The sequence below is a fragment of the Phaseolus vulgaris genome, chromosome 3 (assembly GCF_051622355.1).
Source record: "Phaseolus vulgaris cultivar YP4 chromosome 3, ASM5162235v1, whole genome shotgun sequence".
Taxonomy (NCBI): domain Eukaryota; kingdom Viridiplantae; phylum Streptophyta; class Magnoliopsida; order Fabales; family Fabaceae; genus Phaseolus; species Phaseolus vulgaris.
Genome location: NC_143500.1, coordinates 39,866,287 through 39,938,375, shown reverse-complemented (window position 1 = coordinate 39,938,375; position 72,089 = coordinate 39,866,287). Strand labels below are relative to the sequence as shown.

General features: G+C 28.5%; 6 protein-coding genes across 9 annotated transcripts; 2 read left to right on the top strand and 4 right to left on the bottom strand.

Moving 5' to 3' along the window:
• Nucleotides 1–9,308: 9,308 nt before the first annotated feature.
• LOC137807536 (uncharacterized) lies at nt 9,309–12,906 on the bottom strand. 2 transcript variants are annotated; one of them, XM_068608222.2, is made up of 5 exons: nt 12,334–12,906; nt 10,641–10,894; nt 10,119–10,209; nt 9,689–9,755; nt 9,309–9,603 (listed from the first exon to the last, which is right to left on the bottom strand). In XM_068608222.2, the coding sequence occupies exons 1-5, from the start codon at nt 12,378–12,380 to the stop codon at nt 9,550–9,552; spliced, it is 513 nt and encodes a 170-aa protein (XP_068464323.1). In that variant the 5' UTR covers nt 12,381–12,906; the 3' UTR covers nt 9,309–9,549. The 2 variants fall into 2 exon arrangements, with proteins under 2 accessions (XP_068464323.1, XP_068464324.1); XM_068608223.2 differs by having other exon boundaries at nt 10,641–10,899; nt 12,334–12,758.
• Nucleotides 12,907–17,615: 4,709 nt separating this feature from the next.
• LOC137807535 (Ribosomal protein L36) lies at nt 17,616–19,418 on the bottom strand. The gene is made up of 3 exons (XM_068608220.1): nt 19,275–19,418; nt 18,676–18,832; nt 17,616–17,953 (listed from the first exon to the last, which is right to left on the bottom strand). Exons 2-3 carry the CDS (start codon nt 18,825–18,827, stop codon nt 17,806–17,808), a joined length of 300 nt encoding a protein of 99 aa, XP_068464321.1. The 5' UTR covers nt 18,828–18,832; nt 19,275–19,418; the 3' UTR covers nt 17,616–17,805.
• A 7,260-nt stretch (nt 19,419–26,678) lies between these two features.
• On the bottom strand, nt 26,679–27,775 carry LOC137807534 (uncharacterized). Its single transcript, XM_068608219.2, has 2 exons — nt 27,460–27,775; nt 26,679–27,328 (listed from the first exon to the last, which is right to left on the bottom strand). Exons 1-2 carry the CDS (start codon nt 27,629–27,631, stop codon nt 27,099–27,101), a joined length of 402 nt encoding a protein of 133 aa, XP_068464320.1. The 5' UTR covers nt 27,632–27,775; the 3' UTR covers nt 26,679–27,098.
• A 13,464-nt stretch (nt 27,776–41,239) lies between these two features.
• Nucleotides 41,240–45,089, bottom strand: LOC137807533 (uncharacterized). 3 transcript variants are annotated; one of them, XM_068608217.2, is made up of 9 exons: nt 44,623–45,089; nt 44,443–44,535; nt 43,397–43,501; nt 43,110–43,259; nt 42,887–43,018; nt 42,618–42,746; nt 41,944–42,123; nt 41,736–41,852; nt 41,240–41,604 (listed from the first exon to the last, which is right to left on the bottom strand). In XM_068608217.2, the coding sequence occupies exons 1-9, from the start codon at nt 44,932–44,934 to the stop codon at nt 41,422–41,424; spliced, it is 1,401 nt and encodes a 466-aa protein (XP_068464318.2). In that variant the 5' UTR covers nt 44,935–45,089; the 3' UTR covers nt 41,240–41,421. The 3 variants fall into 3 exon arrangements, with proteins under 3 accessions (XP_068464318.2, XP_068464319.2, XP_090157005.1); XM_068608218.2 differs by having other exon boundaries at nt 42,920–43,018; nt 44,623–45,058; XM_090300879.1 differs by lacking the exon at nt 41,240–41,604 and having other exon boundaries at nt 41,944–42,113.
• Nucleotides 45,090–52,602: 7,513 nt separating this feature from the next.
• Nucleotides 52,603–53,899, top strand: LOC137807532 (ethylene-responsive transcription factor WIN1). Its single transcript, XM_068608216.2, has 2 exons — nt 52,603–52,828; nt 52,943–53,899. The coding sequence occupies exons 1-2, from the start codon at nt 52,749–52,751 to the stop codon at nt 53,553–53,555; spliced, it is 693 nt and encodes a 230-aa protein (XP_068464317.1). The 5' UTR covers nt 52,603–52,748; the 3' UTR covers nt 53,556–53,899.
• A 10,820-nt stretch (nt 53,900–64,719) lies between these two features.
• LOC137807531 (SPX domain-containing protein 1) lies at nt 64,720–67,654 on the top strand. The gene is made up of 3 exons (XM_068608215.2): nt 64,720–65,346; nt 65,927–66,053; nt 66,923–67,654. The coding sequence occupies exons 1-3, from the start codon at nt 65,062–65,064 to the stop codon at nt 67,405–67,407; spliced, it is 897 nt and encodes a 298-aa protein (XP_068464316.2). The 5' UTR covers nt 64,720–65,061; the 3' UTR covers nt 67,408–67,654.
• The last annotated feature ends 4,435 nt before the right edge of the window (nt 67,655–72,089 follow it).

Genomic DNA, 72,089 nt, shown 5'->3' with positions numbered 1-72,089 from the left:
ATAAATAAATCTTAAGAAAAAATGATTTTTAGAGCAAAAATTAACTTAATTTATTTGAAAATTTGATCAAATATAAATGTTCCTTAACTCATCAACTATAACGTGATCCGATCAGATTCTAAAATAGATGAAAGTTGGAAGAAAAAAATTAAGAAAGAAAGGAAGTTGGGAGAGATGGAGAGAGAAAGAAAAGATAATCGTGTGTGGGGGCGATGTCTTTGGATTTTCTTTTTTACGTTCTTACATTTTGTACTTAATATATATATATATATATATATATTATTAAGCTATGTTAATAAATATTTTATTTTGTGAAATATATCTTAGATATATTATATTATGAAATGTTACACTTTACACGTTCATAATATCCACTAATAAGATGATAAAAATAAATTTGATGTTATATTTATAATCACTACATTACTAATATAGTTAATGATTGTCCTCCATCTCTACTTTTTTTAGTTGTGCGTTTTTATAATAAATTTATGGTTTATTACTAATGTTTTCAATTATAATTATAAATACTAGCGGGAACACAGGTACTGACGTGCCTGTGTATCCGCATTTTTTATTTCTGTTTCTTTAGTATTTTTTTTTTCAAAAACAATTTCTCTTAATAACATTAAAATGAGAAGTTAAAGAGTATATAGTTAAAAGAGTAGTGTATATCTGCATATTTTATTTCTCTTTCTTTAGTATTTTTTTATTCTTCAAAAACAATTTCTCTTAATAACATTAAAATGAGAAGTTAAAGAGTATACAGTTAAAGAGTAGGTTAATAAATATTTTATTAATTATGGGTAAAAATATATGTATTTGGTAATAGTTAAAATTTATTTAAAACTACAAACTCAACCGAAAAAATAATTAAATAGAATTTGAGTTTCATATTTTTCTAATAATTTTTAATATTTTATCAATTATAGGAATTAAACCAATATTTTTCATTAGGTCTATAAACAACCAATAATATATGACAATCATTACAATACATATGACACCATTAAACAATAAACCAAAAATTCATCCTTGTTTGAAAAATATTATATACAAAAGAAGAAAATGCAATGAAATATGTTTATCTTTTCTTCACCTTGGACCCTTGGACCTGTATAGAGACTCGTTTAAATTGTTCTCATCTTTTGCACCCAAATCTAATGTTCCTTTCGTGTTAGAACCTTACGATTGGGGGAGTGAGCGCGACAACGAAACTCTCCTTCTCTGATTCCTCTATTTTGCTATGAATATTAACTCTCTACAATTAACAAATAAAAAACAAACAAAATATTAGTATAACATGTAAAACATAGATTTAAGAACACGATGACATAATGCTCTTTGGTGAGAGAACATATTTTGAAGGTGGTCTCTAAAATCATAACTTTATGAAAAGTTAAGATGATTTCAAAAATCAAAACCTAAAAGAAAAAAATATAGAGGAAGAGCAAAGATAAAGAAATGGTGATTACAAAAAACTTAAAAATCAAATTGGAAGTAACTTTTCCGTAAAATATGAGGAAATGAGAATATAGTTTAGTTAATGCTCGGTATGATTTCATTTAAATCCATAAAATTGTTACCAAAAAGGGTCTTATGATGACTTTCATCACGTACCTCTGTCTCCTCTTGTTGAGTCTTTCTTATTCTTCTAGTCACATGTTTCAATCACAATTTCAGAAGACAAATTAGTGTTTTACAAATTGAAATGCATATAAAGAGAATTACCTATTGTTGTGATGAAGCGCGCAACTTTTTTGAGTCTTTTTGTTCCCTCTAGTCACAAACTTCAATTACAATTTCATGAAACAAATGTCAAATTAGGGTTTCAGAAAGATTAATCAAAAAAATGAAAGTATGATTTTACATGAAAGTGAAAAGGAAAGAGAAAAGAAAGTGAGAAGTATGGTAAAAAATAGAACGTGTTATGTGTAGTGGAGAGAAAAAGTGGGGAGTAGGTACCTATACAGGAGAGAGAAAGTGGGAAGTAGGCAGGATACGTCAGTTATGTGTAGTGGAGAATTATAAAATCTGTTTCTTAAATCAATTTTAAAATTCTACAATTTTAATAAAAAAAATATCAGTTTAAATCAGAAAAGTAATGTACCAAATCTCCACTCTCCTGTTAAAGTGGTCCACACAATATTACAAATATCTTTAATTTTTTATTTATTAGAGAAGAAGATCTTTAAATAATAACAAATAAAATAAATTTTAAAATTAAAAAATTATTTTATTAATTTCTGAAATTATAAAATGTCCAAATAACCAAAATAAATTATTAAGTAAAGATAAAATGAAAAAAAAATTAAGAGCAGTTAAGAGAAGAATAAGAAATGACACAATGACCATAATACAATAATAAAATTAAATATTAATATAAGGATAAAATAGGAAAAAAAATTAAGAGAAGTTAAGAGGGGAATCCCTTTATACATAGGTATAGATTTATATAAAAAAATATAATATATATATATATATATATATATATATATATATATATATATATTTGTGAAATCTACTTGTTTTAATCAACAACAACTTCTTTTAGGAGTGGAAACATAAAAGAGTGAATATAAGAATGATGACTTAAATTTATATATATATATATATATAATTAAATTTAAAATTTACATAACTTATATTTTAATTAATATTAATTATTTAGAATAAAATTAAATAACTATTTTTTCTCACACAATCTTGGAAAAAAAATCAAACATAAAAGGTGAGATGAAGAAAAGAGTGATTCGGAAAAGAAATTGATAAAGTTAAAAAAATGACGAGAAGACAAGTCCAGTGAGAAGCGTGAAAAGACCGGATACATTGTAATTCATTGTATTGTATTATGTTATGAATTTTCTGTCAAAGCCATACCTTTCAAACCAAAATGTTTTGTATGAATTTTTGTAATATTTTCTGACATGAATACTTGCGTGAACCGAAACATTTCTAAATCTCTGCATTGGTTAATTCTGGAAGCAACCAAATAATTAACCCGTGTTCGATAAAAATAACATGCATGCATTAACTACAGAGAGTTTTGTACCCGAGGTGTATATTATTGACTAAATTTGCATACCTAAAATCCAAACACAAAATCATTCTATTACATTTACATTCATTAACAACTTACGAGTCAAATAACTTGGCTAGCTACGAATTTGATAAAAAAAAATGTGATTAATTGAGGGAAATTTATTCCAAATGATAAATAAAACTAGTGACATTATGCGATATGTATGGACCAATTATGCTCACAATAATTATAAAATAATAGCATTTACCATGCAACAAACTCAGGGAGAAATTTTCAATTGATAGGAAAGTTTTTCAAATGATATGTGCTCATAATTTTCAAATGTTTGTAGATTTCTGCATCCATATCCAGTACCATCGTATCAAGTAAGAACAGTTTATATTTTAAGAATTTTTTTTGATCGGCTTTACGGTGTTATATCTTCTATCACTGTTCTTCTTGAAGAGGATTAGCTTTTACGCAAGATTCATCGCACTTAGTGACCTATTGTTGCGAATTATTACTTATACGAGTGTTCCAAATTGAATCAAAGCCCAGTTGCGTGATCATGGACATGATTATTTTGGTTTTTGCAAAGATAAGATTATATATATTAGTTGATATTTCATTTTCAGACACCTTTTTATTACACAAGATCATAAGCTTTTATGCGAGATTCATCGTACCTATTGACCAATTTATGAACCGATAGGTACAATGTTAAGAGAATAATATGCAACATTATTATTTGTACAGTATGATGAGGAGTATCTCAAAATACATCAAAACTTGAATTGTGCAACCGTTGAAAAAAATGATTTTGGGTTCTGTGAAGATTCATTGGGTGAGGTTGATTTCTTGAATTGCGTTCAAATCTTCGTCTCTTGGAGGCTCACGCATAAGCGAGAGAATGGTAGAGACACACAAGGGAATCTGGAGTTAGAAAAGTGCGGGAATTGAATTGAATATTCAACAAAAAATAAGCCAAATCTTACACTGTCCCCTTGTTTTGATGCAATCAGAGGAGGTTGTGATTTTTTTCAGATTCTTCTCTGTGCGCCCAAGAATGAAGGGTCTTGCTTCACCCACAAATCTTGTTCTTAATGGACACGCAAGCAATCTGATTTGTTCTCTACAAAAATCTAAATTCTTCCTTATCCTCAATGATACACCTGTTCAATCAAAATATAACTTTTGAAGGTCGAAATAAGAGAGTGAAACGCATTAATTTTATTCCATCACAGGATGAGGAGTCACTACACTACATTGTTTAGGGAAGGTTATCACAATTACAATGTAACATTTGAACAGTGTTTATCTATTGATCACTTGAGGGGTGGAAAAAGGTATCGACAATAACATGAGAAAATATAAATATTTCTTGCGGCTCCACACCAAACAATAGATTTCCCACCGTGAAACTCTTTAAATTTTTAAGACAACGAGGTGTGACATTTCATCAAACATTTATGGGTCCTCCACCACCAACCGTCCACATTTTTAAGAACTTAAGCATCATTTTGTATCTAAGCAAATCAATTCATTTGTATCCATGTATTATATGACGGACGATAGATACCAAATAAATTAATGTAAAATTTACTACAATTTTTTTAATATTAATTATCTTGATGTATTAGCAAATTATGTGTGTGTGTGTGTGTGAGTGTTTTCTTTAATAAATGCAAAAGTTGCGTTATCTTAATTAATGCCAAGTTATTACAGGAGAGAGTGGGAGAGAAAAAGGTGGAGAGAGAAGAGAAACAAAAATAGATATTAAATGTGAAATCAAAATAAGTGCTTTTTGAATGCTTTTGTGTATCTAAAGCTGGAATGTACATGTTTTGTTGGAATGGTGAAGAGCTTGAAGAATTCAACCTTAATACGAAGATTTGCCACGATGATCTTGTTTCTTATTATTTATTTGTCTTATGCACTAAATGTATTTTTCATCTTAGAAGCCCATTGATTGTGAAGAGATTGATCTATCTCACTAGGCTTTTGCATATGAATTGGGTTGGGTGAAAACGTGAATCCAAAGAAGATTAATATAACGTTTTCATGCAATGCTCTTTTGGTTTTCAAAAGGACCCAGGATTTAGGCAAGTACTTGGGGTGCCTAATCTCCTCAAAGGGTGTTTATTCTGCACCCCTAATTTTTTCAAAATATCCAAATTACATTTTACAGTTTTGTGTTATTTTGAAATAGGTGTTCTGTAAACAAAATGTGTTTTCAGAATAAAAAATTTGGAAGACAAAAAAGTCATTCAAATTTTTTTTTCCATAACACATTTTTTTTTACTTCCAAAATGATAAATCTGGAATGAAGGGACAAAATGATAAAATGTATTTTGGAAAATAGGTTCCGTAGACAACTCAAAAAAAATAATTCAGAAGTCATTTTTAAAAAGGTAACACAATTTTTTCCAAAATATGGGATGAAGGGAGAAATTTGTTGGGTTGGAGGAAGAAACACTCCCCCTCAAAAGATAATCCATGCATGACCATAAATACACACTTTGATTGGGTAAATCATCGTCTAAACTTATGTAAAGCAAATTACCCTATTGCCAAGTTTTGGTTACAATGGATTTGAGAATTCAAAAAATATTTTCCAAACTCTACAATTCAAATTATAAATTATACTTTTTCATAAAAAGTATGCACAAAGAATGCATGGAGGTACAGAAAGAAAACTTCTCAGAAACACCTTCCCTTTCTTGGTTGGAGTTCTATTTGTGGTCCAAACTCTTAGTGGGCTTGGACTTAGATCAACACATCCAGGGCTGCTTCTTCCTGCACCTTCATACCTTCTTGTGCCACCCCCATAAATTTTTCTTATTCCAAAAATACTTTTTTCAATATTCTGGATTACATAATTCGGAAGTCTTTTTTTAGATTCAAAATTAGCTTCTGGATTATGTAATCCGAAAGTCTTTTGTGATTAGCTTCCGGATTACATAATCTGGAAGTCTTTTCTATACATAAGATTAGCTTCCGGATTATGTAATCTGGAAGTCTTTTTTTCAGATGTGTTATTAGCTTCCGGATTACATAATCTGGAAGTCTTTTTTTAGATTCAAAATTAGCTTCCGGATTATGTAATCCGGAAGTCTTTTGTGATTAGCTTCCGGATTACATAATCTGGAAGTCTTTTCTATACATAAGATTAGCTTTCGGATTATGTAATCTGGAAGTCTTTTTTTCAGATGTGTTATTAGCTTCCGGATTACATAATCCGAAAGTCTTTTCTAAATATGAAATTGACTTCTGAATTATGTAATCCAGAATTTATCCGGATTACATAATCCATAGGCTAATTATTTCGAATCCAAGGGATGAAAAAAAAGGATAAAATGGTATTTTCATATTTAGTATGGAGGTGGCACAAGAAGGTATGGAGGTGTAGGAAGAAAGAGTCCACATCCAGTTAACCAAATAAAAATTCTTTTGGTGTGCTTGGACTTACATCAATACATCTAGCTAACCAAACATCTCTTAAAGGTGGGGTTGCATGTGTTTAATTGAAGGGAGGATCTTTGGTTCATGTCCTAAGATCAAAATATTAATGTGAAATAAATTTAATTTCGAAAATCCAAGTAGGTAGACCATGATCTAATCTTTAGAGAGCATTTGCGGTAAACTCACTTAACCAAAACTTGATATGAAGGATTAATCTCATAATTTTTTGGATAATTAACCTTTTATATCTTTCTAAATCAAGTAGAGTTACCCATCAGAGATTTTATATCATCTCCAATCCAAAATCTTACAAATGATAAGTTTTGGATTTTTTAAGTTTTGGATCTTTTCTCTTATATATTTATATATTGTTCATCTCGCTCCTCTCCAATCAATGTGAAAAAGTGAGATTCTAACAATTCAAATTCTTTAGATATAGTATTTATCCTTTCCTTCATAATCATGTTATTGGTTACTTGTCCTCTCTTTAAAATTTGTAGCAATCATAGTACTGTTTGGTATAGTTTTTAGATGGCACGTTTACCATGTCTCGATCCTATACGAGATTACAAATAACTTTAAATTAATTTATAGATCCTTTACCAAAAAAATCTTATTTCTTATAGAAGGTTTTTCTTGGGCTCTCATTATTAGTGTCAAAAACATACTAAAAGTATTTTTAACCATGATATTTAATTTGTGTTAGCCAACGTTAAACCGTCAAATAGTCAATGAAAGAGATGATAGTATAATTATGATAAAATTAATCCAAATCATTTCTCAACGAATCAATTTAAGACCGTATACAAAATTTATTTGTAATTAAAATTGTTAAAAATAACAATAAAGTAAAATGTGGGTTGAGTTTATTTAGCAGAAAATAAAATAAAGTAGATAATAAGATTTGTTTAACAGTAAAAGAAAATAGGTTGACTCTCAAGCTTTTTCAACAATGAAATTTTCATCAATTGATAAATATATCATTCATTCAATCATTTAAACAAAATTTAATTGACCAAATATGCGTCAACCAAAAACAATCAAATCTAATTAATGAAACATGTATCCACTAATTTATTCAGCACCTTACTTGTCTTCTTGCGTGTACTCATAAGATTTTTAATCTTTTACCTCTTGATCATGCACTCGAGAGACTATTCATAAAACTAAACAAGACTTTAATTAAATAGAGTTGAATTATCAGCATGCACACGTTAAAAAATAATTCCTAAAACAACAATTAAACTTAGAAAAAGACCACACGTTTAACACAAATATTAAAGAATAAAACTTTAATTACACATAACTGAATTCATTGTGAAATTACCAGATAATTATTCCAAAGAAGTTTAACCTTCTATGTGAAGGTAAATGAAAGAATTATAACGAAACATCTAAGAAAACTCTAATGTTATATTTTTCAAACGTCGATATAAAATTCTGAAGCTTGATAATTTGTCCTTGAAATTCGATAATTTATTCTTGAAACTTGTATATTTTTATAGGTTTTCCCTATATAAGAATCTCAGAATAATATTTTGCTTAATATATTGTTCATAGTTTCTCAATTTTCAACTTTTTAGAATTCTCAAATTTTTATTATAAACTCTATTTCTTCGTATTTTTACGAAGGATTTGTTTTCAATTTTGTGTGTGAGATAATGTAGATTTTATTTTCTAATTTTTTAACTCAAATTGTATTTTTTATTTTGATTAAAAAAACAACTGACTCTCGCGTATTTCAACCCAGACCGTTTATTTTGTATAACCACTAGACCGTCTACTCTGATTAAGAATACAATATTAACACAAATAACAGTTAATATCAACTTTAAATAAAGATTTATACATTATTTTAGTCCAAAAATGATTAAAGCTGTTAAATTCTATATTCATCCGTCATACTCTAAAACTTCGATAAATTTGTTTAGAGATTGTTCTTTTGCTTCAAATATAAGCGATCGGGTTTAACAATATGCTCCCAAAGCTCTATTTTTCATGAGAATTTGAAAAGTGGATGTTTCATAATATAGACGAATCTTGTAGTTAAGCTGGGAGTGATTGGACTTTTACTTACACCTGGGGTTGGCCTACAGTGGACTGGCCCAACTTACTTTAATAAAGAATTATCAAATAATTTATGCGAATTGCTTTTCCTTCTACTCTTGTGAATTATTACTTTTTTTTTTCAGACTGAATTATTACTAACACATGAAACGAAACTAGATCAATCCAATTTGTTAATATAATATACTAACTTTAATATTGTGCATAGCTAAATTGTATAATTCAGAAAATATAACTCAATTTAAGACATTTTATTGGATAAATTTCAAAATAGAAAATATCAATGTACAGAAATAATATCATTTTATACTACATTAAGTCGAGAAATCTTATCTTATCACTACTAGTACAATATTGTTAAAAACACAATATACATTTTCAAGCTGGGTTGGTGGACTGAAACGAGTAATGAACAGCCATAAACTCAAACAAGTGACACCATCATCTCTTTATACCAAAAGTCCAAAAAAAAGGACCAGCCCCTCCATTTCCCTTAGACAAACCAATTCTATATATAGAACATTTGCCCAAAACAGTTATGTATAAACATACTAAATTTCTTAGTAGTACTAGTAAAGAATTATGCATGGGCATGATATGGTATAAAGCCACTTTCCCAATAAGGAGTAAATAGGAAATGAATCAATAACGTGCAACTCTTAATGTTAAAACTGATAACATATTAAATAGGAAAAACAGATGTCTTTTTACCCCAAGCCATACCATGGAAGGTGTAAGAGGAGAAGGACATGACTCCTGTAATAACTTCTGCATTCAGCAATTCAGATTCGAGTTTGAAAATGGTATAGAGTCATTTACATGAGGGCAAAAACAAAAGGATTGCCTTTAGTGTTTTAAATTACAAAGGAAGAACAAACTTGTGTTTGATCTTTTAATATTCTCTGCACAACTATACATGAAAGCCTTTCACGAGTCAAATACATCATTGAAATATAAACAAACTTAAAAGGCACTCAGTAGTTTCACCTCTCAAAGTTTCAACCATACATCCCTTCACGTTCCCAAACATCCACCAGGAATTCGACCATTTCCTATTTATTGAAAATCAAATTATCAATTTGTAATTTTGCAATCTCACATAAAAAATCCCAGCAAAAATATACACAGGACACTTACAGATAAAGGTATGGACTTGGGGAAAGGTTGTCTAGTCCCAAGCAAACTTTCATAAGTTGCATTCCAACTACACAACAAACACAATGACTAATAAGACATCTACATGGAAGAATCTATGACAAAGGGAAAACAAATATGATGGAGACTTTAGCTTTGTATAAGGCCATATAAACAGAAAATATATCAGCGAAATACAAGCAAAAGGTAAAATTTACAATTTGGCAGTGAATAAGGATGTATTTCGAATTATTGTCCATTGAGGTTAATAAAGAACCGGAAAATAAAAACTTCCGACAGTTATTAAATTACGTGTTCCACCTGCCCCAAAAAAATATAAGGAGAGTAAGCTAAGATCATGGCCCCATGTGTATTTAGAGTGGCTTAAAGAATATTCAGTTAATGGGGCCAAATGTAAATGCAGTTGACATACTTCAGTCTGGGTACTCGTTTTTGTTGGCTAGGCTTGCTAGATTTTTCACTTCCAACCCACTGAAGCCTACTTTCATTCCAGAGAAGAAGACCTGAAATAAGTCACAGCATGTATGTATGATGAAAATGAAACATAATCTTTATTTTCCTCTTAAACAAGGAAATCAGGAAAGTAAATCTTGCAAACAATATACAACGGTATACAGTAAAACCTGATATTACAATAATATATCTATCCAAATTCAAATAATGACCAACAAAGACTAACCAAGTGAAAAATATCATGTCATTTCCAACATTTTTGTCAAGCAAACCTTGGTTACATGATTGGATCATACGGGAAGGGGTGTGATCCCCTACTTGTCAACCTTCCCCTTCCCTATGTAGCTCCCTTAGGGGGAACTGTGATACTACCCAAAAAAGAAAAAAAATGAACAAACAAATTTGTGCTGTGCTAAAAATATAGATGAATATTTTAATATTAATTCGTACGGAAAATAGCAAAATCTAATATAGAACTTGCCTGGGTTTACAAATTCAGAATTGGTGCCTGTAGAAGTTCCACCACTATGATAGAGAATTTGATTTAACGTACTGACAGACGAGATACTTCTCTGAGATTGAATGTTGCCATTATCCAGATCACAAGTGCTTGAACTCCAGAAACCATCTGATATATGTGGTTTTCTCACTGTCTGCCCCTGAATTCTTAGTCCCTTTGCCGGCTCATCCACAGCAATAATTGGTGTGGGTTTCATACAACATCCAAAGCAACCACTGTTCTGTATAAATCAAGTTAAATAACAGAAAAAACAAAGGCCAATGTAAAGATAACAAGTGCATGTTGTCTTTATGTGATTTCTTTCTTTTAACCCAGATTTGTTTCCTTAGAAATTACAACTATCAAAATGTTGGGAGTTCCACATTGAGCAGGATAAACTACTTGATGTGGAACTTAAATCTTGACTCTCCCACCTAGCAATCGGAGCTTTAATTGAGAATTAGAAAGGGTTACTAATAGGTTGAAATAAGGCGCAAACTGAATACTGATGTGAGTGAAGCTTTCTCAAGGAGAAAAGAGCTACCACCGAGTCAGGTCATTGAGTGTTTATAGAATAAAGCTTCCATGGATGTTGACCCTTAATGGGAGTGACAATGTTAGGAGTCCAACATTCAGCATTATCAGAAAGAAATAACATTCTCTTAAAAGATATTGCATTGCTTCTCCTAAACCAAAGGAATGTTTTATACTATTGTGTTTCATCCTCATCATGTTAGCAGTATATTAAGGTTGACCCTTTGATATGCTTTTAAACACAACTAGTGATTAATGGATGATGTAGAATACAGAAACAAGCTCCTTTTAAGAAAAATCAATCCGATTTTTTTATGAATACTGTATTGAAGGCATTATCTTTTAAAATATTCTGACCACTTAGAGTTACTCCATTTAAATGTTTAAAAAAGAAAGAAAGAAGCAAACATGGTAGATAAGATTTCTTCTTTCAGCTCTCTAGCAGACTCTAATAACCAATACTGCAAGGCTAGAAGAATTAAATACATAACTAAGGAGTGCTATAGGTAGAAATCCACTCTTCTATGTTCGGTTCAATCAGTAATTACATATCCACTAATCAATGAAGCTTCAAAAACTAAAATTGGAGTCAAATGCTGCTGAGCCTGCCAATAAAGAAATATTTTTTCTCTTCTTCCATTCATCAATTAATCAGTCATTGGGAAGCAAAATAACATTAAAACGCTAATGAATCTTGGTCGATTTTAATTGGCAAAGCACATCATTAAACAACAACAACCGAACGAACGGCTTAAGCAACAGACACCAACAAGGATGAAACAACCAACGCCAGCTTCAAAATACTACACAAACTGCATTGCTTTGAGTAGTGAACACCAAAACCTAACTCAGCTTCTCAAGATGACAACTTTAATCCAAAAATCCCAAACCTCCAAGCCCTTTCAGCGACCAATCGAAAGGTGAAGGCAAATCCACCCCTAATTGATACAAACCAGAATTTATCTAAGGTTTCGACAACACTCGACAGACCATATACCCAAAAGGCCAAACGGAAATCCATTCATTGAATTGAATCAAACCAAGCAAATTGATTCGAAATACTTACGTGGGCACATATCTATCTGTGTATACAGTATCTAAGAATGTAAAAAAAAGCAATATTGGGAATGGAGGGGCTCACCCCATACAAGCGAAGAGGTCAGTGATCCAAGCAGTTATCATCACCATCTCCACCACCGCATAGAATTTTGAGAGGTGCGAAGTGCGAGAGCAAGGAGAAATGAGGAAGAAGAGGAAGGGAAGTTTCGCAGTGGAAACTGATAAACGAATGGGTTTGTTACCTTTTATTTTATCGTGTCTGCTGCACTACTGTCACTGTCTGTCGTTTAACGGACGCTTGACATAACACACCACTTGCCTTGCTTCTTTTTTTTCTTTTTTATTCATTGATCCAATATTACCATCATCACAACACACCGTAGTTTGTAACAATACGCGAGTAAGGCTTTGATTTTGGGGTACTGAATCAAGTGAACATAAACCAATTATTACTCTCTCCTTTATTGCCTCTTCCTCTGACCAATAATACCTAAGACCAAGACCATCCTATCGCCACCTCCCACCTCCATTTAATAAATAATCTTCACAATTTATCTCATTCAACGCAGCAACATTTTTGATAGAGACGTCCAACCATCTCTTCAAACTTCATTTCACAATACAACAATTACATTTTTTTCCTAACCAAATATCAAATTTATTAACACACCAACTTCAACATGTTTAACACTTATAATACTTAGAAAACCTGTTTCGGTACATATATCTAGAGATAAAGACATAAATAAATAATTTGTTTTTTTCCATATCTAAATTAGACGAAGATATAAAGTTGAATTAAATTCTTAATATGTTTTTAACAAGAATTGGTTAGACGTCACTCATTATTTAATTATCCATAAATATACAAAAATATTTCGACGCAAACTTTATCTTTATAAGTCTATTTACTTATATGTTTTTTTCAGAAAAAACACAAATAGCAATTGGATGATTGGAAAATTTGAAAGGCAAAATTGGAGCATATCTAAAATGAAGAGGTTAAAAACTTGTTTATGAAAGAGAGATAAATTAGAGAAGTCAACTCATGTGTTTGATTTCTGAAACCCCTTCAGCATTGGTGATGAAGTGGTGGTTGTGGGACTATAAAGAGTAGTGAGAAATAGAAAAGAAGGGTAGGGCTATAAAGTATTATAGGAATGTGTTGGTGGAGATAGGGAGACAGCTCATTTTGTGCCTAAGTTTCTTTGCTTCTTCAGAACAATATTTTCTTTTTGGTATTCACCATAATTATTTTTCAGCAATAAAACTATCACTTCACACATCTCACCCCCAACACTTTATTTCTTTTGGACTAATCAATTTATTTCTTTATTCTCAGAAATTTTTCATCAACCCAACACTTTTTTTAATCTACTTTTACTGCTCTATGTTTCTTTGTGTTTTCATACCTTTGTTTTTTTTACCAAACACTTTGATTTCCCTTTTAAGGGTTGTCCTTCTGTACTACAGATTTCTATTGAATAGTTCTCAACCAAAAATAATAATATTACAAAAATATAAATTCATTCAATATTGATATAATTAAATATGACAATGGATTAACATGAACACTCTTATTATTTGTCAGGTCTAAACTTATTTATTTTGTCATAAATACTCGTAAATACTTCTACTTTTTTTTATATTTATGTCAATTTTAAATAATATTATTCAAAATAATTTATTTTATATAAGTTTAAATAAAAATTTCTCTTTAAAGTTTAATCTAAATAAAAATATATAATAAAATATCAATACAAATAAAATTAATCTTTTAAAAAATCAAATAAGTTGAACAACAAAGTAAAAGTTTAAATAAAATCAATCTCTTTAAAAAAAACAATTTTAATTCCATAAGTATAAATAAAAAATATAAATTTATAAAATCAAATTCTATATAACTTTTTAATAGTTAATGTGTCTTTTCCCATAACTTTATTTTACATCTTGATTCTTAAAAAAAATATCCAAAAAAGAACAGTAACAATGTGTAGTGGGTGGTATATGGAGTCTAAATACTATAATATTCATACTAGTCTTTTTAATAAACTCTTAGTTAAAATAGATATAGTTATTGTCTATGGTCCATGGCATCTACTAAATGCACTCGGTGGATTTTATTTTGAATATCTACAAACATGATTTTTTTTACCATTCTAACTATAATTTTTTGTAGTGATTTCTGACAACAATAATACATGATACTTTAATTCTAATTTATCCATAAAAAGTTTTACCTTATTTTTCTCAATTTGATGTGCTAAATAAATATTAACTAAATTACTAATTTTATTATGATTTAGTTTTATGAGTACTTTATAACATCATTGTGTTAAGGATAATATTTAATAATTTTAACATAAAAATATAATTAATTTCTCCCTTTTTCTTTTTTCTTATCACAATATTATCGATAAGGTGAAGTTTGAGATCTTAATGGAAATCATTTTGAAGCTGTGGGTAAGAAAAAATTCAGAATGTACATTCGTTCTCTGTTGCTTAAATGAGAATGGTAAAAACAATCTTGATGTGGTGTCTAACCTATTAGGGTTTTCATTATCAACTAATGAGTTTGTGTTTATGAAATCCATCTCAATTTTTGTTATTGAGAGTTTATGATCACATACATTTAATTAATGTAAAGGTAAATAACTAATATACATATTAATTTTAATAACTTTTGTAACCATTTCTTGCTTATGATTCTTAGACATGTAAAACGTAAGATTCTTTAGGAGCACAATAATATGTTACATGTTTTTAAACTTGACTTAAACAATAGTTCATCTCATAACAATAAGGAATAGTTGCAGTTTCCATTAAAACTTAACGTGATTAAGTCATATCTATTAAATTTTCCAACTGAGTAGTTTTAACCATTTTCACTCTAAACAACTTCAAATGAAAACCAATAATAAAATCAATCCATGTTCAAGTAGTTGTCCCGATGGGTCGATTATAGTGTTTTTTCATACTGGTTTTAATTTAATTATTGATATAATTTATGTAAATTGTTCTGAAAATATAGATCAATGATAAAGCTCTCATTGATTAATTAATACTATGAGTTACAACTGATAAAGTAGAACTAATGGTTACTTTTTTGTAACAATTGATTCAGCAAGTTCTAACATTTTTGTCTTTATTACGGATTAAATAAGATTGTTAATTATTTATTGTGCTTACAGTATTTAAACTGATTTAATTTTTGCTTGTTTTCATGTAGAAATATTATTGTGAATTGTGGTTATTAGAATTTTAGAGTTTGAAATTTATCAAGATATATGCTTATATCTAAAATCAAGTTAGAAATGTAATAACAATGTTAACGTTAGATATATCTACAAAAATACGTTTGGATAGAAATTGTATTAAATATTCGCTCACAGTGGTGGTGTTACACTCATATAGATGTAGAATGTATGCGGTAAAAAAATTGTATTAAAGGTTTGTTTTGGGGAACATATTTCATTTTTACAGGTTACAACTATATTTATAAATGATTTTATACTGAAATAAGAAAAAATTATCATCATAAAAGTTGTAAGTAGTAGAGGTAGATGTTATCTATCTAATAATGTTGATTTAAGTGAAAAATAATGGTAAAACCCAAGTTTGTGATGACTAGGTTAAAAGTTTATGTTCTTCCTTATTTTATCCATGATCATTGAGCTAGATGTTGAAGTCAACATAAGTCATAGACAAAAAAATTAGTTTCAAACAACACAATAACAAATTTTATAAGATGAATATAACTTTAGAGATTGTATTACATTTTATAAAAGATGTAGAAACAAATAGGAAATAAACAAGATAACATCTAAAACTTAAGAGATGTAGTGATACTTTTCATTGTATAAATCTTGTGTGATGGAAAAGTATATAGTGAGATGTGTGAGTGTAAATGACATGCTATTTTATGATAATATATGCTTTGAATTATTTGCGTTGATGAGTTTACATGTATTGTTGTGAGTGATAAAATTGTGTTTTATACAAGTTTTTGTGTTTTGTTTGTTGAGAGAAGTATAAGAAGTGACCAAATAATGCGAAAATCCAAATTATTATTGGTTCTAATAAATGACCAAAATGAATGCACGCAAAATAATTTTTATTTTCTTCTACCTTAATTTTAATAATTTCTTTATAAGGTGAGATTTCTTATTCACGATTGTAATGAAGAACAATCAAGTCCAATTATACTATTTACTTTATTTCTTTTAGATTTTATTTTATTTTATACGTACACGCGATATATCTACATTATTTACCTTTTATTTTCAAAATGTATTATTTATTAAATAGAAACATTTTAGAGGCAAAATAGTGTCACAATTATTAGTTCAATAATTTCTTTTTTCTTTGATCTCAAAATTAGAATAGTATTAAGAATCGCCTCCAAAATAAAATTAATCATAATTATAAGGTACATTTAATTAAATTAAATTGATTCTATTTCTCAATTAGTTTTTCATTAGAGATTCTCATTGTGAATTTTGTTTAAGAAGAGGACGAGGGAGAGAGAAGAAGAAAAGGAAGAAAAAAAAGAAGAAAATTCAAGAAAATAAGACATTATAAAATAGCAAAAAATTAAAGACGTTGAACAAGATAATCACATAATTAGCAATGTTCAAGATAATCACATAATTAGCAATGTTCAAGATAATCACATAATTAGCAATGTTTCTAAGTCTAAGATTTTATAACACCGTTTCATACTTAATTTTTTAAATTTTCTTACTATCATATCAATATATTTTAAAAAAATTATTAGACTTAAATAAAATTTAAAATTACGACTTTTTTAGATAATCTTCATTTATTATTCAATCGTTTTTTTTCTAACCCGCAATTAACAGTTTTAACTCGTACTTTTTAGAACTGTAAATTCTAGTGATGTTATCCACCGTTCTCTCTTTCTCCTTCAGTTTCATCGAATTTTATGTACCACATCTCAAATCTTGACCGATTAATAATAACGCTAAAAATTTAGTTTTTCACACTTATAAAGGTTGATGAATAATCTACAATTCTTATTTAATTCATATTTGAATAAATAGAAATTAAATTTTAATAAAGTTCTTTAAATATAACTGAAAATAACATTTAAAAAATAAAGATGTTAAAAATAATATTCAATACTCATATTTTTTTAAAAAAAGAACATTCTATTTTTAATATATACTATGAAAGAGAAATAACCTATCTTTCTCAAAGAAAAATTAATTATTATTCTTTTTACAAAAAAAAAGTTAATAACAAAAAATGGTTTAATATTATTATTTAATTTTAAAGTATAAATAGTTATCCTAAAAGCAAAAATTTATCGGGTATAGGTTTATATAGGAGAAAAGTCCTATATTTGCCAACAGTTTCTGATGACGTATTCTTGATGTAGAAACAAAAATCGAGTAATACAAAGTAAGTTTGAGACAACTTCATCAACCAATACAAAGAAAAGACACAGGCTTAATCCAGAACCGTTGACTATCTATCTCTTCACGGTTATTACTTGTAATGTTTGGACTTTTAAGGTTACTAATTATTTTTGCTATTTCGTAGAAAAAATTTTGGCCAATCCCACCCTCCATCCATACAACGTAGATAAGCTATGCCTTTGAGGGGTAGCAGAAATCAGACTTGGTCTCAAAATTTGAGAGGGCTTAAGTACCATCTTGCAGCTACTTGTCTCCGAGGACCTGAATTGATTTCAAAGTTCAGCAATCAATTAGGGCAGCATTTGGATGTTCAGAAGTTAATAATTAAGAGAATTCAATAATTGTTTTCAGCATGAATTTAACAGGTATTATATTACGAGCACATGAAACATAAATCGGCCCTCTCTATGACAGACTGAAAACAAGCACAGTACAAGAAAATTCATGCTGATCCACAACAACATTGGTCAGTGAACATCCATTGCAAGTGAAATATGGAGAAAATTGCAAAAGAAATCATGGCAACACACCCTATTACAAGAAAATAGTCTGTACACTAACAGTGAATAAGGATTTTATTCTGTCATTCAATCGCAGATTGTTAAGTAATAGTCAATTTGTTAACTTTTACAATAATTATCCTAAGACTCTTCTTACTCAGATTCCTAATTTGTTGACCTTTACATTTTTATACTGAAAGGGCATAGAAGTTAAACTTACTGTTCGGAAAATAGCACATGCACACTGGTTAATAGAGTGCATAATCAAGTTATTTAGTGGGAACAGCATGTAATTCCCTCAATAACAAGGATCATGTTCAAGAAAATGCTAAAAAAGAATATATTGCTAGTATTCCTCTTGCAAGAAAACTAAAATTGAGTTATAATATGATATCCCTAAAAACCTACTGCTCGTTATACAATTTATCCACACCACATGGCAATTCAGAACCAGAAAAAAGAAAAGGAAAACAGAACACATACACTGGAGGAGATGGGTCTTCACTTGCAAATGTTGTCATGCCTTGCCGTTGCTTGTGCTTAGGGTTCCCAGAGCAAATCACATAGACACGTCCTCGACGTTTAACTATCTGACAAAATTCACACATCTTCTTCACAGATGACCGCACCTTCATGGCTTCTGAAGAGGAAAAACCAAGAGGCAAAGATAAACATTCAGGAACATATTAAACAACACCTTCTAAGGGTTATAAAAACAAAACATTCGACAACCAGCAGATGAAAATATGACAATTGAATCAAGCATATAACTATCAATTTTAGTATACTAACCATTTTGATTAGTAATATAATTGTGCACCTAAGGAAACAAAAACGGCTGAAGCAAACCAAATGATGAGTTTTTCTAATAAATCCCTAATCGATGTATAGTGCGAGATTGGAAGTTAAGAAAATTGTGTGTAGGTATAGAGTCACTAATAATCTTCTTCTAATCAGATGTATAAGTAACAAATTGTGCGAAAATTGAAACGAAGTAAGAAAGAACAGAAATACATGGGTCACAGAATAATTGATAAAAGTCGAAATGAAATTGAGAACGGAAGCGTGGGAAAGAGACGAACCTTGTAGTGAGAGAGTGTGAGAGAGTGCGCGAGAGGTGAAGAGAGAGGGTATAGGGCAACTGAAACAGCTATGACGAGATTTCAAAGCGGTGTCGTCAAAGGTGAGGGCAGATGGAGAAGCAGAAACAAAGTTTTGGGCTTTGGGGCAACAAAGGCATAGCAGTTTCTTTCTGCACCCCTACATTTTTTTTCCTGCACCCGAACAATGTTATGTAAAGACTAAACTATCCCTATTATATTTTAAAACCCTAAAATTCACTTGAACTGTATTTATTTTTTTTCATTCCGGATTATGGAATCCAGAAAAATTTCTGATTGGCACTTTCGATAAAATTCCAGATCCACCAATCCATAACAGAAATATGCATTCTGGATTCAGAAATCTATAATTCAAAAAAATGTATTTCAGATCCATCAATCCATAATAGAATTGGGTTTCTAGATTCAACAATCCAAAAATTAATAATTTATGCAAAATTTGCTTATGGAATACTCCCTCCTCCAAAAAAAAAAATGATTCAGTTCCGGATTTATTAATCCATAGCACACTCCCAGATCTCAATTTCCGGTAACCATGGTGTCCTTTTTCAAATAAACGGTCAAGGTCAGTTTCGGGATTTAGAAAATTGTGCGGGTGCAGGAAGAGAAACGTAGGGGTGCAGGAAAAAGAAGCCTAAAGGCATATGGGTTTTCGGCCAAGGATCAGGCCCACTATGCATCAGTGGGTATAAAGCCCGTCATCCCCTCTTCCTAATACGATTATTTCAATTATAATAAAATAATTTTCAATCATCATAATATTTTTACATAAGAGAACATAATACCTAATTTGACACTGGGTTTTATTTGACGCGTGAAATTAGAGTTGTAGTTGTTCATTGTAATTTGATTCCAATTACCAAAACTTAAGTTACTTGTAAAATTATATATTTTTCCATTTGAGCATTTAGAACGAATAATTGCATAAATAATTTATTTATATTAATTTTTTGAATCATAAAATGCTACATAGATTAAAGAATCATACGCAAAAAAACATTTTAATACTAAAATCGTTCATCTAAGTGTTTAATATAATTGTATGGGTTATTATTAACCTGCATCTTAATATTTGAAATATTCTACTAATACCCCCTTTAAAATGCAAAAGAAATTAAGCAAATTTTCATAAACAATTATACTTTATATTCTCAAATAACAAATTTCATTAAATAATATTTTTTTTAATTTGCAACAACTTTCGTAAGTACCCGGTTTTGAAATTTTGTATAGTTATATAAATAATTAGAGTTTAGAATTTTACAATTAATTTGAATTTTATTTTTTGTTTTGATATCATTAATCAAGAGCAATCATGAGCAAAATTATGTTGATTTTGAGAGAAAATAATATAGACGATGTGTGATTGAGATACAAGAAGGATAGCTTGACAAAGGTTTTGGTAACAGTATTAAGAATGATAATCATAATTAGTTGTAATAATGTAAGGCGAATTGGTGGTGGTAATTGATGTTGTAATTTATGGTTGAGATAATAATAATAATAATAATAATAATAATAATAATAATAATAATAATAATAATATCTATAATTTATGATTTATGCTAATTATGAATTGTTGTGGATAATGGGAAGCAGAGCAAAATTGAACATGTTTAGTAAGGAGTGGTGGGTACAAATATGATAGGTTTGCGAGCCTATGGTTTTGGAACAGCGCAACCAACTAATGTGAGGTGGCCCAAGGCTAGGTGGTAGACCAGCACTAATTTTCTACACATTTATAGATATATCGCCCAAATTTGTAGCATCCATCTCCAAATTGGGAGGAGATTACAATATAGCCAGAGAGTTTGCTACACATTAAATAATTTTTGGCTTAATAATGAAAACTTATTCAAAACTTCGTGTATCTTCTTCTAACTTATAAGTAATGCCACATGTTTTACAGAGTTATGGGAAATAATACTCTATTCTCGAATCTCGTCAAACTCATAAATATATACAAAGGTAATTATAATATACCATGACTAGTATTATAAATAACATAACAAATCTAAATAGACAAATATATCAAGAAAACAAAATTTGATGAGATATCATAGTATAAAATTCTTTTAGAGTAGTTATAAAGACTTTATACAAATATTTTTCTTGAAATATGAATAGTAAAGGTTCAACTTGCGAAAAAAAGATAAAAAAAATGTTTGGAATCCCTCTGTCGACATTTAAAATCAAACAATCAATTTTTATCAAACATTTCATTTAAATTGATTCAACAAACTATTCAATACATCCATTAACTCATTCAATTCCAAACTCATACACATTCTACAACATTTACTATATCTGCAATTTCATATTTTAGTCTCAAACAAATTCTAATCTACACAAAAACAAGAAATCTTGCAAGAAAAATTGAAATTGGTGACCACATCACCCCCACATCCAGATCTTCTAGCTTAGGGTTCTATTGACAATTTAAACTAACTTTCCTTACCTGAACTTAAGCAGATACTCACTAATAGCTCCAAATCTACCAAAAGCTTAAAGATCACTTAACCTGCACCAAAGAGTCATGATCACAAATCTAACTATACCACTAGGATCTTGAGCTAACAAAGACTACTTATGAAGATACAAACATCACATGCAATATGAACTAAGGGAAAACCTAACCAGATCAAAACCAACTCAAAGGAAAATGAGTCAAGAATGAACTTACTCTATCTAAGATTTTGATCGGGCAAACTTGTAGAGTTCGCTGTCAGAACTCCAATGACAAACTCCGATCGTTGATATGATGAGAGAGAAGGTCAGAATTTTAGAGAGAAGGAAGATGAAAGGAAAAAGGAACTTTTTATAGAGATTGTGGTTCTTTTGAAATGAAACTTGAATAATTGAATTTTCTATTTATATGTTCTTTTTATTTTAATAATAAAATATTCAAGTGTCTTTTAAAGTATAACACTTATATTCTTAAACTATTTTTCTCGGTCCTTACAAATATAATAGAAAATATTTTTGTAAATTGAAATAATTTTATTAAATATATTAAAATTTATGAAAATAATATTTATTATTATATTCATTTATTATTTTATAATTATATATGTTTTCTTGATATTATAATTTATTTATTTATTTTCATTATTTACAATTATATGTTATTATTAATAGTATAATTAAATATATTTGAAATTATTAAATAAATTTATGTAATATTTAATTTTGTATAATGTAATAAAATGCATATAGAAATGTATTTTGGTAAAATACAATAATTCTACATGAATTAACACAAATCTCTTCATTTGTGTGAAGAATGAAAAAAGGTCTCCACCCTCTCCCCCATCCACTCCCCCACTCTAAAAACTATTGAAACAAACACAAAACACTCGCTCCCTCCTTCGTCCTCGTACTTGGAATAAAACACAACATAAGAGTCTATCATAATCGAAATTAGTAGAGCCTATTTTGCCCCTTGCTTTCAAGCCCCCTTATTTCTCACGATCAATGTCCTCGACAAGAAAGAGTGTGTTGAAAATGTCACATTAGTTGGAGATATGATCAAATTATAATACATACACGCATATATGTGAGTACAAACATTATTTTACTAAGTAGATTTTGTAAGATTGAGTTAGACTTAAATTTTATTACCCTAAAATGATGTTAAAGCCATTATGAATATATTTTAGGCTTAAGTTTCACTAACTTAATATGATATTAGAGTTATTAAGAGCATTTACTCGTTACTTGACATAAATTGAGATAAAACACAAATTTCATAAGTGTCAAGTATGAAAAACAATCATGAGTACGAGTTTTTACTTAAAGAACATTGAGAGTTTCTTTTACTTAAATGATGTTAGAGTCATTAAGAGTCTTTTTTAGGCTTAAGTTTCACTAACCTAGTATGATATTAGAGTTATTAAAATCATTTACTCTTTACTTGCCATAGATAGAGATAAAACATAAATTTCATGTGTCATGTATGAAAAACAATTATGAGTATGATTTTTTACTTAAAGAACATAAACAAATAGAGTATGGTCAAATTCACATCTCTTTCATTATCTTACAATCCCTATTTGAAAAAAAAAATGTTTTTCTCTACCCACATACTAAATAAACGTGAACGAATATCATTATACTCATATTCGTCAAAATTATGTGAATACTCTTACATTTAACTAGAAATTTATATCAATAAAACATTTTAATGAACTTATTTTTCATTTAGGATCTTTAAATTAAAGAAGTGAGATTGTTGGAGACAAAAGTAACAATAAAATTTGTTTATTATTTTTTTATTGATGTTTAAAAAACATATTTTATTTAAATGTATAACATTAAAATTAAGTAACTTATATTTAAATTTATATTTTGGACTTATATTTTATTTATTATTAAAATATTTGTTTAACCTTTTTAAGTACCCATAAATATTTGTGGGTATTCACAATTTTTTTAAAAGTCACATATAATTATCATAATTGGTGTGGTGCTTGCGTATTCACAGACAAAAACAAGTAACTTTTTTTACATAAAGAACAGATCAAACACAACCATAACTGTCATAGATAGAAAAGGTAAGTTGGGAGAACATTATTGGGGAGCATTGTTTATTATTGTACATAAAAAAAGAAGGAACGGTTGATAGCCTACACTTAGGTAAAAAGCATTGGATCTTTTCATCACAAGATGTTAGGTAAAACACAACCATAGCATGACCCACATGAAGAGAACCCTATGTTTCCGAGAAGCTTCCTTCTTCTTCTTCTTCTTCTTCTTTTTCCTTCTACAAAACCATATACAAAAATTAAGTTGATGAAGTCACAGAGAAAGTGAATCTATTATGGATCGGTCAAATTTGCATATGTCACATTGCTTTGTAGCTGCCGTTTGTGAATGGGAGGGTGTGTCACGCCCCACCCAAATTGGCTTTTGCCAACTAAGTTTCGATTAGTGATCACTTAAAACTCCCCACATCACCAACCACGGGGAATATTGCTGCCAATCAGAGTCTCAGAGGTAAAGGGTCACCACGACCACCAATGATTTGATTAATTGATTATATGAAGGTGCACCTCATGTTTTGCATAAAAAAACCTTATTTTGGGGAATCCGTTGTGACTCTAGTTTTCAAATTACAGCCGTCTAATGAAGACCAATAATATGCTTCCAAGTTCCTAGGACTAAAGAAACCAAACTACATCCAAGAACGGTGTTGAAATTTTTGCATTATTTTGTCCCCTTCCATCAAATACATTTTGTGGACTATAAAAGCTAACCCTATTAGGATAATTAGACAAGGGATCATGGCCAGGTAGAATGTTAACTCACCTATAACTAATATGTCGATTGTCAGTAACTATTTTTTTGTCAAAAAATGCTGCGTTAGATAAAAATTTGTGAGAAAAAGTGGGAACAAACCATATCCTCACCTATCACTACTCCTATCCTTTAACTTAAAAGTGTCAAGCTTCTTTTCCAACATGAGATTTCAAGGTTGGGCCATTCATCGTCAACTTTTCTTTTAGAGGTAATATGGAATGGATAATGGGTAATCAATTTCTCTCATGTCTGTTTTCGCAGATGAAAGAAAGTTATAAAGAAGTTGAGAGAATTCCATAATTGCAGCGATTTGCCCTTCTTTAGCCATTGTTTAATCAAAAGAGCCTGCCAAGGAAAGAAATAATAGTATATTAATGCAAGATTGAGAACTTTTCCGGACCTGGAGAGCCAAATTTAACTTTAAAATATTTTATATTCACAAATCACATGGTTTTGTTGTCTTCTATATTTCAAACTGAATGATTGCCGCACTGTCATGCTGCACACTGCCTTTATTTTTATTATATAATTCATAATTTTATCCCTTATTACCAAACAAGCTGCCCCCAGTTCAAATCAGAAATCCTTGTAAACAGACCAGTTAAACTTATAACTAAGTGGTAATTAGCGAGCCAATATTATCAAAACTTTTACAAAAATAGCACTACTTTCAAAAATTAGTCTGTCGTTAGTTTAGATATCATCACAGATTTACCCACGATTATGCAGAGACAATTACAAAAAAACGCAAATACAAGTTTTTTTTTCTGCTTTTTCCACCCAAAAGAATTTACCTTGGATTGTTTCTCCTTGGGGTGAAATATGATTGGTTCAAGTTGCAGCCAGTAGCACGAGAAGTTCACATGGGTTGTCCAATGATAACAGAAGCATGTTGGAGTGATGAGAGGGGATGCAGACATGGTGGTGCCATTCCAATTTCTCTTGTTTCTGATTGGTTGGGCTGATTAGTCAAACACTGAATGTGTTTGTTGGGCTACCGACCCTTTGGAATTTTGGAACATGCAACTACTTTCACGCCAACAATGCGGAATAATTTATTGCTGAAAAAAACTAAAATAAACTATAATGACGTAAGATACAAAAAAGAGAGTGAGAAATTATGGGACGCACAGATAGGGTAAGAGCCCCCACACACTGCTAACTCGTAAATTTGCTTTCGAATACATGCAGGGCTAGAAGGAATGAGACAAAGGAGCTTATTTAAAGATTCTGTTCCACAGTGAATGCAAACCAAGTTACCTAACCAAATTTTCGGTTGCCCATGTTGCTCTCTGGAGCCCTTCCGCTTTGCCTTGTCTCCAACACCCAATAGCTATGTGTCTTAATAAGGTGGTTTTGGAGACAACCCAACAAATTTCAGATTTATGCAATAGGTTCTCGCTTCCATCTTTTTCCCCCTTTCCTTTTTACTGCTGGGTAACGTGAAATTCAGACAGACACTTAAGTCTTGTTAGTGGAAAAGATAAAAAGAAACAGTGGATGATTTCACTTGGGTCCTGAACTATTGATGATAAAAAGAAAAGGAGTAAATTCAACCTTCAAAAATCGGGCAAATTTGTGTCTCGGATTTATTTTTTTGGGGCGTGAGGGAGGTGTGTTTGGTAGATCATCAACTTTCAAATTGGGGAAGTAATGGACTGTTTGTTAGATTTAATATTATCATGAGGTGAATATGAGAATTTGTTTAAGTGACGTTTATGAGGTTAGGTCAATGTCAGTTCTTAAATTAAGTAATGCGTTGTCTTCATGCTTGCTTGTGGAGAAAGAAAGGCAACTCTGTTTTGCCTATGATCATTTTCAGGTTACAACAAGAGAGATGGTACTTTCACACTCTTTAAAATTTATATTCTCATTCAGCAACTACTTTTATTAATTTTTTAATAAATAATTTAATTTATATTTTAATTAAATAACTTAATTTAATACTTTAATTTTAAGAAGGCGTTAATATCTCGACGAATAAAAAGCACAACATTTGGTAAAATTATCCCAAGCATGGCAGAGATATGAAGGAGAAAAACAGAAAGTTCAAGGAACTGCACTCCATCAATAAAAACCACACAGTTCTTTCTTTACTTTCAAAGTTAACACAAAAGAATTGTTCTCTAACAGGAAAGTGATCATTAAATAAAAGCTAAAAAACAAAGTCTTGCAATTGGAATTTATAAAAAAAAAAAAAACTAGTTCTATTTACAAGAAAAATGAGTAGAATCTGCAGAGAAATGGATGTGAGGAGCAGAAATTAATGTGCAGAGGGGGCAGAAGAAAATTATCCAAAAATATGAATAAAATCCTCTTCACGATTCACAAGGCACTACACCCTGTGTCCAATCACCTCATCGAAGAGAGCAACCGTGAGGGTTTGTGGGGGACCCTCCCGCAGCAGCTTCTACACTAGTTGTTATAAAAAAGAAAAGAGAGAAGCATAATCACAGAATATTCACTCCAGTCACAGAAAAACCAAAATCAACAAGAGTAGGCCAATCGCTGGGCCACCCGATCCCTAAGAATTCCATTATACAGAGCTACCCTGTTCGTGGGCATTTCTCCAACCTTCATTTCCTCGTTGAAACTCTTCTGAGCCCTCTTCGATCGGGAGATTCGGTTCCTGAACTCTTGTCCGTCTCTGCAGGACTCAACCACGTCCTCCGCGAAGTGCACGCGTTTAATCTTCTTCTTCTTGCTCTTCTTCCCAGCTGCACAAGAACCCCACAAGGCCACAACAACTGTGTCAGCAAAAGATAGCAGTGCAAAAACAAAAGACAGGTTTTTAGGCGTGTGTTTGTGAATGTGTTAGCGTGGAGAAACAGAGCGAGGCGGGACCCACCGTTGGATATGCAAGATCGCAGAACCGGCGGCGGAGAAGGAGGGATTTCTTGAACGGCGAAGTGAGGAGGCGGAAAAGATTTCTGCAGGCGGAGAGCGAGGAGGATGACTGTGCCGGAGACCGCCATGGCGGTGGCGACCGCCACCCCTTGCGCGCTTATCATTGAACACATGGGTGAAAGAAAGGAAAGAGAAGTTTTGGGTTTGGATGAATGAATGGGTTGTTGTGAGGAAGTGGAGAATGAGGAATGAGAAGTTCTTGTTTGTGGGGATGACCAATTTTATATAGTAATGGGTGAAGTATAAGTGCAGCAGCAGTTGCCAGCGATAATTACTATAATATATTATGATATTCTTGTAATAATATTTTAAATAAAATAAAAACGAGCACTGTGTATTATTATTAACTATTAATATTAAACAAAGCAAAATGGCAGTCAAATATGAGGGACACGGTCATGTCCTATTGCTGCTTCTTTATCTGTTTACTGTCGTATTCATCGCAACTTTGTGTTGCTGGTTCCTTATAACATCTCGTTTAATTATCTTATTTATTTTTTAATTTAAAAATATTTAATTTTAATTTTATTATTTAGTAACGATATTTTAGAAAAATAAAAGTTGGTGTTGAAATAGGAAATACTTCATAATATGTTCAAAATATATGAAATAAGAAAGTATATATCATCTTTGTAGTCAAAATAGTAACATGTATAAGTTTTGGGTCTGGGAGGAGAGACTCTGCATATTTGTTCAGAAAGGTAAAATTGAAAAACATTTTGATAAAATTTAAAGTGATTGATTAATTAGAAGAATGTTTATACAGGAATATTGGATAAATGGTTTGTTAAAAGTAGTGAAAATAAGGTTTGATTATGAAGAAGGAAGAAGAGAAGGAAAAAGGAAAGAGGAAGAGGAAAGGGCTATTAGGATTGATGTGGTTTTGCAATTTGCAATCAAATGATGTGATGCACAGTAATACCCACAGAATTCAGTGGCACACTCCTTTTAGAAATGGATAATAAGCTACATCGTAATTATTGGATGTTAGAATATAAGACCACTCAAGATTCCTTTCACAATTGATAAATTGTCTCAGCTTCATTAAACATTCAATTTTAATTTCACAGATCCCAGATCCTTGTCTCTATTTCGTTTTAACTATTTAAATGGTCTCACTCCATTCTACATGTTTGGATTAGTAAAAGTAGTTTTAGAAAAAATAAACAACGATTAGAGTTGATTTATGTATAAATTATTTCATAATATTCTTTTACATAACTTTTAATTTATTCATAAACTAAATTATATATAAAAAATACTTTTTTATTTAATTTTTAGTATTTGTGAAGAAATTGTCTAAACAGTTGTAACAAAAACACCAAACAATCATCTTTCCATTAAGATCGTGCGCTATAGATTAGAATATAGTTTTAATAGTATTTTGATCTTAATAATTGCAAAATTTATTTCATTTTTTAAATGTAATGTGTACAAATGAAAAATAGAATAAATAACAAGAGTAATGTTACAATTTATTTAACTACTAACAACCTCTTAAATAATAAGTCATATTATTAGTTGTATGCTTACATGAATATTATTAGCGCACGTGTTCATAATCTATTGATTTATTTAAGGAAGATGTATATATTTTTTAAAATACAGACGCATTAAAATACATTTCTTTATTAACATCATTCTTACAAATTTCCTTATAAATTTCAATCTTATATCAAGAATGTTTATTATATAAAAGAAATACAATTTTTTTGAATGGTTACATTTTTTTACCTCAAATTTATTAAAGTTAATTAGTATATTTGAAATGTTGTATCTTTTAAATTTTGAAATTTTATTATGATTTTATTTTTAAAAATATCTTAAAGAAAAAATTGTATTTAAATTATTTTTAATCTTAATTCTTAAAGCTATACAACACCCAACAGAAATATCTTTTAGTTTTATATATTTAGAAGTGTATATTATTGCATCTCTCACTTTTTTTATATAAAATAGTTTTTTATATAATAAATTTTCCTGAGTTTAGCAACCTAACGAGACAGTTCGTGCTTTCATTTATTTTCTTCACCACATTGTCCCAATCTCGTTTTCATTTTCCATTTGTTGTTTTCTTAAAATGTACACAAAACTATACAACACTTAATTTTAAATACTTATTTTATATTAAATTAAAATAATTATATTGTTATATATTCAAATTTATATTCACGTTTTTCTATTTTGGAAAAGCCACACAATTACAATCTTTTTTTTACTAAACTATTACAACACTATATTCTAATAAAATTTTATATTGTAAACGTTTAGATGATATACAAAAATTATAATTATAGATATCTGATTTCTCAAAATTAATATGCATATCATTAAATTAATATTGAAAAGTTGAATTAATAAAAGAAGTGTATGTAAGAAGTTATTGAAGAAACTAAATTTACCCAAGACTACTCATCTAATACCAACATTTCAGTTTTAATTTAAGATCTCTTTGTTTGTTTAATAGTGATGGTTAAAAAGGAGAACTGGAAAATAAAACATAAAACTGATTATAAGAAGCAATTTTGCTTCCAAAATCTACTTTCTATTTTATTTTATTTTATTAAATGAATTTATCTAATTGTGTTATTAGTTTATTAAAAATCTACTTTTTACCGAAAAAGGATACCATGTCTTTAATTTCCTCAACATTTGAAAACCGACACATAAAACAAATATAAAATTTATTTAATGATTATATAACAGAATAAGAGAATATAACATAATACGATGAAAATATAATAAAAACAAAAATAAATTATAATCTTATCTAGCATATAAAACAATGGATAATATAATTTAAATTTGTGTGCCACAATAATTATAAACATGTATAAATAATATGTTAAATACAAATTATCAATTTTTTTATATAAATCAGTAATATCCAAAATTATATTTTTATACAGTTATTTTTTCCTTAAAAATACAAACAAGTTATATAAACTTCATCATTAATTTAAATATATAGGTCAACACTATTTATAAAGAAAAAAACTGATCTTATTGAATCTGACCCAACAGTTTTTTTTAAATAACAAGTACATTAAAGCGTATAATAAAATAAATTTACTATATTATATTATGTTGATAGAATAAATAATAAAATATAATAATTATTTTATTCCATCTTGTACATCAAACAACTTAAAATTTATATACATGTCATTATCATATGAAGAAAAGAAAGAGAGAGTAAAGATGAAGAAAAGGAAATGGGAAAAAGCAAAGGAAAGCACCATGTATTGTAAATAAGGGGTGGAGAGTGTAGAATCTTGTCCAATAAACCAAGCTTCTGTCATCCATGACGTGTATATCAGGCCCATAAGTCTAATCCCACTGGGCCCATAGTCTACTCCAATGGGCCCACAGTTTTGTTTTCAAAAGTCATATTTAATGGGTTTATAGCATTTTTTAATGGATACTTTATATATGATTCCAGAAGCAGTTACATCATACTACATTCATAGACTTTAAATTTTAAATATTAATTAAACTTGGGTTCTTTTATTATGGACTTAGCTCATGTAAGATTTCACTAATTAAGTTTCATTTCATTTTAAAAGTATATTATATTTCCTACCTTAAAAAAAGTGAACAAGGTTAAGTAGGATAGACAAGTTAGTTATATATATATATATTATCATTTATAAATATTTTTTACTAATAAATTGAATTATATTGTTTGTTGAAATATTCAAATTATGACATTCTTTATCAGAAGCATTCTCTACAATCCTTTTCCCTGGTTTTCCTCACCTACTATTATTATTATCATCTATTGAGTATAATTTGTAGTAACTTATTAACATCTACAACTCAATGTTATTCCCTTCAATAAATACGAAACCCTGTAATATCCAAAATATTTTAAATATTGGAATAAATTAAATAAATAGATGCCATTACAATAATCATAATTATAAAATACAGGTAAACTAGTATTAATAGACACCAGTATTTTAGAAGTTAAAATATTTTAGTTGTTAAGTCAAACATAAAAATTAATGTTATCATTATGTATAGTTATGTAATCAACCACACAAGTGTATATTAGTCTATCAATAATATTTGTGATTTTATTTTAATCCAAAAAATTTAAAGAATTTTAACTTAAATTTCTTATTCAACAACTTATATAATATACATATTAATAAATTATTCTTAAGAATGTCTTGATTCTATCAAATTGCATGATAATTCACAAGTAGTCATGATAGTTCCTTACACCTCATCAATAGTATTTATAAAGAAACATCATTCTGACTTTTCACAATTAAAATTTTCATTTAACTCATTTAGAAGTAAGGTAGCTTATATATTTCCTTTCATTAATGATTATAAAATTTAATATACACAAAATTTCAACTAGATCAATTACTAAGTAGCATTCCATTAAACAACTTAATTGTAACTAAACATAAGTTAACTTTTTATATATTTAGACTTTTTCTTTGACGAAGAAGGAAAATAAAATAGAAAAAATATTTCTTTTTCTTTTTTTGTTCATCTTTGTTCTATTTCATAATATGATATTGGAGTTATTTTCGAACATATTGTAGCGAGTGTTTGATGGACTTATCGGACCACTCACTACGGGTCGTTATCGGACCACCCATAATATATTGTCACACGCACGAACTTTCACTCTCGGTGTAAGGAGAGATTACACATCGATTAGAGATTGAAACATTTCATTTTTTATAAATTGAGACATTTCATTTTTTATAAATGGATACAAACCTCACATCATAAGCTGATTTTATGAGGTTAAGTTAGACTTAAAGTTTACTTCTTCATGCTATGCATATCCAAATCATTTTTTTCCCATCAAAACTCACATTTATCAAATTAACAATTTCATCGCACCAGTAATCAAGTTTTTCATAGAATAATTCCAATTAATAGTACATGCAAAATTTAAATTTCATCAACTTGTAATCATCTATAAAAGATTTTTTTTTTCCACCTGTAGTACTCACATTCAATTTATAAGAGAGAATAACACAATTCCAACAATTCACAAATTTAAAATAAAAAAAAACTGACTTCATTTTTTATAAATTGAGACATTTCATATTTCATTTTTTATAAATGGATACAAACCTCACATCATAAACTGATTTTATGAGGTTAAGTTAGGCTTAAAGTTTACTTCTTCATGCTATACATATCCAAATATTTTTTTCCCATCAAAACTCACATTTATCAAATTAACAATATCATCTCACCAGGAATCAAGTTTTTCATAGAATAATTCCAATTAATAGTACATGCAAAATTTAAATTTCATCAACTTGTAATCATCTATAAAAGATTTTTTTTTTCCACCTGTAGTACTCACATTCAATTTATAAGAGAGAAAAACACAATTCCAACAATTCACAAATTTAAAATAAATAAAAAACTGACTTCTCTTATCTATTATCCTTTGCTCCTTAAAGTTAATCCTAAAGCTAAACAATGTTAAAAAAAGTTAAAACTTGCATTCAGAAAATTAAAAAACAAAAATCAAATTGGATTAAATTGTTCTAGTTAAGTGGTCTCTTAAGTTGTGCCTTTTAATAAGAGAAAAAAAAAAGGTGAATGTCTTATAACAAACATAGAGAGAAGATAGAAAAAAATGTGAACGAAGAGTTTTAGAAAAATGACAAGATTTTGTAAATGAATTTAAATAGTTTAAATTAAAGCTTATATTTAAATATAATTTTTTAATTTAAAATCTCTATTCTTTTAAAAGTCGAATCTTGTGTGAAAAATACCACATGACTACTCTCAAGGTCTTTATAAATATTTCAAAGATAAAACAAAGATAAAAAAATTTTCAAAAATTAGTATTTATACATAAATTTAGAACTATTATTATAATGAAAACTATTTTTCAGCTTGTATACTAATTTTAACTTAAAAGGAATAATTTTATGTATACCAAATATATGCCAACTTTCACATATATTAACTATTGTTCTTATTATTACTTTACTGTGAAATGAGACGTTCACTCATTTATCATGAATGTGAATACATTTATTTTGTCATTACCAATATAAATAATTTGTATTGGTTGAAAATGATGTATTGATTATGCATAATATTATTAAATATAACTACCAATCATATACTTTAATTTTTTGGTATCGATGAACTAAAGTCTAAATTTATGAAAATATTAATTAAAACTAATCAATTCAGCCATTTTTATAAGTCTCCGTAATTATATATATAATAAGGTTGTATTATTATTTTTGATAGATTGTATAAGGAATAATTGTTTTCCAAAAATAAATTAAAAAGTGATAATAAATTTGGAGGTGTCATTTTTTTTAGTGCACATAAATTTGGATGTGTCAAATATATAAAATATAATTAAATTATTATTTATATATATATATATATATGGAATTTTCTTTTATAATTGTGATTTGGTGTACACATTTTGTTTTCAAATTTATCCATGACCACCCCTATTTCAAATAAAGTCATTATTAATTATATTAATTAGTTTCAAGGTTATAACAATTGTATTGTATAATTTAATTGAGTGTTTATATATATATATATAAATGTGTTAGGAATCTTTTCTTAATTTAATGAGAGATCATGACCAATGAATTTTGATAATGGTCATTCCAAAGTCTTGGAATTATATATCTCTTTAAAACTATGAAATTCAACCTACAGAAATGAATGGTCATTCCAAAGTCTTGGAATTATATCTCTCTTGAAGACTATGAAATTCATCTTAGAAAGTTGAAATAATATTTTCAAAGTATATTGAAAATGTGACAAACATTAATTATTCTTTATTTTTTTTATGAAGAAGTCAATATTCTCTCCTTCTCTCTATATATATACTATACAAAGAGAACCTGTTAGAAAGATAAATGCAAGTTAGTGAGAAGAACATCATGAGAGAATTGACATATACGATAGTGTGATATTATAAATCATAGTTAGAGACATTTTTTGGACTAGATCTCATGAGATTAAGTTTATCTTCATAGAGTGAGAGAAACAAATATTGTAATCATATTTTCATAATGGAGACATTTTTGGAATTAAGTCCCGTGGGCGTGGGTTTTTACTTCTCAAGTAGAGGAGATTTTTTTACATTACAAATCATTGGTGTCATTATTTTATTTTACTTTATTTTCTTTTTGTTGCTTATTGTTTTTGCAAGTGTTTATTTTGTATCAACATCAATAAGAAAGAATTAGTTATGATTTTTTCAACAAAATATACGTTAAAGGGTGTTTATGGGATGCTAGATGAACAAATTATAAAAATTGTGAGTAATGAAATCATTATATGATTATGATTTGAAAGGAATTTTGTGATGTGTTAACGAATAAACATGAAAAAATTACATCTTAATCAATCACTAATACAACTATAATGTGAGTACTTAATTATAGAATATACGAATATGATATTTAAGTTTTAGTGATAACTCAAATAATATATACAAAGAAAAAAATTGTAAGAGTTCCAACCATGTAATCATAGAATTTTCATATGAATAATTTAATTTATATATTATGTGAAATATATCTCAAATACTACTTCTAAATGATCAAATTCAATTTTTTTTAAGATTATAATATTTTATAAATATTATTTTGTATAATTATTTTATAACTTTGATAGACAATGATTAAATCATTGTGTAAGTTACTTTATAAAACAAACCCCGACGTTTTACGCGCCAAGAAAATATGTATTGTTTGTGTTAACATATGGGTTTTGGTCTAGTCCCTCCATATTTTTGTATTTTCTTTCTTTTTTTCTTTTTTTAATAATATTTTTTCATGCGATGGTAGATGATTGTTGTTACTTGAGGTGTCAGCTTAGCTGAGATGTCAAGTTGCATAGTGATGCCTAACACGAAAACTTTATAAAAAAAAAGTTACTTTATAAAACAAAATATATTCTAACATTTATAACATTTATTATATATTGAAGATACATTTATTATATATTGAAGATTTGATTGGTTAATTCTTTAGGACTAGTTTATCCTATTATTATGTTATGTGTTTGTTATGAATTACATGAGAGTGTTTGCTGATAAAAAAAAAAACATGACAGTGCACATCAGACCAACTAGTATTTATTGATAAAAGAAATTTATACGAAAATGCTGGAAATTTGTTTTAATATATATATGTTATATTTGTAGTAACATGATGATATTATTATATATTAAACATTTATTTATGAAAAAAATATTAGTGGCAAATAAGATAAAAAAAATTATCAATTTTATCGTCAATATATTGAATTTTTAAAAATAGATTAATGAATTGATTTTATATTATCTATTATAACTTGAATTTGATCTTTATTATTCACTAAGTTTGTCACATCTACTACTTATCTTCTTTTTAAGTGTATAAAAGTTAAATAGGAGATATGAAAATATTTAAATTTTAGTAAAAAGTACTTTTTTTCGTAGTACGTAAAATCCTTTTTATTTTTAAAAAAATAATACTATAATACTTTGGTACATAAAAGTATTCAAAAAAAAAAAAAACAAGCTTAAAAAAACTAGCTAGCTAGTTTTCGTAGGATATTAATTTGGTACATAAAAGTAAATCTCTTAGCATGATGGGTCGAGTTCAGTTGGTCAATACGGTGATTACAATTTTCTAACTTATAGTTTTAATTTGTATAAATGACCTGTTTCTCTTCTTAAGCAAGTTGAGCAGTGGTGTCAAAATTTTATCTGGACTGGTGATATTCTGAAAAAAAAAAAAGGTATAGTTACTGTTAATTGGGATACGATTTGTTCTCCCCTTGAGAATGGAGATTTGAAAATTATTAACCTTCACCATGAAAATAATGCATATCTTTTTAAGCTTGCTTGGAACTTTTCTTATAGCAACAAGCCTTGGTCTTTGCTCTTGAAAGTCAGGGTCCTTAAATCAAAATACGAGTTTCGAATGGTTTATAGATCCTCATCTCTTTGGCCTGAAATTAAGCAGTTTTATTATACTATACTTGATTATACTTCTTGGACTGTTGGTATAGGTTCTTTTATTAATTTTTGGAATGATAAATGGTCTGCTCCTACTTCTTTAGCAAATATTGCAGGATTATCTGATGGTGCTAGTATTCCGGAAACAGTCTCTCAGTTTTGGACAGGTGGTGATTGGAATATTCCATTGTTTTTACAGCAGATGTCTCATCTTTTTAGTCATATCATGGTTAGGGTGGAACAGGATATTCTTAATTGGATTTTAGATTAGTCTGGTCGTCTCACTCTTAAATTAGCTAGTACTTTTTTTCTCGGAACCAGGGGTTTCCTGTGGTTGGGGTAAATTTATTTGGTCATCATATATTCCGCCTTCCAAAACTCTTGTCTTTTGGAAAGTTTTTCACGGGCGGCTTCCAACATATCAACATATTCAAAATAAAGATCTGCATATTTGTTCTATGTGTACGCTTTGCGAAAAGCACGAGGAATCTATTCAACATTTATTTTTTGAATGTGCTAATGCTTTGCGTATTTGGAGTTGGGTTCGACACACTTTTCCTACTTATGATTTTTCTAATAAGGATTATCTTCTTTCTTTTATTAAGAGTGATGGTAGTCCGTTGGTTAAATTGGTTAAGCTAGTTGTGATAAGTTTTTCTATTTGGATGATATGGTGTATGAGGAATTATGCTCGTTTTCAGGATAAGATTGAGGTTTCTAGGACTATTTTGGTTATTAAAGATTTAACTTGTCTGGTGGATAATTCGTCTAACACTTCAATGAAAAATGATATGTTCAATTTCAATGTGCTAAATTTTTTCGGTATTAACATTCATACTGGTAAAGTTCTACGTCCTCTTCCTATTATATAGGAGTTTCCTTCACCAGGTTGGGTTAAAATTAACACTGATGGGGCTGCTAGGGGTTATCCAGATCTTGCCGCTTGTTGAAGTATTTTTCGTGGGAGTATTTATGTTCAGACTGCTTTGGTTGCTGAATTTTATGGAGTTATATATGTTTTGGAGGAAGCTCAAAAGTTTGGTCTTACTAATGTCTGGCTGGAATGTGACTCTGCATTGGTTTGTGTTGCGTTTACTGTTAGGACAAATGTTCCTTGGATGCTTCGTAATCGATGGAATACTTGTCTTAATTACTGTGGAAAAATTAGGTTTATGGTTACTCATATTTTTCGGAAAGGGAATGCATGTGCTAATAAGTTGGTTAATTTAGGATTTATTCATAGAGAATCTTTTCATTGCTATAATAGACTTCTATCTAGTCTGTTCTTAGAATTCTTTATTAATAGGTATAGTCTACATATGGATTTTGGTCTAGTCACCTCATTTTTATTTTTTTTTAATAATACTTTTTTCATGTGATGGCAAATGATTATTGTTAATTGAGGTGTCAACCTAGCTGAGATGTCAAGTATCATACTATGCCCAACATGTAAGTTGTTTTTTTTAAAAAAAAGTAATGTGAGAATAAAAAAATTTCCATATTTTTGTAGAAGATAACGTATTTTTCAGATTTAAGTTACTAGAAATGTTTAACTGATAGGTGAGAATAAATATTTTTTAATACGAAATGGTATAAAGTTTTAAAACATCTATGTAAAGATAAAATTTGTTAAAATTAAATATATTATTCTTAAGAAAATTAAATAATACCAGAGTATATTTTATTTTTTATTCCAAAATTTGTATTGGTCAAATAAATTTCTAAAAAATTTAATATAAAATGAAATGTTTCATACATTAAACTCCATTATAGATGAAAAAGATTGTGATTTTTTTTTCTCAAATATCACTATTTTTACTTTTATTTTTTCATCCAACATTTTTTTTTCTATCTAGTATTGTTTCTAATTTTTTTTTTCAGATAACATTATTTTCACTTTTAAATATTTATAAAATTGTAATGAATTTAAATATTTATAAAATTAAAATAGAAGGAAATTTAAAAAGAAACCAAAATAAGTAATAGTAAAAAATTAAATAATTTTTTTTGGATATTTTATAAAAAAATATTAACTAAATGGTTTAAAAAATTATAAATAAAAATTAAGTTATTTATTGATTATATGTATGTAATAATAAAAAAATATGTGAATAAATTTATTATTAGGTTTAATAAAAAAATAAATGTATAAATTATAATTTTAAAATAAAAAATAAGAAAATATTATATTTAAATTAAAAGAATATATAAATTATAAGTATATGTTATAATTATAATAACAAATATGATTATATAATATTTCTTATAATTTAGGGTTTAGGGTTTATATTTACTTTACTCATAATATTTATCCACGTCAAATTATTGATATTTTTTCATAAATTTTTATATTTTTATTTTTTTTTAAATTTTTAATTTCTCTCTATTTCAATTTTATAAATATTTAAATTTATTATAATTTTCCAAATATTTAAAAGTAAAAGTAGTGTTATTTGAGAAAAAAAAAAGTCAGAAGAAACAGTGTTAAATAAAAAAGTATTGGATAAGAAAATAAAAGTAGAAATAATGTTCTTTGAGAAAAAATAAGAGAAAATTGTAATAAATTGTTATGTATGGGTAAGTTATCTCCATTTTCTATTTGACAGATATTTCCATTTTCTATTTGATAGATATTTTTAACTCCTCAACTATGTATTCCTTTATATTAAAAACATCTCACATGGCATGAATAGTTTTTTTTTTCTTTCCTTTTTTGTTAAACTAAAAATAAGATGCGATTATTATAGGTTCCTTCATAGTAACATTTGTTTTAAAATCACTTAAAAAAATCATATATCATTCTTAAAAGTTTTTTACGTTTTTCTACAAAATTAGATTAAAATAAAAAGGCATTTTGAATATTTGTAATTGTTTTAAATTATAAACAAATACTTTTTAATTTCTGGTTTTGGAATCCTTAATTTTTATTAAATATTTTATTAACTTTTACCTGATCATAAAAGTAACATTTATTGTCTCAATATAACATAGGTATTTGTTTTAATAAAATAATATTACTTTTAACTTTTAAAATTATGTGTATTACTTTAAAAGTAGAGCCACGTATATATCTTTAGCTATATGCTTAAGTCCAAATGACTTGTCTAATGAGAGTTAATTGGATAAAAAAACTTTCAATATAACTCCTACCCTATAAAGATCATATACTCCTCTTGAGTAACGTGTGTCGGATACACATATCGAACACGATATTTGTAGAATATTTATTGGTTAAGTGTTTAATTCAAAAAAATATTTGTTTGATTTCTGCAATTCTAACACAGGTCGATTACAATTTTAAAAATGAGAAATATATTAATTTTATAAAAATTCAAACTTATTGTATAAATTTTTATTATGATTATATAAATAAGGAACAAATCCTTTCGAACCAACCATAAAAAGATATCTTTGTGCTAAAAAGAAACTGAAACATACTTAATGCACATAAATTTTTATTGTCAATTTATATAATTCATAATTATATAATATATAGATCCTTGTCCCCATATCCTACATTTTAGAGATTGTGTCGTATCAGTATATATGTTTATGTTTGTGTTAGCTCAGTGTGCTACATAGCTCGTAACTCACAAATTCCTAATTTACAGCTTTTAAATTAATGAGTTAATTTATTAGGTTAAAATTATTCAATAAAATTAGTAAATATAAAACTAAATTAAAATATAACTACTTATGTTTTATCATATAAATTAAATTTCTGTTTTCTTTACAAAATATTATATATTCATAATTTTAGATTTTTTAAAATAACTATTTTTTTATTAAAAATTTTAGTAGTTACATTTATTTTTTAAAAGTATATATTTTTTTTTAATTTGAACAAATTGTATTGATTCAATTTAACTTTTTATTCATTTTTAGAAATGATTTTTTTTATTTCTCAACTTAAAATACTGTTACATTAAATTCTTTTATAATTTTCATTGTATGTATTTTTTTATATAACATTATATAATATTTAGTTTATAATATCAGTTTTTTTATAATTTAAAATGTGTAAAAATTAAAAAATAATTCAGTAAATAGTAAAAATAATATAATAACGATAGAAAGGATATATGGTGATAAAAGCAACCTGAGAAGTTTCTCACATTCTTCAGAGAACTAGAAGTTTCTCACATTCCCAATTTTCTGGGAAAAGGCACATGAAATCCTGGCGAATGTAGAGAAAAAGTCGGGTAGTAACTCACATTGATTTCCTTCCACACGATTATAAAGAGAAAAATATATTTTATAGTTTATATTGTGTCACATCATTATAGAAAAAAAATATTTCAATTTTTTTTCCAATAAGAAAAATTCTATTTTTTTGAAATGGTCCACTCTTTTATATCTTTTAATTTAAATTTCACTATTATATTTAATAATATTTATTGTTTCCATAGATAAATAAAATAATGTATTCATTGTTAAGGTTAAATTATTTGTTGTATGAAAAAGAAAATGGTTGGTGATTTTGAGAAGCACGGATATAAGGTTTCTAAATGGTTGGATATCTCACCATTAATAAAACTTATTTTTTTTTTAAAGATGATATTAGAGTTTATCCTAATTCACCATTGAGTTAATAGATCTCAGAATAAAAAGGTGTATTAAAGATTTTGATGAATTAATTTTGTAAGATTAAATCAAATTTAAAAGTTCACGTTTTAAGAAAAGTAGTTCACAAACCTAACTAGTTTTTATTTCCTTTCTATGGTCAATTAACCCCGACATATCCTTAATAAAAGAAAACCTGTATATTTTTTGTGGCTTCCCATACATAAGTGCTTCCTTCTGGTGATGAACTCTATCCTTAATATTTGCAATGGATATTTCTTGTGCTAGGTATCCATCATTGGGTACCTCAGTTTGAAGCTTGATAAGTTGATGAGATTATACAAAAAGTGCAAGCATAATAAATCAAAGTGATAAACAATAATAAGATGTGTCAGGACTAATATCCTTGGCTACCTGGAGGAGGTATTCTAGGTTGATATCATCAGGGTAGTGTTGTAAAAGTTTTAAATTGGCCACAAAATCACCACTTAGCAGTTTGCTTTTCACGCAAAGTAGCATTGCACAACAGATCCGAAGAACCATATCCTGCAAAAATATATTAGCCGGGTAAATTATTACGACGCAGCCACACATATGAAAATCAACCCTAATATTCAAAATTGAGTACTAATTTTGTCCTGAAAGATTGCAGAGTAGTTTGGTTGAAAGAGAGATACCTGAACCCCAAAAGGGTTACTAAGTAGTGTATCCCATATTCTCAAGATAGACTCAAATTTGAACTCTTGCGTGAGTAGCAATGTAATCCACCGGAATGCATAGAATTGTGGTTTAACCTGCACATGAGGTTCAGAGACATCAATTTTTAAACAGATTGGAGCTGTACAAGTTGTTGATTGTTGAAGTGAAAAAGTTTAAAGGTTCTACCTTTGTTGTAAATTCAAGATGACGCCATAATTGCTCATCATTTACTTTTAGTAAATCTGACATGCGAGAAAGAGTAGCAAGGATGCCATTTGAACTATTATCAAATTGTTCGCAGAAATGATCCACTGAGTCGCCCAAGATTCGCACAAAACAAGAAAAACAATCTGCTTCTACATTTGCCTAATAGAAAGTTAATAAAAGATAAAAACTATAGTTCATTTATGTTGCATTCAATCTTCAAGAACATAAATATGCTGAATGATGCGAGAGAATAACAATTGTTATACAACGTGATGAAATTTTAATGGCCAAGTCTAATAACCCATCTGTTAAATTATAGAATTTATGGTTGTTCCGTGTAATGTTCATGTGTAAAACAGAAAGAAATTAAATACCGCCAAATAGTCTGGCAGTAAAATTTTCAGGCTTCTGCATTGGATGATCAGAAGAAGCCTTTGTAGCATCGTAAGCAATTATTAAAGAAGATACACACGCTCAAATTTAAATTTCCAAAACACAAGTAATCCTCCTTCAACCATTAGGTTTGGTTTCCAGCCAAATGCATGTCACGTTCTATGTCATCATCATATACACGATGCATTTACCCTAGCCAAAGTAAAACAACGCGAACTGCCACAAATCAGAGAATACAGTTATGCCAGGAAAATACTTACAACATTTTGCTTGTCAGAGTCGGTACTAAAGACATAGTATATTGGTGCCAAGACCTCGTTCATGCCTTGTACATAACGGATTTCAGGATTTAACTTTGCAAAAAGGAGAAGGATACTCTTCATCGCTTCCTATTGTCAAAGAATCAACAAAAACTTCTGAGTCAAAGCCCCTATATAATTTATCACTCTGCGCTCAAAACTGGAAAATTAATTGATGATCGTTCGATAAATGTCTAAGCTAAAACTAAAACAACAAATTAACAGTAAACCTGTGGAGTTTTTTTGGTGATGCAGTTAGTTACCCTATTTTTGCAACTAAACGAAGACTCCCCTGAGAAGAATGGCAAATCTGGATGTGTACGCTGCAGATCTCGATCTATCTGTTCTACTATCTCTGTATGCTAGAAGAAGCACAGACAGTGATAAGTATAAACTTCATCATCCTGAAGGGATTCAGTCAAGAGTAACTTCGTAATCTGAGGAAAAGCTTACTTGAAAATATTGACTCCAAAGGCTAGCCGTACCGAGGCTCAGAGGGTGATCTTCATGAGAAATTTCATGTCGCCTAAGGGGGCCATCAACATCATTCTCCTCGTTTCGCTTAGTCGAACTTTCCTCATACTCTTTCCACACATGTTCTGACTGTCTTAGATTTAACAACATTATCGGTAAAAACTCGAAAGCATGAGCTAAAGTAGAAATCACATCAGATATAGCCAAGTAATTGTTTGATATAAATATAACTCCTTACGAGAAAATGTATGAATTAGCAGTATTACCGGATTCTGGAGAAGGTCCTCTTTCAAATTAGCATATTTTTGTCTGTTCTCTTTTAGCTGTTCATCCCACAGATCATGAGATGAAGGCAGGTAACCCAATAGTAGCTGGTAGTGGAAATCATAACGGGACAATCAACTGCTTGTACGCAAAATAATCAAAGAATTTTACCCTATTGCAAATGGAACATTAATCTAGTATCATCAATTGGCATGGAAAGTCATAAACATTGGATATATGATATTCCTCACTGTTGCAAGTTTTGTAACCATTAAGGTCTACTTTCTAATATGTCGACTTGGTGTGATAGATCGATAATCAATATCTCGTATATATGACAGGTGTTTGATTTTCGAGTCCTTGAAGGGAAGATTACAATCCCTTTAATGGATAATTATTTCTAGTTTTTGAATTCGGCGCAGGATAACCTAGATTCAACAACACCAAAAAATAGGTGTTTTGTAATCTCATACCGACGTGATGGAATAATTACCTGTTAGTAAATATTTATATTTAAAATTTAGAGTAAAACAGTCTTCATTTATAAATCGGTTTCTAAAAGATAAAACCTATCCATTGTCCATTTAACATTCTTAATTCCTTTGACCAGGTCTTTGTTCTCCACATGTTATAAATTTAGTTTTGATATTTTCTTTTGTTGTATGTTGAGGCTTTGAGGAGGCTGTACGATTTGGTTTCTATTATGTATGCAGCTCTTTGTTGAAAAAAATATACACATACACATACAGAAACAAGGAGAAAAACACTTCAATGTTCTACGTTTTTGTTGATATTGAAAAATAATTTAGAGCGTTTTTTGTTCATTATTTTGTGAAAGGAGCTCATCATATTTAAAATACCTGTGCAATGGGAGTGTTTTTCCTCCTCGAATAAACACTTCGCACTTTGATCAAAACTACTCTACACTTTTCATCAGTTGTATTTAACCTTTCTTTTAATAGAGTGTAATAAACGTTATTTGTATTTTAATGGAACACCATTATCCGTGGCAGCAGATCTAGATTTCTATTTTTTTTTCTAACATTACCTTCCAAGCTGTAGCACGCAAACCTCCTCCGTCAGGAATACCAGCACCGGCAATTCTTTGCAACTTTTCCAAATTAATTTCCCTTTGAGAAAGCTGGATAAAGAAAGGAAGGAACAATAAAGCGCACAAATTAAAGAAAATCAAAACCATTTCCATTTTTCTTCTCAAATCAGGACCAACCTCGTATTCCAGATCCGATCTTTTCTCCTCGTCCGAAATGGATTTCAACACCGAAACCGGATTCGGTTTCTGCCGAATTATTTGATCCTTAACATCATCATCCATGGCTTCGTCACCATCGTTGCTTTCTCTCTGAAACCCTAACTCGCCGGGTTGAATCGGCTCGAGCTCTTCGCCGGACTCGAATTCGAATTCTAATACTTTGACTTCGTTGCCTTTTTCGTCGAATCCAAGGACCAAGCTTCCAAGCCGGTCGGGAAAGACCCTCCGAACCTTGTCCGGAGCTGGAAGCTTGATCTTGCCTTTGAGCATGGCGAGTGCGTTAAGACCACGTTTACAGAGAGGACTAAACCGAGTTGAAACAGTGGTATGAAGTGTAGTTTGCAAGTGGGAAAGATGAAGAATGGGTTCTTCTCCTCCATGATTCGGATTTCAAACTTAGAAGATGAAGAATGGTAGTTAAGTTTGAATAGCAGGTAGGCGCGCGCGCCACAGTTTAGATTTGTGGAATGGGCCTAACGATAAATTTTTGGGCCAACTGGACTGGGGTTCTTTAGGGCTTTTGGAAATAGTACGTTTAGTCCAGCTGTTCCGGGCTTAAGGTAATCTCAAATTAGCTATTTCTTTCTGCACCCCAACAAATTTCTCCTGCACCCCATTATTTTCGAAGAAGACTATTTTACCCCTTTTAAAAATAATTTCCAGATTATTCTTTCCGGAATATTTTCAGAACATATTTTCTTGAATGTATTTTATTAATTTCGAATTTACCAATCTGAAAATAAAAAAATGTGTTTCAAAAAAGATATTCTAGAATGATTTTTTCTCTTTTGGATTTTCTATTCTGGAGATACCATAGGTTTAAGGAACCTCTATTTTGGAAACATTTTTACTTACAATCATCCAAAATTATGAAAGAATATTTTCAGTATTTTAAAGAATGTATGGATGCAGGAAGAAACTCCCTCTCAAATTTTCAATACCCTTATTCTTTTTGGCAAATTCTCCCTGCACCTCTCTAGTGGTTCTCCCTACACCTCCATATGAAATGTGAAATGTGAAATGTTACTTTTGTCCTTTTTAAAACCACGACCGACAACCATAACCAACCACAAACAACCACAGCAATCAACCAACACCCCATCAAAATGAAAAATAAGTCACCCACAAAACTAAAATCCTAACAAATATTGGCAGGGGTAGAGTTGGAATTATAAAAATATATGGAGGTGTTGGGAGAAGAATTGGAGGTGCAGGGAGAAGCTGCCCACACTTTCTGATCCTTTTGCTATTTTTCATGCATGTGAAAAGGAAAAGAGTAGACAGCGAAAGAGTGATGTTTATAGAAAGAGACTCTTGAAAAGAAAAATAAAATTAAGAACATTCTTCCTGTTTATTTGGATGTCAAAATTAAAGTAGAGAAAAAGAACACAAAAATAATTTAAAATTAAAAGTTTAATGTTATCCACATAAAACCAGTAATTTGAAAATGACTATGAAATTAAAAAAAAAATAAAAAAAAATAAAATATATATATATATATATATATATATATAGTAATTCAATGATTGAGTATTTTAATATTATCTCAATAATCAAACACGATAAATTTGATATTTAATATTTTTTCCACAGATACAACACACAATTGTGTGATAATGATAACATCAATTTTTTATTTTGTTTGGTAAGGTATTTCTTTTGTTTTATTAGATTAAAGACAAATCTCATTTTAGTGTTGTAATTGTCATTAATTAAACAAGCTTTATATACAAATTCGTACGTAAATCACTCTCACAACGAAAAATATAGAATATATATAATTATTATGATGTGAATTCATGTAATTAGTGATTACTGAATTATTTGTTGTTGAATAATAATAATAATGATATTTTATAATAGAATGATGGTATATTGATAGTCATGCATTATTAGATTATAATTGAAAAAAAAATTAACTTTATATTATTTTTAAAATTGTATTGAACAAAACATAATTATAAACTAGTACATTTTAATTAATTTGTGAAAAGTAATATTTTCTTTATAATAAACTGATAAACTGGTGCGGTAGAATTTATTCAAAGATTATAATTTATACTTACCCTAATATAATTTATTCAAAAAAAGAGAAAAGGTTTATAAAAAGAATAGAGAAAGGGTAGTAGAAGGAGTGAGAATGTGTTGGGTGGTGGAAGAATAGGGAAATTTAGTAAATAGTAAAACCTAATTCCCAGGAATGTAAGTTTTGAGGTTGAGTTTTTATAATGATTGAATGAAAGAAAAGTAGTAAGATGCATAACATAAGGACCTGGTTTCCCTTAACGGCTCCAACTAATACATTTATTAAAGCAGTACTTGAATTATGAATACTTTGGAAGAGGCGACATAGTAGTATGTGAGTTATGTATGTTTTTTCTTATTTTAGTGGATAACCAATTTATTAACTCTTAAAAAAAAGTCGCCCTGTGGCCCTTCTACATTTATATTCACTTAATGAGATACCACTCCTTTAAAAACCCGTATCCAACTGTACTAAACTATCAAATTAAATCTCATCATGGCATGCAATTAAAACACTTCATCATCAACTCACAATAATTCACACCATTTTCACTTCTCATTCAACAACCCCACAAAATATTTTTTCTTTTTCCAATACAACTTCACATCATTCAAAGAAACCATCAAAATCAAATCACTATTAATTTTTTAAAGTGGTTTCATTATAAATAAAACGAAATTAGTTTGATTTTTTATATTTAATCTCTACATATTTAAATCACAATCACTTAAATTTATCCATCAAATAGAATTTTTCTATTTTTTTAATTGACAATAACAATTAAATATAAAAAAACGAACCACTTTAACATTAATTCAACTTCATACATAGAAATAATAGGATTAATTCAACTTCATACATAAAAACAATATCAATAGTAAATAGAGTTACTTCTTAAAGTCATTCTCATTAGACCAAATATTTGTAATACTTTATTGTAAAAACACTTAATGAAAATAATTTAGAATTTAATGAAGTTTTTTCAAATATTATTTTATCATTATTATAATAAAAAAAAATGTAACAGCTTGTTTTTTTTTAAATAGAATCCCGCACACATTATTCTTCCTTATCTCCATTCTCTCTCTCCAATTTTCTTCTCTTCCTCTCTCTTAATTTTCTCTCCCAATCTTCATCTATTTTAGAATCTGATCATACCACGCTGTAGCTGAGGAGTTCGGGAACATTTCTACCCGATCAGATTTTCAAACAAAGTAAGTTCATTTTTACTCTAAATATCCTTTGTTCTATGTTTTTCCTTAGGATTTAGTCATCAATCTTGGTGGGGTCAGTTGAGAAGTTTAATCCTCTCAACTTATTCTATTATATACTGAAATTTTGTTCTGTTTGAATAATTTGCATTAGGCCCGTAAATCTTGAAGCTTATCCAAACGGTGGGGAATAAAATTCTAAAATTTGCTTGGAAAGCAAGCAATTGAGGTAAGGGAAGCTAAATTTAATTTTTAATAGAACCCTAGGCTAGAAGATCTAGATGTGGAAGGGACGTGGTCCCAATATTCAATTTCTCTCTTGTAGGGATGTTGTGTGTTTATATATATTGAGTTGTTTGTTTATATATTATTTAAATTTGTGGAAATATTGAGTTTTGATGATTTAGTATTAAAGTGTTATTTTTTTATGTCAAATAGACTTTTGAATATTGTGGATCACTTTTTGAATGATATTGTATGACGGAATGGTATGGAATTGAATTCATACATTTGGGATAATGTATGGACTGATGTTTGTTGTGTATTAAGTATTGATGCCTATGTGGTAACAGAGATCTCCGAGCTTCACTGATGATCTAAGTCACATAGACTAAGATATCAGGTGGTGAGAAGCTGATGGGGAGTTCATGCACACCGTGACATATGAGATGCACGGCTTGGGTTGTATTGAACTTACCCTGATCCTTTCTGTTGGATTCACTGGTAATCTTGGATCAGGTGTTAATCTCTGGTAGGACTTACTTAATACGGATCTTCCGGAAGACGTTGTTTGTTGAATATCTTGGATGTGTAGATCCATATGAGATCTATGTAATTTTTTAATGTTGGGATTTGAAGAAAATTGTATAATTTGATAAATTGATCATGTAACTTGGTTTTCTCTTTTGATTTAATTGCATATATTATAAAATTCTATTTTCACTAGCTTACCCTTGCTTTTCTTGTTGTGTTTGAACTGCGATGATTGTACTACGCACACGAGTAGATGATCTTACAGGTGTTTGAGGATCAGAAGAGTTTTAAGGCGTTGATTTTAAAACTTATATTGTAAATATTTGTATTTCTATATGTCCTAATCACGTCTTAGGAATATTTTGAAAAACTGCAAGCTTATATAAAAATATGTAGAACCGGTATTGTAATAGTTATATGCAAATTATGGGGTGTTACAGAAAAAATTACAAGTAACTTCCAAACATTTGAGTTTCTGATGATTTGATGTAAAAACAAAATGTTGTAACACTTTGTTCTAAAAATACTTCATTAAAATAATTTGGAATCCAAATGAATTTTTTTCTAATATTTTCTTTATCATCATTAACAAAGTAATTGGTGCATACGCAAACATATATCTTTCGTTGATTTTTCTTAAAAATTGATATAAGTAATAAAATCGAAAAATAATAATAGTAATTATTTAATTTTTTTAATTATTTATTGTGATATTTATCCATTATTTAATTTTAAATTTCTTTTATTAATCAAAATAATTTAAGTTTTTAAAAACTAAATTTTAATTACCACCACTCAAAGTTATTCGTTAGCATAGTTCTTAATGTCATCAAACCAAATATTTATACTTGTCATGAAACTAAAGATAGATTCATGTTTTAATATAAAAACACTTAATTAAATTAAGTTAAAGGTCTAGCAAACGTTTCTCTAATAACTTTAATATGTACTTTAACCCGTGAGGGGGCACTGGTGTTCTACTAGTTTGAATATATATAAAAAAATTCTAAATTTTGGTTCATTGGATTTTGTTGTGTAGTAAGAGTATGAGGGACACAAAATAAAAGGCATAAATTTTTTCTTGTAGAAGAAAAATAAAATGAAGTAGATCAACAAAGAGTGATTTGGTGGAGTGTCCTTCCGAAAGCAGACATATACAGTAGACTAAAATACTAGAGGCCTTTGATTTTAGGGGCTGCCCCTTGCAAGGATGCACCTAAATCCATCCCTGTATATATATTTCGATCTATCCATTTTAATTATTTTTCATAATTTGATTTTTATTGAAATAAATATTATATACTCACTTTTTATTGGTAAGCTTTAATATTGTATTAAAAAATGAATTTTAAGTTTAAGTTAATATTGTAAAACTGATTTATAAAGTGATATATTAATAAAAAAAAACCCAAAACTCCATTACACTAAAATGGGAGTTCTGAATAGCATTTTGGGAGAACCCCAATTGTTACTGTTTAGTAACTCAAATTGAAAATGAGTCCCAACGAGTTTTTTTTTTTCAAATTAATTTCTATTTTTTGTATGTAACGAAAAGAGAATACCGTAAAAAAATGTTTTAAGATTATCACATATAATCATATAACATACCACCATAATTGGCCTCCAATATGCATTCATTATTTAAGCCCCAAAACTTTTCAATCTCAACCCATACATTTATGGTAGTAGTTTTTTCTTTAATGCAATTGGCGCATTTCTCCGTTTAGTTTTTTAAACAATGTTGATAGATTAAGGTAGTTGTTATATAATAGACATGTACAACATGCCTTAAAACGTTGCATAAATTTAAACATTTCATATAAAAACTCACTCAAATACTAAAATTATTATAATAATTTTTTTAAACTTATTTTATGGGTAGTACACTTAATTTCATCTATTAATACTTGAGTAGCTTTCTCTACTAAAATCTCTCTCAACATATTAAAAACTTGAGCATTATATAAAACATTGTCATGTCATTTGTGTTTTAATGAATTTTATTAAGCAATAATGCTTAAGTTAAAAGGATCCTTACAATTAACACGATTGATGATTACCTTAATTTCTTTGTGTCGTTTACTTTGTTAATATTATTTTTTATCCGTTAAAAGAAATTTATTTCGATAATAAAATAAGAAATTCGGCTAATAACAATAAGTGAATGAAATTAAAATAGAAGAGATTACAAGGTTCACATGTGTGTATTTAATTCATAATGTCCATTCTTTAAGTGATGTGTGCATAATAGATATCATCATATAGCCGCACTTTTCTTTATTAGGATGCAAGTGAGGTAGCACTGAAATTAGTGTAATTTTTAATTAACTCAGTTAAATATTGTATAGAGTTGAATTATATTGAATTTGTATTTTCTATTTAACAATTTAATTAAATTCAACTGAATCACAATTAAGTTAAATTAGTTCAGGTTGAGTATTTTTAAAAAAATACTGCCACATCTTAAATTTTAAGAAAAACACTTCAAAATCATAATTTTTTATGTTTCTTAAACATCTCATAAGGTAACGATATTAGATGCAATACAAACATAAATAATGATTTATTAAAATAATAAGAAATTAAAAGCAGTAATAATAAATCTATATTACACCTTACCAAACACAGCTAAATAAGAGATACTAGAAAATATATTACTAACACTATTTATAGTAATATTTATATTATTATTAAGATCCAGACGATCTCATCTCACAATAATATAGGAATATTAGATAATTTTTGTATTAAAAAAAATCATTATAACAATTAAAATGATTATTTTCATTATAATAGTATCCTAACGCGACTTACAAACTTATATTTTCTTTTTCAGTCTTTGTAAGTTGGTAAAAGAAACCTCATACTATCCTTAACTTTGTGAAATTACAGCTTTCTAGTAAAGTCTTTATTGTAGTTAGAAGTGACTTGTATATGTATGATAGTCTTAAATAACTTTATAATATATTTTTGATTAATATATGGACGTTTAAAAAATTTATTAAAAGGAGAAAAATTTTAAGTGGTTAGAATATACTGGAATAAATATTTGACGTTATTCTTAGTTATTATATGATCTCCAGATAGAGTATTCTTTAAAAAAATATTGTGGTGTAGTGAATCCTCTTTCGAAAACCCAAATAACTTGGTATAAATTAAGCATAAAGGTGGTAGTGAAATAATATTTTATTATTTAATTGAATTTGATTGATGTGATTTGAAATTAATAAATATTATATTCCATTTTAATTGAGTATAGTAGATTAAATGAAAGTGATTGTGAATTGAATTGGAGAGATTCGTGGTTGGATGCAAGCTGCTTCCAGTGGTTTGGATTGGTGAAGCAGGAGGGGATGAATGCCTACAATACTGGATTGGTTTTTTATTTCTATTATGTGCTAGCATAGGCCCGTGACCACCTGTACCCGACCCAAGTTCACCACCACTCATCACTCCCCAATAATACCATAATAAAACTCACTCTTCTTCACGCTCTTACTTCCTCCACGTCTACTTTATGCTCTCTTTATCTCAGCTAATTCATACCCCAATCAACCTTTTCATATAGTGTTCAAAAATAAAAACCCACATTTATAACCCAATTATGCAAAAGCTGTTGTTCAAGAAGCTGTGATCTTAGAGATTCCATTTATTTGGAATTACTACTACACTTAATTAACTTCATCAAACGTGCGTTTTGATTTATACAACTCTAGTGAATGTCACCTTTAACACTTGGGTTAACTGCGTACTATTTGGGCCGCAAGTACAGTGTGCACACACCATGTGCCATAGAAAGAGAAAACATGAAGAAATTAAGTAACTAGTTCAACGACTTCACGAGTCACAACCAAGTCAAGCACAAACATTTATTGAAGGGTGACTGCTTGAGGAAAAGATTTAGGTAAAGATGTTTAATTGTTGTACTAGAGCGTTTTAGTTAGCCGACACCAGTGTGCCTTTCTTTGGGTTGAAAACTTGCTTCTCTCCACTCATTTTCTCCCTTTATATCTTCCTACTCTGTTCCTTCTGTACTTCCCCATCACTATTGTCACTCCAAAATCACTCCCACCATCATATCCCTGAACCCCATCATGGTACAAACAAAGAAGTTCAGAGGTGTCAGGCAGCGCCATTGGGGTTCATGGGTATCCGAAATTCGCCACCCACTTCTGTAAGTTCATTCCCTTCCTCCACATTCTTTTTCCTCACCCACAAACCCCAAAATCAAAACCAACTTCTGCTAACAAAATAGTAATAATTTTTTGTTTGTTTGTTTATGAAACAGTAAGAGAAGGGTGTGGCTCGGGACGTTTGAAACAGCAGAAGAAGCTGCTAGAGCCTACGATCAAGCTGCTATTCTGATGAGTGGTAGAAATGCCAAAACAAATTTCCCAATAACTCAAACCCCTGAAGGTGATCCAAAGAGCATTATCAGTGAGGACAGCCCCTCCTCCACCTCCAAGGATCTGGAGGAAATCCTGCATGCTAAGCTTCGAAAATGTGGTAAGGTGCCTTCACCTTCTATGACCTGTTTGAGGCTTGACACAGAGAACTCCCACATCGGAGTGTGGCAAAAGCGCGCTGGGAGACGTTCGGATTCAAATTGGGTCATGACAGTTCAGCTGGAAAACAAGAGTGCCAACAAGGAGACTCATCAAGCTGATAGAAACACTTCTCTTTCTCTACCTTCTTCTGATCATCACCACCACCATGAGCCTCCATCCGGTGTGACAGGTCATCACCATCATCAAGAAGTGGTGAGAGGAGAGATTGATGAAGAAGAGAGAATAGCCCTTCAGATGATAGAGGAACTCCTCAACGACAGAAACTGCCCTAGTCCTTCATTCAACAACATTCAAGAAAGGGATGGTGCCGATGATGACACCTTTTTACTTTAAGCATCTTTCCCCCCAGTGTTATGGTATCACATGCATGTTTGATCTTCATCTTCAACTAGGGTTGTCCTTATTTGGGAAAAAAGAAAGAAAAGAAGAGTGGTATAGTTATAGGCTATATATAACCACGTATCATATATCTATCCTAATTTATATCATATCTATTTTCATGTATGTCATATTTATTATAAGTGTAGATATATTTTTCAGTCATACACGTAAGAAAACAAGATAGATGTATACTCAATTAATATTTTTCAGAGTGCATATATAAAGTGCTCCACCATCTGCTGCTTCATTGAAATGTTCATGATTTATTTACCATTAATAATAAATATCTTTTTATCCTTAGCTTTGCTGGATTATGATATGATAATTGGAAGCTTTATTTTTGGTTCTTCCAGTCACTTCACTTTTATTCCACTCGAACAAGAAATTAATTTTACTTCGGATGTATTTCACAAAATTAGCCTAAAATTTATAAGTGAAGAGTTGAAAATTTGTAAGTTTGTTAATTGAAAAAATATTTGATAAAATTAACTAATAAATTAATTGATATATATATAATCGCATATTTAATTTTATAAAATAGCATATACTACTTTATATAATTTAATTAATATCCATCTACCTACCACGTCACAACTATTTATATATTTGCAAGCAAACAAACAAATCTCAACAGTCAACAGGTGCTCTCACAATTAAGTTCTAGCGATGACATGTGACAACTGCCTAAATTTATAGTCTTTCTTTATAACTTTTTTTTTTAACTTTTATCTGATAGATTAATTTATATTTTAATTAAATAACTTAATTTAATATTTTATTATTATTTGAAACGGTTAAAAGGTGAGTTGTGAAGATAAGTTCAGCCCATCTTAGAATGCCATCACCATATATGAAAAATGAAAATAGAAAAAAATCTTAGGCGTATGATACAAATTGATTTCGTGATAGATTATTTGCCAAAGTCAGATTAAGAATTACGAATGATAAAGAAAAGTAATTAAAAGTTAAATAAAGTTACATTATTTGTTTGAAATTTAATTTACTTTTAAAATATTTACATATATGTATATATTATAATAAATTTCATTAGTTAGTATTTGTTCTTCTTATATCTCGTTATATATAACAATTCATTTTTAAGTTTATCTTATAAAGTATTTAGAAGAACTTATAAAAAAAATTGTGAGATCATTTTAGCTTATTTTTTTATAATCTTTCTTATAATTTATAGGAATAACTTTTATTTTGTCACATTCTCTTATTCATTGTGACAATCACGAAGCTAACCAATAAAGGGAACCTCCCAACTTTTTATCCTTTCTTTAAAAAAATGATATTTTCTTTCAGTTAAATTAATAACCGATAGGTTGAAACCTTTCTATATTAATTATAACTTAATTGATAAAGATATACCTTTTTATATTAGTTCAAAGTCTGATATAAAAAATATAAATAATATATCGATTTCATGTTAATGCAAAAAACTTATATATGTTCTTTTACATATTTTCCTTTTTATTAAAAAATAAATAAATAAAATTAATCTATACCTTTTATATTTTAATAACCTTTTTTTATACTTTATTAGTAACCTTTTGTATTATCCTTTTCTACTTTTGATTTTTTATACACTTATATTTATTTATACATGTAAAATTTTATTTTAAAAACTATAAGTGGGTCAATGGAGACTATTTAATTTTAATATTTTTCAATATATTTAGTATTAATATAATGACTATTTAATTAGCCTTTACTTTTTTGTTTTAAATTCTAATTTAATTCATATTCTTTCATTTTGAAAAGAGACTATAAGTGCTAATATAACAAAATGTCTAAATATTTTAAACTTTTGTAAATAGTTACAAAAAAAATCTCTCATTTGAGCCTCCACCTCACACACAAGTATATAAGTCAATAAATTTATCTTTTTTTTAAATGAATTCTTTCCATTTTTTCGCTTCTTCTTTGTTTCATTTTGTAATCCCTTCATTCAAAAAACTACTTCGATCGTACCATATTCTGTGTTTCCATGTATAACTATCACACTGTAAGATGAAATAAAAGAAAGAGAAACTAATGATTTTTGTGTGGAATAAGAATGACGAGAGAAAGTCAATAATTGAAATAATTACGTAATACATTATTTGAGATAAAATAAATAATAGAACATTTTCAAAACTGGTTGCTTAATTTATTTATGTCTATGCTATTTGATTATTTTAAAAGGTTGATTGAATTAACTTACTTAAAGGGAGGAAATATTTTTAATTACAGATATACTATTTTTTAACTTCTCGAGATATTCTATAACTCAATATATGAGATTATTTTGTGAATAGATTATCCCTTTAATACCATATAAATTTTGAAATAAAACCCAAATCACCATACTTTAAAATTATGCTACTAACCAACATATTTTTTTACTAGCTCTACAAATACATGTTGAAATGCTGATAAATATATAAAGAAGGGAAAAAAAGATGCATGAATGAAAGTATATTTCATTTATCATAGATAAAAATTGTGAAATGTGTATGTAAAAGAATTGAATCAGGTGTTGCATTGGAAAAGGAGAATTAAAAATGTATTGAAGTTTTGGTTTTGCATGAGAAGTGAATAATGAGTTAGGAAGAGATAAGTAGATGAGCTAAAAGCGAGAGTTGTGTAGTTACATATAATTGCTGTCTTTCTCTCTTTGGTTTGTTGGCACATGACAATAATTTAACTCATTAAATAAGCTTTGAAATTACTACCATAGCCAGTACCATCCGTTACTTTTATGTAGACATATTCACGTGGTAACGTTATAAGCTTTGAATTATTGGGATTTAATTAACACGCAAAACCTATCTCTATAATAGTGGTTATATAGTAAGGTCTTCCATTTATAGGCTTCTTTCAAAATCCATTTAAAACTAATCATATATAATGTAACTATTAAATTAGGTGTTTTAATGACATATTTATGTTCTACTATTAGTTTAACTTATACGATGAAATATTAGGTGATGAGGACATGTAAATCTTTCTCATTAAATTGAGGATAAGAGTCATTGATACTTGATTAAATATGTAAAAAATTAAACATTTTTTCTCTCTATTTTATTTTTTATACTGTAAGTAGACTATGCTAGTAAGATGTCTAAGATGATAAATATTTCAACTAATTCGAAAAAAACATTATTTATTGTACTAATGCATTTAACACTATATATATAAAGTAATTTTTAAATTAGTTTTGTTATGTTATCAATTTATGATCACTAAGCCTAATTTTTATCATATAGCTATATTACAATGAATTAACTAAATTCGTTTTCATTATGCAATTCATTTTTATATCATGAAAGCCAAATTTGAAAAATATTGTTTACCTTATGCTAATATAACTTTTATTGTATTACAAAAACTGGTTTTGGTATTATAAAAAGTTACATTTTGAAATTAATTTCTAGAAAATGTATTATTACAACAACAAAAAAGTGGTGTAAAACATAATGTTATATATTTTTTTATATAAAAAGTGTAGTAGAATGTATTACATTATAAAATTTAATTTTGGTAAAAGGAAAAGACGGTGCTAATAGAGAAAAAGGTTGTACGAGCATGATTAACATCAGCCTAATGACTATTTCTTCCTGCACCCCATATCTTCTTCTCACACCTCCATAAATTTTTGTATTTCTAAAATATCTATCTGTAATATTTTATATTACGTAATCCAAAAGTTTTTTCTCAAATTCGTAATCAGCTTCCGGATTACATAATTTGGAAATCTTTTTTAAGATGCATGATTATTTTCTGGATTATATAATCTGAAAATCTCTTTTAGCTTCCGGATTATGTAATACAGAAATTTTTTTCAAATGTGGTGTAAAACATAATGTTATATATATATTTTGATATAAAAAGTGTAGTAGAATGTATTACATTATAAAATTTAATTTTGGTAAAAGGAAAAGACCGTGCAAATAGAGAAAAAGGTTGTACGAGCATCTATTTCTTCCTTCACCCCCATATCTTCTTCTCACACCTCCATAAATTTTTGTATTTCTAAAAATATCTATCTGTAATATTTTAGATTATGTAATCCAAAAAAGTTTTTTTTCAAATTTGTAATCAGCTTCTGGATTACATAATTTATAAACCTTTTTTAAGATGCATGATTATTTTTTGGATTATATAATCTGAAAGTCTGTTTTAGCTTCCAGATTATGTAATACGAAAATCTTTTTTCAAATGTGTGTCTGCATTACATAATCCGGAAGCTACTCTATGGGATTGACACAAGAAAAACAAAAATGTATTTTCACGTTTTATATGTCTGACAGAAGAACATATAGAGGTGCAGGAAGAAAGAGTCCAGCCTAATAAAGAACATCCAGCCCATAAGAAGCTATCAAGGCCCAAAGAATACCGCTGTAGGCAAGCAGGCTCACTTTCATTGACACACTAAAAGAAAATTATAATTATATCACAATAATTTTTTGAATGTATAGAGAAGGAGGAATAATTTTTTTTGGAGGGATGCATTGATATTGGATTAATTAATTTAAAATAAAAGCATGAGATATAGAAAAGAGAAAAAGGTGGAGGCCCAGCTCTATCTCAAGCCTTCCATTGTAGAGAATAAAGGGACTTAGAAAGGAATATGCTAAAGCTTTTTTTCTTTCTCTATTGTCTTATTATATACGTATAAAGGGTTTTTAAATTTAGTTTATTTTAAATATTATTTTATTACGAGACATTTGTAAATAGACATACATTTTCTTTATAATATATTACGTTATTTTTGTCTTTAATTGTCGGATATATGTTATTCTTTTTATTTGTCTTCTGAGCGGTTGTGGATGCAAAGATAATAATGTTAAGACCATTTTTCACATATTAAAGAACTAATCTCATTCAACCAAAATTTAGATTTGTATGTGATTTTCTCCCTAGCTATAAACTTGATATTTTAAAAGTAACTTTCTTTTGTTCATCAAATTTAAGTTTTTATAATTCCAAGATTTCACAGTGTTTTTTTAAGTCTTATAATTTTTAAAATAATTATTTTTACTTTTCAAAATTATTAATGTTGAAGATTTGTTAACACAATTAACACATGTTTAATTTGAGGAAAGAAGACTAATATTATTTGAAATATTTTTTTCTCTTTCTCATAATATTAAATTGTGTAATTATTACTGTGACTATAATGATGTAGTCCATTTTTTTTGTATTTGACCTTTCTTGTTTCATGTTATGTTATCATAAATCAAACTTTGAGTTAAGTTTTTGTCTTGAGATTAAAATACAATGATTGTAACTATAAAATGTAAATATATTATTTTCTTTTCTTTTTTAAATTTTACGAATTTAAATCATGAAAACAGCCATTTTAAAATATTATTTGATAATGTAATTGTGAAATTTTTAAATAATAACAAATTGTATTCTTAAAATTGTTAGAAAATAAAATACTATTCATTTAAACTTATTTATACAATACAAAAGGTTGGCATAGATATTATTAATCAATTTTTGATATATTTTTCATCTCTTTTTTTTCTACAATGGAGTCTGATAAATAAACATTTCACATCAGATTTGAATTAGAGAAGTTAATTCAAATGATGAATCAATTTTGACTATAACCTTGGGTTTCCAAATTAAAGATGCATGATCAAATTAAAAGAAAAATATTAAAGTTTAAAAGTTTAAATACATATTTAAAGAATCTGAATTTTACTATTTAATGACTGATTTTAAACAAATATAAAGTGCACCTTTTTCACGTATAGTATTTTTTAAAAAATTAGGAATTATATTAATATCTAGTATCAATAATTAAAAATTAATTAAATTTTATATTTTTCATTTTCCTACTTTCCGTGAAATGGTCAAATGTGACATTTCTTTAGAAAACAGGTTATATAAAATAAAAGCAAAAGAGTTTTACACCATCACTTAATTATAAAATATTTTTCAATAATTAATTTAAAAATTATATCTCCCATAGTTTCTAATAATGTGATAAAACCAGTAAATAAATCTGATGCATTTTAATTTTAAAATACAACCAAGAATATCCATTCAATGATGCGGACTTTCACAGGTAGCCAGTAGATAAGGGACACGTGGCCATAAAGTTGGAGGCAAGAAGGAAAAACACAAGTACCATCACTTTTTAGCAGATGCTAATAAACTTTTTGAAAATAGTGATTAAAAATTACAAAATATTTGTATTAAGATATAAAAAATGCATGTTTAAATTTTTTCAAACGTTTTTATATATTTTTCAATATTTTTTATTTTTGAAATAATAATCTTAAGACCCCATTAAGAATACTCTTATTTGATAGAGAAGAAAGCAAAGCAACGAATGAACGGTGGACACTGAAAATGATCACATGTGTGACTTTCGGGAGGATATTCCAAATGCCTTGGAATTATACCATTCCTCAGTAATTAGCAAAACAAAGGTCACTTTCTCTCTTGTGTATCTCATCTCACCATGTTTACTTTAATTTATTATTTCAACAAAATAAATATAATTTAGTTTGTTATTCTATTAACTTAAGTTATATAAGATGCTATGAGGTATTATATAATTAAATTATAGTATATAAGTGAAAAAAAATATTATTTACTATATTAATTTATAGAATTGAATTAAATTTAAATTTTATTTTCAAAGTTTTTATCAAATATTTATCTAACAAGATTAGTTGGACATTTTATGTCAGTTTCATTCCATTCCTACACATGAAGAGTGTGTTAAAATTTATACTTTATTTAAAAATAATTACATGACTAAAATATATTATACAATTAGATCTTTTCGTCAAAGTCATACCTCGAATAATTTTGTTTTATAAAGAATCCTAATCAACTTTTTACTATTATATAAACAACAAATTCTTCTCTTTCCCTTGTGAAAATAGTATGATATTGGATTTAATCTTTACTTTACTCTACTAATAGTAGAAGAAAATAAATTTAGATAAATATATGAATTTGTTATTTTTTATAAAAAAATGAGAATTTTTCTTCTTTTAATATTATTATCATGTACTTTTTAAATGTTAAATAAAATTGAATTATATATATATATATATTTAATGATAATAATGTATAATATCACAATAATTTTATGGTTATTTTTTATTGGAGCATATGATAAACTATTTTTAGTAAAATCTATATTGACAACGGTATTTTTATCCATAAAATGTTAATTATACTGTATATAGTTAACTCAATTTCCTTATTTGCTAACACTTTTTCATTCTATTTCACTTTTAATTAAAAAAAAATGAAACGAGATCTATTATTTTTTAATTATATTACTGGTATAGTCTGTTTTATCAATAACTAATATGTAGAAAATTTGGATTAAATATTTTTGTGAGATTTTATTACAAAATAGAACAGAGGTGAACAAAAGAGAACAAAGATGAACAAAAGAGTAAATTGAAGACAAAGGATATGAGAGTGAATATCTTTTATTTTTTGTTATTCAAATCAAAACAAATAAATTATCTGAATATATACAATTAGTACACTCATTTTAAGTTTAACTAAAGAGAAAAAGAATTAATAATTAAATACTAGAACCATAACACACAAGACAAAATGAAGGTTATTCACCTCTATAAAGAGAAACAAAGCTACATTTATCTAATTAGATACCAATTTAGAAACTATTTATCAATAATAGAAACTAATTTAGATACCAGTAATTTTTTTAGTCTCTAATATAGTATCTAATTTTGTCATTCTAGCAACTAATTATTTTTTGTCTCTAAAATTAGTTTTTATTTACCACAGTTGAAAGTTACATTTTAAAAGAAACTATTAAGTTTTACTCAGTGTACATATAGAAAGCTAATTTTGTAAAATTTTCCACCAAATATTGGCACAACATGATCTATAAATATGGTAACCAAATCCCATTACAAAGTGTTGAAAGTACAATAAATATACTAAATAAGACACAAGGTCAGCGAAAGAACACAAGACAACTGCAAAAATAAATGATGATGGAGCATAAAAAGACTTGCATGACTTGGTTTAAAGATAAAATCACGAAAAAGTCAATAACATCTAAAATTTAACATGGTTGAAATGGTTCCAAGTTTAATGTCATATGTTTTAACATACTGATAATTAGAAAAGACACCAAATTATTTTTCTCTATACACATAAACAACTAATAATTAGAAAAGACACCCAATTAATATTAGGATCCTTCTATAACTCTGTTATCTGTATCCTTTAATAGATTTTTTTCTAATAATGTTTTTCATAACAAAAATGACTATTATATATATATATATATATGATTTTTAATTAATATATGTATATTAATACACTTTATTTTGTCGGGTAAATTTTCTATCTAGCACTATTTAGACTTTTATTTCCCTAAGTAACACCCTTTTGTTTTTATTTCCCTATCTAGCACCTTTTTGTTTTTATTTCCCTATCTATCACTCTTTTATTTTTTATTTCTCTATCTAGCACCATTTCAAAAATAAATCAATAAATAATAATTTATTTATTTTTTGATAATTTTAATTTTGAATGCATTAAAAAATAAATATTTTTAATGTTTAAAATAATTAGAAATATAATTAATGAACAAAGAAATGAGTTTTTATAAAATAAAATAAAATAAATTAAAATGTTTAGTTTATTTTTTTTTAAGAATGAAGAAAATAAAAAATTAAACCCTACAACAACATAAAAGTTGAATCTATAAACATAAATTACTATTTATTTTTATTATTATTGGCATAATTACAAAAAAATACATGACATAATTACAAAAAAAATCAAAGTCAATTAGTATTAATTAATAGTGGATACACAAGTAATATTGAAGTGTCTACCCTAAATGCAAAATCCTAAAAAAAAAATTAATGCAAATGTTACACTTAATGCTTAAAAATGAGAAGCAAAAAATGAAAAAAAAGAGTATAGAAAATAAAAACAGCAACAATAAAAAAAAAAGAATGGTAGAAAAAAAATAATAACTAAAAACATAAAAGATATAAAATAAAGGCAAAACAAATTAAGATAAAGATAAAATATATAAAAATAAATCCAAATAAGATAAATATAAGAGATATAAGGCGATACTAGATAAGTATATGTTGATCATAAAAATGAAAATAAATGAAAGATGATAATTCATTTAATATTTTCTTCAATGGTACATTAAATAGTTGGTGTGAAATGAAACATAATTAATGACGAGAAGTGCACAATCCAGTAATGTTGGAACATATTCTTTATGTGTGTCTTAGTTTTTGACAATATGAACATTTTTTTTTCGATCATGTTGTTCTTTTATGTTCATATCAGTCCTTATTTAACTTTGTTTTTTTTTTATAATTATGTCATGTATTTTTTACTTAAAATTAACATAATTACGTCATCAATAATAATAAAAATAAATACTAATTTATGTTTATATATTCAACTTTTATGTTGTTGTAGAGTTTAATTTTTTATTTTAATCATTCTTAAAAAAATAATTTTTAAACTAAACATTTTAAATTTATTACTTTTTTATTTTTATTTTGTAAAAATACATTTCTCTATTCATTAATTATATTTCTAACTATTTTAAACATTAAAAATATTTATTTTTTAATGCATTCAAAATTAAAATTATAAAAAAAAATTAATTTATTATTTTTTAATTTTTTTTTGAAATGGTGCTAGATAGAGAAAAAAAACAAAAGGGTGTTAGATAGGGAAATAAAAACAAAAGGGTGCTAGTTAGGGAAATAAAAGTGTAAATGGTGCTAGATAGGGAATTTATCCTATTTTGTCAGTTTTATTGTGGAGGTAATAATTTATAGGTGTTATTTATATTTTTTTTGCTTTTTAATAAATCTAAATTTTATTTAATAATAATGACTTATTTTTCTGTTTACAAAAGAAGATATATTTCTTAAAAAATATTTTGAATAATATCAATATTTTCTTAAATTATTAGTATTATTATTGGATGTTGTTGTTTTAAATTTGTTTAAAATTAATTTTTTTAAACTCTATCCTCGTTCGATTTTATGTAAAGTTAAAGAATAATCAAAATAGGCTTATGACAAAATACAATCTTGAGAAAGTAAGAATGTGAATGCGTTAATCAAATTAAGTTTATTAAGATTTTTAATTTGGAAAAATAATTAATTCTGTATCGAAGGATTAATATCTGAGTGTTTTGTGAAGAGAAAATGTTGTTTGTATAGGATTTGACACATGTATAAAAAAAAAAAACTTGGTTGGATCAAGAAAGGATACAAGGAAGACTTTGAGGGGATACTTACATTTAGGTAAGAGAATTTAATATTAATATTTATTCAATATGCTTAGATAAGTGAATTATATAAATATGAAATGTGAAAATATAAATCGTGAGAAGTGATTATGTTTTCCTACATAAAATTGTGAGTTGTCCAGTGTATGTTTTCCATAGTAAGAAAATGATATAATCATAATTAATAATGAATTTGATAGATTGAGATTATTTAAGCGTATATTAAGACGCATTTATAATATTAAATAAAAAGGTAAAGTAACTTGAAAGTGAAAGAAAATAATAATCTTATTTAGATAACAATTTTTGTAAGTGAGTTAAGTCTGTTCTTAGCTATCTTATGTTTTTAAATTTAAATAAATAAATTATTTTAATTCTTTCTATGAATAACTTTTTTTTTAACTTAAATACAATTAGCATTCTTCATCCATCGACAATATTTAAAAAAAAAAATGATACATTTTAAAATAAAAACCTATTTTAAATTACGTAGTTCTCTTTTAACGTGTTATGACTCCTTCCTTACAACAGGTCAAAGTGAAATTTGTTTTCTCTTGTAACTTTTTTGTCAAGAAACTTATTACTTTTTATTTATTTATAGTTCTTTCCTCATTACTTTTTTTTTCTTTAAAAAAAACCATGTATCTATTTTACTAATAGTTGAGTGATCTTTGAACAACAACATTACTTTTTGAATTGTTTAACGATTTATTTTAGCAATAATATATTTTGAAGTAGGGTATGTAGCCATTGTGGAAATATTTAAATTTAATGAAGGTTTGAATGATTAGAAAATTTGATAGAATATATATGAATAAGTTGAGTTAGTCTAACAGTTTGTTTGTAGAAAGTGAAAGAAAATGGAAATGCAGTTAGGTAGCAGAGGACGACAACACATAACAAAAATCACTGCTCTCTCCTTGGTATACAGTACAGTAGGGTACAAAAGAGAAGGAGTGTGGCAAGTATGGAGAGAGAGAAAGAAAGAAAGAAAGGAATAAAACCCAAATATACTGTTTTTACGGATATTCCAACAATACCCTCCGAATATTCCCTCCTCCAACCGTTATATGTATCACCTCTTTCCTCTTTTATGTCCTCTCCTCTCTTCCCCTCTCTGCTTACTAAAATTAAATTCCTCTTTCCAATATTTTCCTCTTTCCCTAACAGAAACCCATGAAATTCGGAAAGAGCCTCAGCAGCCAGATCGAGAAAACCCTGCCGGAGTGGCGCGACAAGTTCCTCTCCTACAAGGAACTCAAGAAGAAGCTCAAACAATTCGACCCTCCCGCTGCCGCCGATTACCGCCCCGGAAAACGCCTCAAGCCTGATGCCGCCGCCGCCACTGCCACCGACATGTCCAAGGAGGAGACCGACTTCCGCAACTTGCTTGAGAATGAACTCGACAAATTCAACACCTTCTTCGTAGAGAAGGAGGAAGAGTACATTATCAGACTCAAAGTACTCTCTTTGATTCCCCCTCTTTCTGTCTCCTCTCTTCTTTAGCTGCGTGGAAGATCTGTTTCTTTTTGGATTTTTTAGGTTTTCTTTTTCTATTCAATGCTAAATAACTAAATACTGAACTGTTGGGATTTTTTTTCTTTTTTAGTTGTTGTCTGGAGGAGTTTGGCCTTATTATTGGCCTTCTAACAAATGAGTGGGTTTTGGTATTTTTCGCGGAATTCTGTTACCATCTGGTTATGTTATTGTGGAGTTTAATATTAATTAGTGAAAAAACTTGTACATTCACAAGCTATGAACGTGGAAGAATGACGTTGAGATTAAACTAAATTTGTGGTTTTGATTAGGCAATATGGTCAAGATTCTTTTGCAATTTGGCAATGCTAATTTGTCTTGTTTTTCTTCTGCACAAGATTATGACTGTTTTTCTTCAGGTCTTTTGATTATTTATGGGTAACCGCTGGTTAAGCATATTAAGTATGACCTGTTAATTTTTACTTGGGCTGGTGCAGAGTGATTTATGTGATAAAACAGTTAGATAACGGGGCGCTCTAATGTTTGTTATCGTTGGAATATACAGGAGTTACAAGATAGGGTGGCCAAAGTTAAGGATTATAGTGAAGAGATGATGAAAATCCGCAAGGAAATTGTGGATTTCCACGGAGAGATGGTCTTGCTGGAAAACTACAGTGCCCTTAACTATACAGGTTCTTTTAACTTTCATATTATTATATTAGCTTATTTCTCTTTATTGTTATTGGAATCGGGATTCTTTACATTTAAAACTTTGCCCAAGTAAACTTGTTTTTCATAGCTTTACGACATTTCTAAGTACTGTGGGAAAATCATTAAGATGGAATAGGATTCATTTCCAATACAAGTTGTCCATTACTCCTGAAAATAGTTATTTTTGGATTTATAGCACTTATATAAGTACAATAGATGGTCAAGTAATGCGATGGAATAGGATTCGTTTCCCATACATATAGTCCATTGCTCCTCAAAATTCTTTGCCCAAGTTGGTAGGACAAAGCATATGCTTTTTCTTGGAATAAAGAATCTACTACTTTGAACATATCCATGTTTCTGAAATTGGACATCTGGCCCCTTTGATACCTCTATAATTAGGCTTCCTATTCTTCTATCTACTTGGTAAGCAAGCCAATTCAAGAATAGTATATCATGTTTGAATTAAATATGATGCTGATTTAATAAATATTCGAGATACAAAGGTCACATCATCTTAAAGCATAAACGATCAGAGGAGTTTCACTTTTTTTTTTCTTGCCTCTAGAAAGTGATTCCGGTTTGAAAATGCTAAAGAAGCACATGGAATATGAACAATATGTGGTTTTCAGACAGATTTTCTGTGATAATCGTATCTCTACTCTGCATTTTTTAGCTGGAAACCACAGCTTTAGATCAAACTAGCTCTAAAGATATATGCTTCTATGATCAGCCCCCAGTTAGTTATCTTGGGCATAAATTGAAGAATGTGATACTTGTGATGTTTCTTTCTTTAAATCAATTGTTCCATTCGAGGTATCTATTTTTTACCTTGATTTTCATCCCACAGGGCTAGTGAAAATACTGAAGAAGTATGACAAGAGAACTGGTGCTCTCATTCGCTTGCCCTTCATTCAGAAGGTCTTGCAACAACCTTTCTTTACCACTGACTTGCTGTACAAGCTTGTAAAGGAGTGTGAAACAATGTTGGACCGTCTTTTCCCTGAGAATGATCCTCCTCCAGTTTCTGGTGATACAACTCCCCAAGCTGAAGGTTGTGATCCTTCAACTTCAACCACTACCAAGAGTGATGGTGGTTTGCTGATTCCCAAGGAATTAGCTGAGATTGAGTACGTGGAGAGCCTTTATATGAAGAGTACAGTATCAGCTTTGCATGTTTTGCAGGAAATTAGAAGTGGAAGCTCAACTGTTAGCATGTTTTCATTGCCACCTCTGAAGGTAAGTGGTTCAGAAGAAACATGGAAGAAAATCCCGGTCTTGAACAAGCAGCCAAGTAACCTGCTGGGTTACTTTGACAGCAAAGTAGTGGGATGACTATTTTCTGATCACTTTTTTTTTTCTTTTAATCGGATGCCTCGGTTATGCATGCCTTAGATACTAACACAGATGTAAGATGCTAAATGTAAAGATGGAATTAATTTTATAGAATTATAGGTTCCATATAATAAAACCTCTGTAATTTAAAGAAGTTATGTTTTGACATTTTGCTAACGTTCATATTGTGCTGTAATGTAATTATATATTCCGTGTCTGTTTTATATAAGGATGCATTTGTAGATCAGATTCACTAGAACCCTGTATCCCCGTCTAGTTTTTATACTTGGCAATAGTAGATCACGCTCCAAGCTGCAATCAGAAGGTGGCGTTATAGAAAAGCTTAATGGTGGTAGTGGTAGGATTATTGGTAATTTCAAAGATGGTATGGTGGTAGTGTATGCCGAGAAAGACGTTGCCACCATTAATATTAGTGTTTTCATACAATCGTGAAGCATTCATTGAGCGTGTTTTAATTTTGCGTCGAAAGTTGAAAAAGGCGCAGAAGTAAATTAAGTTACTTCTACGTCTACTGTTCCAAATGGGATTTCAGAAGTGTAGAAGCTCCTGTTTACACACTCAACAGACAGAACAACTCTAGTCTAGTCTCGATGTAAAATTGGTGAATAGAACATCTCTTTGATACGATAGTCTGGTCTGGTTCTCAAAACACGGGATTTTTTCATTAGCGGTTGAGGGACATGATAGGTTAATGATATATTTGACTGTACTAAAATACTTAATGGGATACATGGTATAACCGTCGTGTTTGTGTTTTGGGGTTCAGGTCTGGAAGCAGGGAAAACAAAAAAATTTGAAAATTCAATACACAACTAGTGGTTTTGCAATGCGTACGTGGTCAAGCCTACTTCAGATGTTTTTCTTTGTTCTTTTTTGTTGCTTGTGTTAGTTATCAAACAAAAAATGGGTTTTAGTCATTTTCGACAGCCTTCGGCTAATGCAATAATTTTTGTCTAATTGTTTAACCGTTAGTTGTAAAATACTATGGTTTAGCTGTTTGGGAATGGTGTTAGTTAGCAATTGCAAAATAACCCATACTTGAGCTGCTTTGTGCGGCAATGTAATGATGTGAGTTAGCTTTATCATATGCCTGGGGTAGACTATACCCCACGTTCCCTGCTCGCAAGACCCGAGAAAGTTAATTTACTTGTGTTCATTTTCCCCATTTCGTGTTTATGCAATGTAATCATTCATTTGTGAATCATCAATTACTCTAAATAAAACAATGCTCCCGGACACATGTTACCCTCTTAGAGGAATTATTATATGAATCTTTTTCTACCAGGTTTGTAACGGTGGATTGCTAATTTTTCCTCATGTTGGCTTCTCTCCAAAATACCCCTCTTTATTTAGCTTATTAATATCAATTATCACAATTCACCCTCATTTCACTAAAGATTCTCATCTCCCTATCCTTGGCTACATTTTGTTGCTTAAGGAAGAGCTACTTTAAGACATATAACTTCATCTTCCCTGCAGGAACCTCATTATAGTATATTTCATGGTAATCTTATTAACTTGGTGTTTGGGTTGTTTTGTGCGTGTAGGTGAAAGGTGCAACATCATAATATCATGGGTAACACGAATGGTGAATACTCAAATAGTCCACGGCATCGTATACAAAGAAAATACGAGAGAACTGTGGGAAGATTTGTATGAAAGATTTTCAAAAGGTAATCAATTTAGGATTTTAGATTTTCTATAGAAAATACACTCTACAAGCCAGAGTGAACGTAGTGTTACCGAGTTTTTCATTCATTTAAAGATTTTATGGGAAGAGTTCGAGTCTTTAAGACCAAATCCTGATTGTGTGTGTGAGGTTAAATGTAAATGTGCCTTGATCAAGAAAATTGTGAAACACGGGGAATTAGATTGTGTTATGTTTCTTGAAGGGTTTGAACGACTACTTTGCAATAGTGAAAACACAAATTTTACTCATGGAATCGTTGTCAAATGTGAGTCATGTTTTCTTTTGTCATTCAACATAATGAAAACTGAGTGGAAATGTCATGATCAATAACAAAGCTTTATTGAACACTTCTGAAAATCAAAAGCATACATCAAAATGGAGGTTGAAAGCCATAAGGTAGAGGGAAAAATCAAAATCAAAGTAATGGTAAACAATGTATCTATTGTCATAAACTTTATCATACAATTGATGAGAGCTAATCCAAACATGAATTCCCTATGTGGTATAAGCAAAAAAATGAAAGAACTGAGAGGGTTATCAACAAAATTGTTATGGATAAAATGACCAAAAACGAATAAAATGATAAAAAAGATCAACAAGTCTTTGAATATAAAACAAGTCATTTTACATAGGATCAGGTACATTAGATTATAAAAATTATTCAAGAAACAAAGGTTGACTCCACACAACATAAGGTGAACAATGGTTGAATGTGTTTTTCTCATGTGGATATTTACCAAAGTCCTACATTGAGTAATATGAAGAAGGAAGAAACATTAAACTACTATACAAACAAAGAGTTGATTTAAGTCTCTTGGGTGTATAGGGGACTTGAGTAGTTATGTATCATGAGAGAATTTTCATTTTTATTCTTGTAAAAGTTGCATGAGAGAGTTTGCAATTTTATTATTGTAAAATTTTCATGAAGGTTTGAAATTTTCTTCTAACAAAAAATGCATGTTGAGTTTTATTGTATGCTTTTATTCATACTCTTATTTATGGGTGTGGTTTTGATATAAAAGATTAATCCTATTATGTGATTCCTAATAATGGTATCAAGACTTGGTTATAATCAAGATGAGAAACTTGGTATGCTGGGTAAGGTCAACATTGTGTCATCTGCCTTTAGATAGAGGTTAATTCTAATGATTTTTTTGTGTGCAATGACTTTGTTAAAGTTAAATATTCCTTTATTTGAGGTAGTACTGATCGATGCATGGTGGAGGCTAACTTAGTTGATGTGGTGACTTAGTGATGAATTCCACCTTAAATATCGTTGAGTTACTGGTAGCAATAACATGGAAGTTGTTGACAACGAGTCTGAGGTGCAAGGCGATGATGATTGATGATTGGGAAGGATTGTCATTGTTAATAAGTCCGTACAGGTCACCAATGACAAGAGCAGATTTGTTGACAATATGTGTCAAACATTCACATAAAAACGTGAAGAAGAAGACAAAAAAATGATGATGCTGGAGTATCTAATGATCATGGTCTTCATGTCACTAACACATTACTTCATTATTTTCATTTCTTGTTAAAACTAAACTCATTTTCATTGTTATTTTGAACTCAATTAATAGAGCTAAGAAACTTAAAAAAGATAAAAACTTGATGAAGAGAAATAGTTGACTAAGAAAAACAACTCAAAATTTGTGGACTATTTCTTTTTTCTAATTGATATTGTTTACTATTTCTTTTACCTAATTAATATAATTTTTATATTCTCCAGTCTTTTATACTATTTCGTATTTTTAGATTTTGAAAATTAGGAAATTTTTTGTATTGCTCCAGATTTTTTAGAAAATTATTGAGATAGATAACTTTTTAAAAAAAATATATACATTATGAATAACCTGGAAGGACTTTGATAAGAAGTCATGCTCCAATATACGGTTTTAAATTCCTTATTCAATATTATCGAGGTCATACTTGTTAACATGATTTCAATTTTTGTTAGAATACATGTTTGACAAGTTCTTCTTTGCACCATATCAATTTCAGGATAAATTCTCTATCTAGCACCATTTAGATTTTTATTTCCCTAATTAACATCCTTTTGTTTTTGTTTCCCTATCTAGCACCCTTTTGTTTTTATTTCCCTATTTAGCACCCTTTTATTTTTTATTTCCCTATCTAGCACCATTTCAAAAATAAATAAATAAATAATAATTTATTTATTTTTTGATAATTTTAATTTTGAATGCATTAAAAAATAATATTTTTAATTTTTAAAATAGTTAGAAATATAATTAATGAATAAAGAAATGAGTTTTTATAAAATAAAATTAAAAATATTAAAATGTTTAGTTTAAAATTATTTTTTTTAAGAATGAAGAAAATAAAAAATTAAACCCTACAACAACATAAAAAATATTCGATTAATTACAAAAAAAACAAAGTCAATTAGTATTAATTAATAGTAGATACACAAGTAATATTGAAGTGTCTATCCTAAATGCAAAATTCTAAAAAAAAAAATTAATGCAAATGTTACACTTAATGCTTAAAAATGAGAAGAAAAAAATGAAAAAAAAAGTCTAGAAAATAAAAACAGCAACAATAAAAAAAAAGAATGGTAGAAAAAAATAATAACTAAAAACATAAAAGATATAAAATAAAGGCAAAACAAATTAAGATAAAGATAAAAGATATAAAAACAAATCCAAATAAGATAAATATAAGAGATATAAGACGATACTAAATAAATATATGTTGATCATAAAAATGAAAATAAATGAAAGATGATAATTCATTTAATATTTTCTTCAATGGTACATTAAATAATTTGTGCAAAATGAAACATAATTAATGACGAGAAGTGCACAATCCAGTAATGTCGAGACATATTCTTTATGTGTGTCTTGGTGATTGACAATATGAACATTTTTTTTTCCGATTATGTTGTTCTTTTATGTCCATATAATTAACAATCCTGTATTTTTTTACTTGAAATTAACATAATTACATC

Excerpts from the sequence above, each read along its gene's own strand:
- LOC137807534 (XM_068608219.2), bottom strand. The coding sequence starts at position 27,631 with ATGTGTTCAATGATAAGCGCGCAAGGGGTGGCGGTCGCCACCGCCATG. Across the intron at positions 27,329-27,459 it reads GCGATCTTGCATATCCAACG|CTGGGAAGAAGAGCAAGAAG; the intron begins GTGGGTCCCGCC and ends GTTCTTGTGCAG.
- LOC137807532 (XM_068608216.2), top strand. The coding sequence starts at position 52,749 with ATGGTACAAACAAAGAAGTTCAGAGGTGTCAGGCAGCGCCATTGGGGT. Across the intron at positions 52,829-52,942 it reads GAAATTCGCCACCCACTTCT|TAAGAGAAGGGTGTGGCTCG; the intron begins GTAAGTTCATTC and ends TTTATGAAACAG.
- LOC137807531 (XM_068608215.2), top strand. The coding sequence starts at position 65,062 with ATGAAATTCGGAAAGAGCCTCAGCAGCCAGATCGAGAAAACCCTGCCG. Across the intron at positions 65,347-65,926 it reads AGTACATTATCAGACTCAAA|GAGTTACAAGATAGGGTGGC; the intron begins GTACTCTCTTTG and ends TGGAATATACAG. Across the intron at positions 66,054-66,922 it reads CAGTGCCCTTAACTATACAG|GGCTAGTGAAAATACTGAAG; the intron begins GTTCTTTTAACT and ends TTCATCCCACAG.
- LOC137807536 (XM_068608222.2), bottom strand. The coding sequence starts at position 12,380 with ATGGTGATGATAACTGCTTGGATCACTGACCTCTTCGCTTGTATGGG. Across the intron at positions 10,895-12,333 it reads GACCTCTTCGCTTGTATGGG|TGGTTGCTTTGGATGTTGTA; the intron begins GTGAGCCCCTCC and ends TATACAGAACAG. Across the intron at positions 10,210-10,640 it reads TTCTGAATTTGTAAACCCAG|GTCTTCTTCTCTGGAATGAA; the intron begins GCAAGTTCTATA and ends GACTTATTTCAG.
- LOC137807533 (XM_068608217.2), bottom strand. The coding sequence starts at position 44,934 with ATGCTCAAAGGCAAGATCAAGCTTCCAGCTCCGGACAAGGTTCGGAGG. Across the intron at positions 43,502-44,442 it reads TGCGTGCTACAGCTTGGAAG|CTACTATTGGGTTACCTGCC; the intron begins GTAATGTTAGAA and ends TTCCACTACCAG. Across the intron at positions 42,124-42,617 it reads ACTCTGACAAGCAAAATGTT|GCAAATGTAGAAGCAGATTG; the intron begins GTAAGTATTTTC and ends ACTTTCTATTAG.
- LOC137807535 (XM_068608220.1), bottom strand. The coding sequence starts at position 18,827 with ATGAAGGTGCGGTCATCTGTGAAGAAGATGTGTGAATTTTGTCAGATA. Across the intron at positions 17,954-18,675 it reads GAAGACCCATCTCCTCCAGT|GTCCTCGGAGACAAGTAGCT; the intron begins GTATGTGTTCTG and ends AAATCAATTCAG.